At 40.3% G+C, this 71669-nt stretch overlaps 4 protein-coding genes across 5 annotated transcripts; 3 read left to right on the top strand and 1 right to left on the bottom strand.

The window, feature by feature from the left end:
* Nucleotides 1-11721: 11721 nt before the first annotated feature.
* Nucleotides 11722-15641, top strand: LOC148873286 (GABA transporter 1-like). The gene is made up of 7 exons (XM_088965882.1): nt 11722-11871; nt 12033-12263; nt 12647-12744; nt 13643-13829; nt 13938-14065; nt 14392-14625; nt 15177-15641. The coding sequence occupies exons 1-7, from the start codon at nt 11748-11750 to the stop codon at nt 15555-15557; spliced, it is 1383 nt and encodes a 460-aa protein (XP_088822008.1). The 5' UTR covers nt 11722-11747; the 3' UTR covers nt 15558-15641.
* Nucleotides 15642-18046: 2405 nt separating this feature from the next.
* On the top strand, nt 18047-31752 carry OTP80 (Tetratricopeptide repeat (TPR)-like superfamily protein). Of its 2 annotated transcripts, XM_088965376.1 has the most exons (3): nt 18047-20460; nt 20567-20664; nt 20752-31752. In XM_088965376.1, the coding sequence occupies exon 1, from the start codon at nt 18145-18147 to the stop codon at nt 20035-20037; it is 1893 nt and encodes a 630-aa protein (XP_088821502.1). In that variant the 5' UTR covers nt 18047-18144; the 3' UTR covers nt 20038-20460; nt 20567-20664; nt 20752-31752. The 2 variants fall into 2 exon arrangements, with proteins under 2 accessions (XP_088821502.1, XP_088821501.1); XM_088965375.1 differs by having other exon boundaries at nt 18047-20664.
* Nucleotides 31753-43057: 11305 nt separating this feature from the next.
* LOC148873284 (GABA transporter 1-like) lies at nt 43058-47229 on the top strand. The gene is made up of 7 exons (XM_088965374.1): nt 43058-43541; nt 43633-43863; nt 44468-44592; nt 44784-44970; nt 45053-45183; nt 45412-45645; nt 46729-47229. The coding sequence occupies exons 1-7, from the start codon at nt 43445-43447 to the stop codon at nt 47107-47109; spliced, it is 1386 nt and encodes a 461-aa protein (XP_088821500.1). The 5' UTR covers nt 43058-43444; the 3' UTR covers nt 47110-47229.
* A 2146-nt stretch (nt 47230-49375) lies between these two features.
* LOC148873283 (RNA-binding CRS1 / YhbY (CRM) domain protein) lies at nt 49376-68857 on the bottom strand. Its single transcript, XM_088966455.1, has 4 exons — nt 68357-68857; nt 67912-68248; nt 50385-50786; nt 49376-49956 (listed from the first exon to the last, which is right to left on the bottom strand). The coding sequence occupies exons 1-4, from the start codon at nt 68440-68442 to the stop codon at nt 49525-49527; spliced, it is 1257 nt and encodes a 418-aa protein (XP_088822581.1). The 5' UTR covers nt 68443-68857; the 3' UTR covers nt 49376-49524.
* Nucleotides 68858-71669: the final 2812 nt, after the last annotated feature.

Raw genomic sequence — 71669 nt, 5'->3', positions numbered from 1 at the left:
TTGGAGTGACTCATTTCGATACTAATGCCTAACCCCTCTTTCAACAAACCAAACGAGCCCTAATTTATAATATAATCACATAAATTATGATGTCTACTAGATTTGTTTTCAAATTATAGGTTAAAAATATGACTGTTGATGATAATCAATTATAATCAGATCTCATTAGATTATACCCGGTAGCCTAATTGGGCCGGTTTTGGTTATTACAGACCCTAATAAAATCTGGTTTGGAGTTGGCTTTGCACACTTATTTATCATATTGGGACCGGATTTATCATGACCCAGACCACATCCGACCTGTTGACAGCACCATGTGCTATGGCATTAGTGCATGGGCCCAACGGTAGGCAGAGATGGGCCAAATGGTTTTATAGTTGGTCCAACTCTGACACCACGAAGTAGCTTGGACTAACAATCCCTCACCTACTAACAACTGCACCACGGATGTGCAGTTGTAAGAAATCTTGGGTTTTTTTTTTTTTTGGTAAAACAGATAAAATGAACCCGAATCTGAGAGCATGGCATTCTGCTATACATTAGGAATGTTAAATTTATGAGGAGATATTCTCGATGTATGTCCCGAATGCTATTCTTTGAGTGTGTGCGCATCGCTTTCGCTTTTAGAAAGTCCTGTCTTGATCAATACAGTCTATTTGGTTGTGAATGGATTTGAAATACTTTACAATATAAATAAAAAATAAGAGTTGGGAAGGTTTGATGAAGACGGTTGGTTAGCAAGTTAGTTGAATCCTTATAAGATTAATGCTTGTTTGGGGTTAAAGGTATGTGATGTAGTGCGATTTGATTATTTTCACGTGTTGGATGATTCGGACGTTAAATTGGATGCTTTTTCTGTCGATGGCCAAGTTAAATTTGGCCAAGCTATATAATTCTGCAAGAGAAAGGGTTAGAGTGCTTGGGTTGTTGGGTTGTTTTTACCTGGGGTGAGCACTCTGATGCTTAAGTTAGCGAGGGATTCTTGAGAGATAAGAGAGTGTGAGAGTTTAATCATGCGTATCTCTTTAGGTAAAAATGAGCCATTTATATAGGCGTGGGTGCTCAAAGACCTTCTTGTAATGGATCTCAGGTTCTTGTAGAGCCATTTCGGCTAAGTCGGGAGACTAATGACGTCGGTTACATAATCTGCATAGTGGGTTAAGGTCCATCCGATTGGCATTGATGCGTGCGATGCAGGTAGGCCATCCTAACGGTCGACTCATCAATAATTTTGAGAACTTTGTCTGGTAACGGATCTATGCAACAGGTCAGCGAGCATACTCCGCAGGTCGTTGATAGTACTTTCTTACCTCGGTTGGTCTCTGAGGTAGGTCGCTCATTGCTTAGAGGTCTTTTAGGTCGACCAGTCCGAGTTACTTTTAGGTCGGCCCTACGAGGTGCTACCATCCGACTTACCAAGGCAATCTGCTTACTCAGCGTCAAAGTATCACTTGAATGATTTATGATATCATTCGAATGACCAAATTACCCCCCATAAATATGTTTGATCAAAAATGGCTGTCAGAACTGTCCACTTTAGCCTCTTTGAATAGTTTATATTTCTGGAGTGCTTCAAAGCTGCTGAGCTAGCAGCTTAATATAATTGTCAGCTCAACCCTTCCAAACGACCTTAATTTCTGGGCATTTTGTTTAGTGGGTGAAGTGAAGGAGAGAGAAGCATTACTAGACATGCCTTTGAAAAGAAAGAAGTAAGAAAAAATCTTGTTCTGTGACTTCTGTCTCTCTTGTATCTCTGTCATTATGAATTAAGATCACCACTGTTGATGGTGAAATCCATTGTTTGGTTGCGCTCGCGGAACATACGAGACAAAATTCAGCTTGTCAATATATAAGATTATCAACGCTAGATATTAGCTATTACATTTAAATGAAGGGTGGAGAAGAGTTTCTCTTAAAGTTATAAAATGATTATATAAATAATTCTTAGATCAATTCATCTAATCGAACTGATTTTCAATACAAAATAGTTTTAAGTAGGACCCATTCAATGGTTCCTCACGAATCATTGGAACATGAAACAGATTCCACTGGAAATTCGATGGATGAACCAGGTTGGACCAGTGTAATCAATGGCTCTAAGGGACCTCTCCGATCTCAACATGCCTTTAACTTAAGTGATGCATCTTTCCTCTTAATCATTTGATGAGGGTAGATTTGGCCCTCCAATGATATTGTGACACATGGCACCTCAGAACAAGTAGGTGACACCTGAAACTATTTTGGCAACAACTTGCCTTAGTCAAGTTGATGGCGTCCCACTTGGTGGCCTGGCACAGGCACAGTCTAGCATAGGTGTGGCCCGGCACAGGCGCAACTTGGCATAGGCCCGACCTGGTGGCCTGGCCCTGGCACGACCTGGCACATGACCTGGCCCTAACGCGAGCTAGCAACCTGGCACAGGCATGAGCTGGCAGCCTGGCACTGGCGCGACCTGGCGGCCTGGCCTAGCGCAACCTAGCCCTGGCACGAGCTGGCAGCCTGGCACAGGCACGAGCTGGCAGCCTAGCACTGGCGCGACTTGGCGGCCTGCCAACCTACGAGACGTGCTCACCGAAAAATTTGGCATGCATATCCTAACACTCCCATGATCCTTAGAAGTTGGCCCACATGCTGAACGATCCGGAGGGTGGTCAACGTGCATAGTGGTTACCTCCAGGAATCTTGAACTACTTAGACGACCTCACAGAAATCTTGGATATGGTGCGTGAAGCCCACGCCAAACAATGCCTATATAAAGGCACCAACCCCAATGGCAAGGGAGCAAGTAAACAAGTAAGCAAGTCTCTAAAAGAGCAATGAAGCTCATCAATCCAACTCGTCACCAGGAAGCTCGACACTTCATAGTTAGCTCACCGCCAGGCAGCTCAGCACCTGGTCAGCCAGTTACCTCACAGGTAGCTCGGCACCTGGTCAGCCCGGCACCTAACAGACAGCTCGACACCTATGCAGCTCGCCAACTCACAGGCAACTCGGGCACCTCACAGGCAGCTCGACACCTAGCTTGCCCAGTTCGAATCAGCCCGTCAGCCAAAGTTCTCCACTTCGGCCTGAGTCATCGGCCACTTGGAAGTAGACCAAATGACGAGGTACTTAGCATAAAAAATTGGCCATCACCCAAAAATCGATTCATCACCATTCACGTCGGATAGTGGCCTCAAGACGCATACAAATACAACGCTCACCTAACAGTGAGTAGCCCACTTCGCAAGGAAGTAGATAAAGATGCCCATGGTACTGTGTAGACGCATCATGAAAGCAATGAACGAATAAACACCAACAACCCAAACATATTGGACATGTCTCAATTGAATCTCGATATCCATACAAGGGTGAGCCTTCACCCTCTGAATGTATGCTCACTATTACACACACACTTTCTTGCTCTGATTCTTGCTCAGTTGCTTTTATCACCTCGTCATCTTGGTACTTAACCATCAAAGTTTCTTGCCTGGGATTTCCCCTAGGCCTTCTCACATCACTTGTCTTACAGATTCAGCGACCAGCTACACTCGCCAAGTTTCGAACTATCACTGCCAATAGGACTCATAACATTCTAACCATCATTACCTCCCTTGTGTTTTCTGACAAGTTTTAACATCCCCAAAACCTTTCTTGACATTTGAGACCCATTCTAATAGCTTCACATTAAGGGCATGTTTGTTTCCTCTTAATTTTTATCTCTTAAGAGAAATCTTTTAACTTTAAGAGAAAATATTTGTTCTTTCCTCGCAATCATACAACTTTTTATTTTCTAATGATACCATCAAAAAGACAAACAAAAACTATAATATATGGGGTCAAATAGATATTTGATAGTATTCAGAATTCAGAATAACATTCTTTGGATTCAAAGTTTAGAGGAAAGAAAAGTTAACCAATACCAATATACCTCTTAATGTAATTATTGCACTTTCACATGTCAGACTTCAGAGCAAAGGAACATGTCCTAAAAAATCAACAAAAAGTGATTTATGTCATTAAACACTTTAAAGTTTCCAAATTACCAATGAATAACAACATTGGATTGTTTATTGACTTAAATGCCTTCAAACGGCTCTCTTCCAAGGGTATTTTTGTTTAATATGTAAAAGAGCCTTTTGTGATCATTTTGGTCAATAAACACTCTAATGCCATTCATGGGTAAATGGGGAATTTTATTCTGTCTTTATTGTTATAGGATTCTTTTTACTTCTATTTTATTACCTTCAAATTTTGAAAAACATAAAATTTAAAATGATGTTAAGTGATTAGAAATGAAGGCAAAGTAACACATAGAGACAAAACACCAAAATACAATCTACTCCTCAATTGGACATATATTTGGTCTCTAACCTAACTTCTATTACATATGTGTAGGTAGGGGTGATCATGGGTCGGGCCGGGCTTGAAGTATTAAGACCAAGCTCAGCTCTAAAATTTGCGGGCCTGATGTGGGCCCAAGTTGGGCCTAAATGCAAAACCCAAGTCCAAGCCTGGAATTTCTAGGACAGGCTGAAATGATCACCCTTATGCATAGGGGTGTCAATGGACTGGCTTTGGGTTGGACTCCGTTCAAATCAAAATCAATTTGGACGAATTGGAATGACCAATAAGACATTGAATTTGGACAGACTGGGCGGATCAATATGAGACATTGGATTGGACCTGGTCTATCCATAATGAATTTATATTGGATTGAGCCAATATCTAGTCTATCGCTAGAAGATAAGAACATAGGTATCAATGGATCAGGTTTGAGTTGGAACCGATCTAAATTAATAGGAATTTGAACACATTGGATAGTCTCTAGACTGATCCAAAATGGTCTAAAATATTCATTGGACTAGACTGGACCAGGTTCATTTATAATGGACTCACATTGGATTGAATTGGATTGGACCAAATCCAGTCCAATTGATACCCCTGCATATGCATGATTTACCTCATTTGAAATTTGACCCCATGATCCAAATTCGATTTGTTTATAAATGAATTGAACACGGATCCACTCTTATCCCATCCAATATAATATAAATCAATGTTTTAAAAATGGACATAAAACTGAAACCTTTTTAATCATCGGTTTTCGGGTCAATGGTTTGATTGTCCAATTCGAACAGATAACCTGTTCTAAAAAAAAAAAGATAATTAAAATAAAAAACGCTTAAAAGTGTTGAACAGGTCGAATGGGTCGACGATTTGACTACCTGGTCAACGGATCATTGACCATTTCAACAGTTTCTGACTAGGGATTGGGTTTGGGGTAAAATAGAACCAGTTGCTTGAACGGTTATCACGCCACAAGGTTTGACAGTCCGAATCAACGGCAGTTCAAAAACATTAATATAAACACATATGATCATATATTTAAAATTTATATTGTAGTTGATTTGAATATTGAAAATTTTAAAATTTTCATATGTTCAATTTTTTAAATAAGTAATTTTTAATTAATATTATTTATAACATCAAAGTCATTTTTAAATATTCAATGTATTAATACAATATAATATTTTGATCATTTTTAATTCCATCTATTTACATTATTCAATATTGGATTGCAAGCCGAATTCTATTTGAACCTGACACAAATCTAATGTATAACATCCAATTCGAATTCAAATATATAAAAAAAAAAAGAAAAAAAAAACAATTTGGATATACCTACATCAAATCGAATTGAATTCATTTGCAACCCTAATTACTTTGGATTGATCAAAAGGTACCATTTGCCGATGTCCTACACCGAACAAGAATTATTAGAAAATGGCTGAGGGTTTCAATGATTTATTCCAATTTTATTTGCTTTGATTCTAAGTCTTCGGTACGAGAGCAGTAGAGCTGGTTGGCACCTTGCGGAATGTTAGGACTTGAGAAATGATACTTTTCATTTTGCGTGGCTTTAGACTTAGAAAATACACAATATGCCAAAGCGAAATTATTTATATATTTGGTTCAATACCTACATGAACTGCTTCACGAGCTCATTTATTGACTTATAGCTATAGGGATAGGTGATCTCTGGATGACAACATAACAGTATATAACTTAATGTGATTCAGTCCTCACAAAATCCTGGGAATATCTTCCATGCACAATAGCAAAAGGTTGTGAGCACAAAGAGAGTTTTGTGAGGATTGAATGAGACGGTAGACCTGCTTAGCTTTCATTGCCGCTTCTCACTCCTCCAACATTGATACAAATTGGTAAACTGATTCCAAGATTCTTTCTTTGTATGAAAACTATCAAGGGACAAATCATCAGATTGTTGTATGCATTAATGGAAAAGGTTTGAAAATCTCTCACATTGGCTCATCTCCACATGGCTCTTTGCATCTTCAAAAAATTCTACATGTCCCCAATATCACCCAAAATTAAATCTTATTTTAGTAAGTCAAATTGTGCTGCAAAAATAAAGCTAAAGTCTATTTGGCATAAGAGACTCGGCCATCCGAGTCCAAGAATTACGCAGCATGTTATCTCCAAGTTTCAACTACTTGTTTCTAATAAAAAGTTGCATTTTTTCAACTTGGAAAGATAGCCATAAGCTCTCCTTTGCGTCTAGCACTTGTATTGTTTCTAGTAATGGAGATCGTTTATTTAGATGTTTGGGGTTTTGGCCCCTTTTCATCTCCTCATGGTTACAAATATTATGTGTTGTTTGTTGATGAATATAACAAAATATTCATGGCAGTTTCTGATGACTTGAAAGCCCCAAGTTACACTTATCTATTTTTCTTCAATTCAAGGCCTTTATTGAAAACAAGTTAAATTGCAAAATAAAAAAACTTACATATATTGTTGGTAGTAGAGAAGACCACCCTCATCCTTTTGTCTAAGAATATGGCATCTCTCACTGATTCACATGCCTACATATTCTAAACTTTGTCATCTTCAACCCATTGTTGAAATAGGCCTCATACTTCTTTCCACCTAATCTATTCTACAATCATATTGGGTTGTTGCTTTTGAAGCTACGGTATATCCCATCCTGAGTCACTAACATGTCTCTAGTTCCATGTGAAAAATTGTTTCTTCATGTTTTTGGGTTTTCTTGCTATCCTTACATTCATCTATATCAGCACAACAAACTTCAATATTCGGCTTTTCTTTGCATTTTTCTTGGTTACAATAGTCAACATTGTGACTATAAATGCAACGCAAATTTACATTTCCAAACATGTGGTGTTTGATGAACAAAGTATTCCCTTTGCTAATAAAGCTCCCTCTACCATTCATCCTACCACGCCTCCTCAACCATCCATTCTTGGGCCCCCACCTGTACACTTCCCATGTTCCAACCTAGGTCCCTCTCTCATCCAAACACAACTTACTTCAAACCCACCTATTCAACCTTCTCCATATTCATCATTACCACCACAACCCACACTGTCAGCCCAATCCCCTTCCACCTCGCTTGCTCTCATTTCATCCCCTTTTATATCTAATGTTGCTTCACCTTCTGAACCATATCACCCCATGGTAACTCAGTCCAAACATAACATTGTCAAACCTAACCCCAAATATGCCTTAAAAGCTAGCTCATTACCTGAAACAGAACCCACATGCTACATCATTGCTCACAAAGACCTCCTCTATCTGCTTCTCATGACTGAAGACTATTAAGTCCTTCTTCACAACAAAACATGGACTCTAGTCCCACCACTCGCTGGTCGCATGCAGTACTGTCATTAGCAACAAATGGGTCTATTGCATCAACTGAAAACCAAATGGATTAATTGACTGCTTCAAAGCCCACTTAGTGGTGAAGGGCTACAACCAAGCCATTGGGCTTGACTACGAAGAAATATTTAGCCCAATCATAAAACCAGCCATAATTTAAGTTATCTCTTACTACCTCATCTGATTAAGCTATCCATCAATTGGATGTTAACAATGCTTTTTTTCATGGCCACTAATCTATTAGATTCGTTGATCCAAGACACCCCGATTATAGTTTAAATGCTTTTGTGATTATCTTCTCACTCTTATATTCTTTGACTCCAAAACTGATGCATCCTTGTTTATTCGACATACAGTCAAAGATATTACTTTTTTTATGATATATGTTGATGACACTTTGACCACAAGATCAAATCCTACAACCATTCATAACATCATCTTGGATCTTAATCACAATTTGCTCTCAAAGACCATGGTCAGCCACACCTCTTAGGTATTGAAATTCATCGCTCCAATCAAGGTATATCCATCTCTCGCAACACAAATACATACAAGACCTTCTTATACGAGCTCAAATGCATGAGGCAAAAGCATACTCTACCCCCATGGTAGCTTGTACTCACCTCATCTCCACAAAGTGGTGATTCCATTTCCAATGTCTCTAAGTATTGAAGTATAGTTGGCACACTTCAATACATGATTCTCAGGCAACCGGAGCTAGCTTACTCTATCAATAAAATATGACAATTTCTAAAAGCTCCAACCACTAAACATTGGTCTACTATCAAAAGGATACTTAGATATCTTAAATACACCATTGATTATGGGCTTCTAATAAGGCATGCTCACTTCACAATTACCCTTAAACCTTTTTTAGATGCTGATTGGGCAAGTTGCCCTGAAGACTAATGCTCTTATGGTGGGTTCTACATTTATCTTGGTCCCAACTTTGATCTCACAGAGTTTTAGGAAACAAAGTACTCTTTTCTATTCCTATACCAAGTTTGAATAGGAGAGTATTGCCTCTATAATTGCTGATCTTACATGGGTTCAAATGCTTCTCATTGAAATGGGCTTATCCCCCACGTCTCCACCCACAATTTGGTAACCTATCATGCCAGAATGAAGCACGTCAAAATTGGATATACAATTTCTATATGAAAAAGTTGTCAACAGCTCTCTTCAAATTTGTTTTCTCTCCACTAAGGATTAGGCCACTGATATATTTACCATATATGATCTTTAGTCTACATATTCAAAATTCAGATTGTCATAAATGTTACAGCTAGCTTGTACTCTATATGTTGGGTGTGGGTCTAGCCAATATGAGGGGCCCACCCCACCTTTCATGCTCCCAAAAAGGAGCTTCATTGCGGAAGCCAAAAAAGGCTCCCACCTTTTTTTATTTGGTGTGCTTCCATTTTGTAACCATCAAAGTGATAAAGAGAGAAGAAAAACAAAGGGAATTGAAGGTTTTTTTGGGTTTGGAGTTTTGTGAAGAAGAGAAGAAATAGCTGATTTCTATTCCATTCAAGACCAAGTTTGGATGTATTATCAAGCTTGTTCTTGATGTGATTAAGTGTTGTTCAAAGAATCAAGAATCTCACTCCAGTTTAGATTGGTTGTCTTTTCCTTTCTTCTCATTTTCATATTTATAACTTGGTGAGATACAAACATTTTGTTTTTATTGAATCCACCTTATATTTGGTGATGTTAATGCTGTACTTATAAGCTATGGATTATTTTCTTGATGTTTGTAAACTTTTAGTTGTAACTAGAGAGGACTGTTGTACCCATTAATTTTTTAATTAGTGGAAGACTTTTATTGATCATAGGTCCTGTGTTTTTTCCCCAATTTTGAGGTTTTTCACATAAAACTTCTGATGTGCTATTGTATGGTGGTTGCTATTTATATTTTCTGTTAATTGGCTGAATTGTTTATCTGTTATCATTGTTGTTGACAAACCCATTTTAACAGGCAAACTTAGGGAAAAGTTTTTTCCTGTCCTAGGATTGCTTATTTCTACTACTATAGTGTATCTTCCCCAACACTATATATCTGTACCTTTTGAATCAATACAAATGTAGAAAAAGTTCTTCATCTTTCTTTGTTCTTTCAAGTGGGGTTTTAGATATTTTAATTTTTCTAAGTCCAAATGTCCGTATGGGCTACATTAAGTTTAATGGTTTTAAGCAAGAATGACATGGCATAAATTCATTTATAGTTGCAAAAATTTTTCTGCACCATGAATGCAAAGGATGTGAGTTAATATTTATGGTTTCTATAGACTCTGAATCCGAGAGTGAAGGGAGACAGATACCAATCCAACCATCATATGTAACAATCCAAAACGTTAATTTTTCTAAAAACAGATGTTTTTAATTTAAGAATGACAGATAGATACCAACCCAACCATCTCCCACTATTTACCCCTCCAATTTCATCAGCCATGATTCCTCTCCTAACTCCAGTTCTGCCCTTTAAGGTCCCACGGGCCGCATATGGAGAAACTCTCTCCAAGAGAGAGAGCGGATGAACACTCTAAACACAGGGCAGACCATACAGGATCAAATGATCTATGATCAAGATCTCCAAGTTTTAGTTGAACCCAAACATGGCCAAAGTGCTTTAGATGAATGTCAATCTCTGAGAATACCAGTTGGAAAGAAAACTAACACTGGCCTCATTTGACGTGTATTTTCGTGCATGTTGTCAGTATTTTAGAAGTTTGGCAGTTTGCATTTTAGTCTTTTTCCGTTTGATTGGGAAAAGATCTAGCCACAGCCTTAAAAAGACGTGAAAAGCTCATTTCAGACTATTTTTTGAAAGTTTCAAATAGAGTTTTTTGTCTTTTTTTAAATTGTCTTTGCACGAAAAAACATACAACCAGATTCACCAACAGATGCACCTTAACCAAATAGTTTTCAAACTGCTAAGATCTTAATACAAAAGATTACTTCCAGAATATCTTTTAAAATAAAACTTGTCAAACGGCCCCACTGTTTTTCCATACTAATCTTCCTATGTCTAAGCTTCACAAATCATTTCCGATCCAAAAGAGAAATCACGAGAGAGTTGAGTTGACCCCTGTGGATATATAGCGCGAGTCCACCATAGTCTAGAGTACATATTATCAGAATAAGAAATACCTCGTGGGATTTGGTCTATTATCAAAAGAATGAACTGCCAAACAACATCTGGTCAAACTTCTACACAATTTAAATACAACTTGGCTTCATTTGTCGTAAGAGTGCAAAATACTAAATAAAATAAAATAGGAAGTAAGATGATGTGATACCCACTTTAGATGACAAAAGTTTTTTTTTTTTTTGGAGGAATAATGAGGTAGAAAATTTATATATGGGAAAGAATTAAGATAACTAAAAGGAAAATGGTGTAAATCTTGCATCAGATTTAAATGCAAAATTTGCACTGCCACTTGATAAAACTGAGACGAAAATGGAAATTCTGCATCAGATAAGATAAGAGTGCAAACCATAATTATAAACAAATGGATGCAATATTTGTATCTGCCAGGAATGAGGAAACCATAAACAAGACTGCTTTGTGTTCAATAATCCAGTCAGACCTCCGATAAACTCAACCTGTTTTGGATCAGAATCAGGTCCAGATCCGGTTGATCTGGTTCGGCCAGTGGTTCAGTCTTCAGCAAGGCTTCATGGACTGTCAACGAGTCGTGGTGGGAATCTCCTTTTTGGGGCTTATCGATTATTTTGTTGTGGAATTAAGATGTAATGTAACTATAACCACCACACAAAACATTAACTAAAGAAGAAAATAATATAATATAAGCACATGTATAGTCAATTGGGAGAGTGCGTTTGGGCCAGAATGGATTCCTAAAAATGTCAAGCCTGGCGGGTATGACTTGGAGTTGAATATGAGCTTCTAGAATGACTTTTGGTGTTAAGTGGGTATTTGATGAATGTGGAAGCTCTGGACCATTGACCATGCTTACTCTTATAAGTGAAATTCCTTTTCTTTCTCTTCTGTGTGTTTGTGTCTCATATACCTTTACGAGTTTCAATCTGTGGAGAGAAAGATGAGTACTGTTCTTCCACTTCCAAATTTGATGGAAGCCGGATTGAACCATTCTTCTTCCATGGCCCAACTTCATCTTCATAAGGATCTTGACGCTGGAGCTCTCTTTGTTCTCAAATCCAGAGGTGGACTTATCTTCACCTTTTCATTTCTATACTGATTTTTAGCTTTTTTTTACTTACTGTCCTCTTGAATCATAACTGTTCCATAGAGAGAGAGAGAAGGAGAGAGAGGAAGTTCATGGAAGACTGAAGGGGGGTCTACATGTTTGTGTTTAAAATTGCAGGATCATGGGTGCACTGTGGATATCATCTAACAACTTCGATTGTAGCTCCGGTGCTTCTGAGTTTACCATTTGCATTCGCTTTGCTGGGTTGGGTTGCCGGAGTGCTTTGCCTGACTATAGGAGCTCTAGTCACATTCTATTCCTACAATCTGCTCTCCCTAGTGCTCGAACACCATGAACAACTTGGACAGCGGCAGCTTCGTTTCAGAGACATGGCCAGAGATATATTAGGTAAAGTACTACTTAATCACACATTTGATGTGAAGTTTCTAACTAATATCATCCTTGCCTTATAATCATCCAACACATTTCACACTGTTATTGAGTTTGGTGCATTAAAGTATATCACAGTGGCTAAAATTAATTCTTTGAGCTATATAACTTGGTTCATTGGTAACCTGTCCTTGTTTAAGAGCCTCGTGTATGAACATGCAAATTCAATTATAAGGAGTTTTCTGGGCTTGGGGTTATAAGAAATATGATTGAGAATTGATCCTGCATCAATCACTACTACTTCTGGCAGTGAAATGCTACCCCTTCCATCAATCACTTTATGATATAGACTAGTTAGGATCTTTACTGACCAAGTGTATGGAATGGTTTAATATTGCCAGGACCCAGGTGGGGCCGTTATTATGTGGGCCCGCTTCAGTTCTCACTATGCTATGGTGGAGTAATTGGTTCCAGTCTTGTTGGGGGTCAGAGCCTTAAAGTTAGTAATTTTCTTTCCTTGATTTCACATTTACATGTTTCACAGCCGAAAAACATTTTATGATGAACTTAAAGCTAATTAATTGGGCTCTCTTTGGGTTCGGATCTGGTCCCAACACACAACGTCCCAACGGCCATTGCAGGTGTACATCTCTCTATCAAGAACAAGGGAGATGTTCCTTATGCATGGCTGCATGCAATAGTTATTGAGACCCTTGTTTGGACTAGATCCGAACTCCTCTGTCTGGACAAATTTTTGCTTTTGAGCTTTGGGCTAGTTGTAGGAAACAAAATTGAGCCAAAAAGAGTGGGGAGCGTTTGGTAAACATTAATTGCATGAGAATGTAAAGCCAAAACACTTTTAACCCCTAAAGCACAAAGCCTAAAATGGGAGCTTTGTGCTTTTGAAAGCAAACATGATAATATAAAGCCATAACACTCTTACGTCCCCAAGAACAAAGCCTAAAAGGAAGTACAAATTTTGAAACTTATTCAAATGCAACCTTATTTATTGCATATTTGAAAATCAGGCGCAACCAGAGATCATTTCATTTTCCTTTTCATCACATCTACCGAACGTTATTTAGCAATCCACTGTAAAATATGCATCTATTTAAAAGAAAAAGAAAGAGAAATGAGTTTATAATTTTATTCTGATCGCAAGTTTAGGCTCAGTTTGGAAAGAGTACAAATACAAATATGTCCTATGCAAAAACATGTATTTTAATTATATTTCTAAAACTTGTTTGGCAATATGCATATTTGTATTTATACTCTTCCAAACTGAGCCTTAGTGAGAACTCTAGGTTGATGACTTGGACAAACTACATCTTTTGTAAGGGTGGTATCAAATATATTAAACCCTAATAACTTCAAATATATTTGGGTCTTTTTTGCAGTTCATTTATTTGCTCGCCAATCCAAGTGGAGGGATGAAACTTTATGAATGCATAGCTATCTTCTCAGTTTTAATACTGATTTTGGCTCAAATACCATCATTCCACTCCCTACGACATATCAATCTTGCTTCACTAATTCTTTGTCTTGCCTACAGCATGTCTGTGACTATAGGTTCCATTTGCATAGGTAAGGATAACTTATACGATCAGTGAATTAATTAATCAAATAACTAGGACAATTTTGTATTTAGGAAATTAAATCAAGCAAACTTATCCACGGGTTGTTTTGTCTCAGGAAAATCTATGAAAATGCCCAAGGATTATTCTGTAAATGGCCATGGAATAAATCAGGTTTTTGGTGTTCTTAATGCCATTTCCATCATTGCTACATCATATGGGAACGGGGTCATTCCTGAAATACAGGTAAGGTTACAAATTGGGTTATCTGATTTTAGCGTTTGGATCTATTGAAAATTTAACAAATTCTCAACCCAATTCGACCCAAGTTACACACCTAAATATGACTCAGAATGCCATCTACCCACAAAACACTACACATCGGGAGTATCTCAATTTTCATTCAAGGGGAAATGTTTTCGATGTTCATGCAGCTGTAACGTCTCGTGGGTATCGTTTCTGTGGGGAGTAGATCCGAGCTGATATAATGCAGGCTTTCTTAAACCATTCGATAGTGTTTAAAAATTTTCTGTCATGACTTACATATACATTTTACTCACCTTTCTTTTCAGGCAACTATAGCACCGCCAATTAAGGGGAAGATGTTCAAGGGCCTATGTGTTTGTTATGCAGTGGTAGTAACCACCTTCTTTAGTGTTGCCATATCGGGATATTGGGCATTTGGAAACAGAGCACAGGAAACCATTTTGGCAAACTTCATGATCAATGGCAACCCTTTGGTACCAAAGTGGACGATTTTGATGACAAATACCTTCACTCTCCTACAAGTATCAGCTGTTTGCTTGGTAATCAAAAGGCGATAGTAGATCGTGTCCTCATAATTTGTTACTAAACGCTTAGGCTATGTTTGGTTTGAAGGAAAACGTAGAGAAAGGAAAGAAAAGGAAAGGAAGGGAAACTTTTACAAATCTTGTATAGGCTTCCCTGCATTTCCCTTCCTTTTCCAACTTTTACTTTCAAACCAAACATAGCCTTAGGGTGCAAGTCAAGTCTATGATCAACTCAGGCCCAATTCTATGAATTTTGACATGTATTTATATATGCATGTATGTATTTATAAATATATAAATATGTATATATGCATGATATAATCTCACTAGACTCAGGCTAGGTACAAGCTACCTAAGCGCTAGGCCTGGGCCTATCTCGAAAACTAAAAAAGCATTAAGTCTTCGGCCCAGGCCCAGCCTGGGGACCGGATCCAAATCCAGCCCGTCTAAAATTGTGGGCTGGATCTGTTTGGGCTTGCCCAAGTTGCACCCCTATTAAACAGTAAACACCAATAAGATAAACTAATATGAGCTCATTTTTTAGCCATTTGTATTGATTGATGTAGGTTTGCCTGCAACCAATTAATGAGGTGCTTGAGCAGAAGCTATCTGATCCTAAGAGCAATCAATTCTCTATCCGCAATGTCATACCAAGGTTAATCTCTCGGTCATTGTTGGTGATCATGGCTGCTACTGTTGCTGCAATGTTTCCATTCTATGGAGATCTCAGTGCTTTGGTTGGAGCATATGGTCTCATTCCTTTAGACTTTGTCTTGCCAATGATCTTCTATAATCTGACTTTTAAACCATCCAAAAGAAATGCAATCTTTTGGTTAAATGCATTCATTTCTGTGATCTTCTCCATATTGGGGTTGCTGGGAACAATTTCAGCAGTTCGACAAATAACTCTGGATGCCAAATTCTATCGCTTGTTTGCAGATCTATGAAAGTGTTGTGACCTTCTTTTTTGTAGCACAAGGTGTAAATAGAGGATCTTTTTTAATATAAGGCTGTGTTTGGTTGCAGTGCAATTTTATCTGCATTAGTATAAATGTATGGGAGTGCAAATGAAAAAAAAATGCAAATTTTGTTTTGGATTTTATTTTATTCTGATTTATGTTTTAATTTAGTTCATTTACACTGCAATCAAACAAAATATGCTAAAATTTGAAACAAAAATAGGTCAGAATTTACACTTAAATCATTTGCACTGCCATAGTTTTGCATCAATGCAAATTTATTTGCATTGCAAGTTTGCAACCAAACACAGCCTAATGAAATTTTGATGCAGCAAATTCCATACTTTAGATGTCTCATGTCAATATTTTCTTTCTTCATGTCAAGTATAATGCATGTGAACTTTTAGGCTTAGTTGGTCTATAGTGGAAATTTCATTTGTATTGGTGTAAATGCATGGTGGGAGTATAAGTAGACAGTATTGAGATAGGAGAAAAGTGGTGCAAATTTTGCATCAATTTTTGAGATGCAAAATTTGCACAATCAATGAGTGTAAATAAGACAAAAGGTACAAGTTTTGCACCAGATGAGAGTGAAAATCATAATTATAAATAAAGGAATGCAAAATTAAACCAAGTGTAAAATTTGTATTGGTTCAGATTTGTTCTGTAAACAGATATATCCTTAGTCCTTCATTCTAGACCTTTTTGCAAACTACCATTGGCATGCTTTAAGAGAATTAGTTCTTTTGGAATGCTTTCAACGAATTTGGAATAGTACATTTATTATGTGTTTGGTTCCATGGGCATTTATTGACGGGTTGACTCTCAAATAAATTTTTATTTGAAAAACATTACTTTAAATGTTTATTGCTTTTGTTGTTTGGTTGGATGTTTTATGAGGGTTTCAAGTAACACCCCATAAAATTACTTTCCACCTCAGCTTAAAGTGCACCACATAAGCATTTTGTTTCAAATTGTATATGTTTGATTCCGTGAGCGTTTATAAATAGACCATTTATTACTTTAAACAATTATTTGTATAACATTTCTTTAAATGTTTCTTGCTTTTGTTGTTTGGTTGGGCTTTACTTTAAACTATTTTGCTTTTCACGTCAAATTAACACCCATAAAAGTGTGCCACATAAGCATTTCCTTTCAAAAAAAATGATGGAGCATTAGGGAAAACGAGAATTTAATGCTTCCCCAAATACCCCATGCATAAAAATCAAAGTGTTTCGATTTTTTGTATTTATTTGATAAATGGTGAAACCAAGCAGTGGTTTGATATGCAATAGACGCCAATGCCTATGTGGAATTGATGTGGTGGCATTTTTTCAATAAACACCCATGGAACAAAACATCACCTAAAATGCCCAAGCATTTGGGGAAACAAGAATTTGAAGTTCCCCCATGCACATAAACCAAAGTGTTTTCATTTTTTAGTGTTTATTTGATAAATGTTGAAACCAAATAGTGCTTTCATACACAATAAGCGCCAACACCTATGTGTGGCTGTGACAGTGTTTTTTTCAATAAATGCCCACAAAACCAAACGTTGCCTTAGAATTCAGAATTTAGAATATACATTTAGAAAACCAATAAAAATTCCTCAAGGTTTCTAGATTAGGCCATAAATTTCCCAAAACAAATATTAATTGTATTGAAGATTCAATCATTCAAAGGCTAAAAGGTCTTTTAGGCTGGCATGGTATATAGGGAGATCGCATCAACACCCCATAAGGGGTCCGGATCTGCTCCTCACAACATGTTTTGACTGCACATTGGGAACACCTCTCATACTTGTATTTATTATCACGGGGAGAATATTCCTAATACACGGTGGGATGTGGTTGTGACTATAAGGTCAATGTGAGGAGAGCACTACAAGGAACAGACCCCAATTCCCCACAAGAGGCACCGCATATCTCACAGAGCATGCCTCACATTGACCTCACAGCCACATCCCACCCTATATTGGAAACATCTCCCCATGAATAATAAACACAGCACAAGAAATGTTTCTGATGTATGGCCAAGAGGTCAATGTGAGGCACACAGGGTTAACTTTGGCTGTTGGGGTTCAAGTGGAGACAGTTTCTAGGGTGGGTGGGTTCTAAGCAATTCACCTATTCACACCCATGCTTTGGTATTTAGTCAAAATAAATTAAGATATAATTAATAATTTATCCATTCCCATAGTAACGTGGCATTTTTAGAAACTCTATCTCAATAGCCTATATGTTGGCCCCCAAGGCTAAGGTTTTCCCCGCTGTGTGAGGACACATCAGACTCGCATTGTAAACATCTTCCGTACAAGCGCTGTAAGGCGCTGATGTGACCTTGCTCGCAATATAGGGGTGTGGGTCCTGTCTGGTGGGAAGGCCCACGAACGGGTTTTTTATTTTCAGAGTTTTAGATCTAAATAGAAAAATAGGAAAAGCGGGTTAAACCGTTGTTCGACTAACATGTAGAAAAACGAGTGGTCCAAAGCAGTAAATCCGTCCTCGCTTGAGCGCAAGTCGTCGATATACCCCCGCACGCACGAGAAAGACTACACAAGACAACAGATTGGCCAATGGGTTCCTTCACCCTGGTCGCTGCTAGCACATCTCCCTTCCTGCCATATTCAAATTCAAATAGAAGAAACTCCGATGATCGATATGGAATCATCACCCAGTTGCAGAAGCGCAGAAATATCAGCGAAGTCCACCCTTTACATGCTAGAATAATCAGAAACGGCCACGAGCAAGACCCTTTTGTACTGTTTGAGATGATTCGTCTTTGCTTCAACCACAATTCCATGGATTATGCTACCAAAGTTTTTAACCAGATTGAAGACCCTAATGTGTATCTGTTCACTGCTCTTATTGATGGATATGTTTCAACTGGTGCTTATCTTGATGGAATTCGGGCATACTCTAGAATGGTGGGTGAATTCGTCGAACCTGATCCATATGCAATCACGTCCATTCTGAAAGCTTGTGGATACAAATTGGCCTTGAAGGAGGGGCGGGAAGTTCACGGCCGGGTCTTAAAGTTGCAGCTCAATTCCAATAGACTTGTTCGGATGAAATTGATGGAATTTTATGGCAAATGTGGGGAATTCAGGGATGCACGACAAGTCTTTGATGAAATGCCTGAGGGAGATGTTGTTGCTTCAACTGTAATGATATCTTGTTACATCAATCATGGTTTGATCAATGATGCATATGCACTTTTTGATCAGGTTCCAGTCAAAGACACGGTCTGCTGGACAGCAATGATTGATGGATTTGTTAGAAATGGAGAGATGAACAAAGCCTTGGAGCTTTTTAGGGAAATGCAGAGGGATGGTGTGAGACCTAATGAAGTTACTATTGTGTGTGTTCTATCTGCTTGTTCACAATTGGGAGCGCTAGAACTTGGAAAATGGATTCATTCTTATGTGGGCAAGTATAACATCAAGCTGAATCAGTTTGTGAGGTCAGCTCTCATAAGCATGTATTCAAGATGTGGTAGTTTAGATGAAGCTCAAAAACTGTTTGTGGAGATGATTGAAAAAGATGTTGTGACATATAATTCGATGATTGTAGGACTTGCCATGCATGGGAGGAGCAGTGAAGCTATTGAGCTCTTTCAGGAGATGGTGAAGCAAGGGTTGAGACCAACCTACATTACCTTTGTTGGTGTTCTGAATGCCTGTAGTCACGGGGGTTTGGTTGACCTAGGTTTCAAGATCTTCCATTCCATGACCAGAGACTATGGAATTGAACCACGAATTGAACACTATGGATGCATGGTGGATCTCCTTGGTCGCGTTGGCCATCTTGAAGAGGCTTATGACTTTATTGGAAGAATGAGAGTGGCACCAGACCACATTATATGGGGAGCATTGCTTAGTGCCTGCAAGATCCATGGAAACCTGAAACTAGGAGAGCTGGCTGCAAAAATATTAGTTGAAAGTGGGACTGCTGATTCGGGAACTTATGTTCTTCTATCAAATGTCTATGCTTCATCTGGGAAATGGGAGGAAGCAGCACGGGTGAGGGCAAAGATGAAAGAGAGTGGAATGCAGAAGGAACCAGGTTGCAGCTCAATTGAAGTGAATAATGAGATCCATGAGTTTCTTTTGGGGGACTTCAAACACCCCCAGAGGGAAGCAGTTTACAAAAAGTTAGAGGAGTATAACATAATTTTGAAATCAGAAGGGTATTCTCCAGCCACAGAGGAAGTTTTGCAGGACATAGGGGATGGGGAGAAGGAGTGGGCATTGGCAATCCACAGTGAGCGGCTTGCAATATGCTATGGGCTAATATCAACCAAACCAAGGACCACACTAAGGATAGTGAAGAACCTAAGAGTGTGCAATGACTGTCACTCAATGATCAAGTTAATTGCAAAAATCACACAAAGGAAAATCGTGGTGAGAGATCGGAACAGATTCCACCATTTTGAAGATGGATCCTGTTCTTGTGGGGATTATTGGTGAAACAAAATACCTCTATCATTCACTCAATGTGTAAAAAAAAAAATAGAAAGGAAAAAAAACAAAAGAAACTCACTAGCTCCCCCTTTACACCTCAGGTAGGACACAGCCTTCTCCTTTATGCTTGAAAGGTCAAATTTGGAAAGGTCACACCTTCATTCATCTTGGTTCCTAACATCAGCATCAATCACAGTGTCACTACATAGATAACCTCCCCAATACAGCTATTCCAAGTTCCATAGCCCATTAGTTGGCACTTTTCAATTATGAGTCCCGTCTAAGTCTAAACATTGATGGTGAACCTAAAATAGATATAGAGCCTTCTTGTGGATTGCTTTCTTCATTATCAGAACTAAATTCATTACTATCATTGCTGTGTTCAAAACCAATGTCACTTCCCAAGATATCCTTATCTTCAGAATCAAGGTCAGTTTCTGATAATTCTTGACAGCTAAAATTTCCTTCCATCTCTAAATTGTTTTAGAGAATCCATTGCTAGTTGAGTCAAGATTTTCTGCCTTTATGTTTTCAGGACTTCCTCATTCATCACTCATCAGAACCTTTCATTCAACCAGTAAAGGATGGAATGGAACTGCAATTGCTTGATTTACCATAAATTGGAACATGCCTGTAATACAACTCTATTTCCTTCTAATCTATTGCAATGAAGCACCTCATTGACTCAAGGGATTGATCATACTTTGTTATTTTTTTCAGTGCAAACAAGAGACGGTCTATTAATGAGCAAGAAAGATCTGCAATTTAACAAATAAAGCTGGCATGCTGGAAACATGGGCTAAGACTACATAAGCTGAGGAATATTGTTATGGGCCCGGGCGTAGGATCTCGTCACGGGTCGGTCCACCGGGAGAGACTCCTGTCCTCCCTTGCCCTTCCCTTTGCGTACAGACCCTATAGTGGCAATCACGTGGGTGATTTGTCCAAGAGATCACCCAAACTCTCCTAACACCTTTCTTGGTTGAAAACTGAATGAATTTATTTCCACTCATAGCTCCTTAAAAAGGAGATTACAAAGGAAATTCCTTGTTGGATTCGGCTAGACTGTTGAATATTTAACAAACTCAAACTCCTACTTCTAAATAGATTGCCTACTTCTAATGATAACACAACTCCTACTAAGAACAGATAAGATAAGGATAAGGCATGAGGGAAAGTGTAGTTGGCAGATGGCGAGTAGAGCTGTTGTGGTAGGATAAGGTGGGGCCTACCCTGATGAGCTGTTGTTTGGGCCCCGCTCTATTGCTGCTGCCGATGGTGCATGTGCCTCACGGTGCTGCTGCCGTGGTGTGATGGTCTGACACAGGCTTAGCCTTGCCTATGCTTGGCAGGCTTACGTTAGGAACATGCCCGTCATTTTTGCCTGTAAAGATTTTTGGGAGAACTGATGTCATCTTCAGGCAGACCACTAGAAGCTTAACGTACTCTTTGAGGAGGGGTGGTCGACCTCCTTGGGTGCCTAACTTTGGCACTCCTAAACCTTCATCCCCTTGCGGGGCGGCCTTGGTTAACGGCTAGCATGGCTACCAGGGTTCCTCATGGGCGCACACTTGCTCATGGGGACAGTGTTGGACCGGCACTGCGCTGCCAATACTCAAGGGAGGCTTGGCATGCGGGCTTGGCTCAAGCACGTCCCTTCACCACACCAGTCCCTTGCCCAAGCTGAGTGAGCTATCCCGTTGCCTCTAGCGCACGGGTGTGTTCCGGCCCAAGCGGTTGCCTATCTTCATGGCACACAGATGCCTGTCATCATCGGCATATAGGAGATCCATCACATCGGTGCCAAGTCACCTCATCGGCGCACTATCGCCTTGCATTATGGTTGTCCCCCTTTAGCACGTAAGCAGCGCCTCCCATGGACCGGTCTGAGCCAGGAGAGTGCCCCGGCCATTGGACTTGAGGTCATGATCCAGTGCTACTGACTTTGGTGGAGCCATCCCATCGGGCAACTCCTAGCCTCTATGCGTTATAAAGGCTTGTTCTGGCCTGCCTTGGCCAGGATGCCACACGGGTTCTTCCGCTGTAGAACTACCCCCGTGATAGTTGGTATCAAAGCAGGAGCTCCTACACACACTCTGGACCTTGTCTTCGTCCCTACATCAACACAATGAAGAGCAATCGTGGCATTGCCGATGACACACCACATGGGCGGCCTCAAGCCCACGACACTGATGAAGCTCCACTTGACGAACCTACCAAGTCACATGCCCCAAAGGGCCGTACAACCAAAGTTAGCAAGCACGACAAATCAGTCGACCAACTAGCTATCGTGGACATGCGCCTCCTACGTTGTGAGGTGACAGTGGGAGAAACCCGAGATCGGGTTGATGAACTCCACCTCAACCTAGAGACGGTTGAGAATGCAGTGGTGGAACTAGAAGGACGTTTCAATGGCGCCTTCAAAGACATGCACACCACCATACAGAATTCGGGAACTGGGCCTTCCCAAAGCAACCTACATGGCTTGCTAGACAGATTTCAAGCGCAATTGGATGAGATGACTCTCCTAAAGAGGGCAGTGGCCAACGCACCTAGCACTCCCTCCACCCTAGCTTCCATGAACATCAAGATCCGAGAGCCAACACCTTACTCGGGTGCTCGGGATGCTAGGGAGCTTGACAACTTGTGGTAATTGGAGCAATATTTCTCCGCCACTGCCATCATTAACAACCAAACTCAGGTACGTACAGCTGCTATGTATTTGACTGATATCGCAATGTTATGGTGGCGTAGGTGTTGCCAAGACATTGAACGTGGAACCCGCACTATCGACACCTGGGTTGGATTCAAGCGTGAGATCAAGCGGTAGTTCTACCCAGAAAATGTTGAGTACCTGGCGCGCCAGAGAATGAAGAATCTCAGACATCAAGAATCACTACATGACTATGTCAAGGAGTTTTTGGCCTTGACGCTGGAGATCACTAACATGTTAGACAAGGATCTTCTGTTCAATTTTATGGATGGTCTCAAGCCATGGGTCGAGCTCAAACTCTAGCGACGCGGGGTTGAGGACCTCGCCACTGCCATGGCTGTAACTGAGCAGCTTGTTGATCTGAGAACACCTAAGGAAGATGTGCAAAGACCATCCAGCCCACGTACCACGACTTTGAGTGGGGGTGATGAACAATCAACCTCTACAAAGGAGAAGCCAGTGCCTGCAGACAAGCCCTACAATTACCAACAAGGGAAGAAGCCACAAGGAGGCCCAAGCCATCAGGGCCACCAAGCCACTAGGAGACCTCCTCCTGCGCCTTGTTACCTTTGCAACGGGAAGCATTGGACAAGTGACTGTCCAACCTGAAAGAAAATAACTGCCCTCATCGCCAAACTCAGTGATAGTGAAGAGAGCGATGAGGAGAAACCCACCACGGCGCCAAGAGTAGGCGCCCTCCAACTTATCAACGCCATGGTCAAGAAAGAGGTCACATCCAAGCGGCCCACCAAAGCCCACAAGGGGCTGAGTTATGTAGATATCACCCTCGGCGGGAGGCCGACCCAAGCCTTGGTGGACACTGGGGCCACCCACAACTTCATTTCACTTGCAGAGGCCAAGCGACTCGGCTTGACCACCACCAAACAAACGGGGTGGGTCAAGGCTGTCAATTTTGGGGCCAAAGCAGTAGAGGGCATGGCCCGTGGAGTAGAACTCCAAGTTGGACCATGGAAAGGACCCATCAATCTATCTGTGGTTCCCTTGGATGATTTTTAGGTTGTTCTTGGAGTGGAGTTCCTCAAGCAGGCGGAAGCAACACTTATGCCACACATCAACAGCTTGCTTATTCTAGACGAACACTCCCCTTGCATGGTTCCTGTCTCATCAGCCGTGCAGATACTTGGGAAACAGCTTTCAGCCTTACAGTTGTACCAAGAAACCAGCAACCAGGAAGACAGCGCCACGCCAACAAGGAAGAACCCCTGTCAAGTACCTCACCTCGACACTGGAATTGGTTGGGAAGTCGTCACCAGGAAGAAGTCACCCCCAAGACAGTTCCATTTCCAGCGCCAAAGCCAATGCCAGTGCCCAAGTCAGCACCAACATCGGCATCAGCATCAACTTCAACACCAACCACATCAACGGAAGCCGACTTCGCAGCAAAAGCCGCAAGCGCCTGCAACTGATGGACCCAATAGAAACCCCAAGGCCGTGTCAAACCTAGCCCACATCTACTACCACAACCAACAGGGAGAGCGAGTGCGACCCAAGCCATTTAGGGACCACCTTTACATCATCCCTCATGCTAAATCCAGTAGTAGCGTTGTGAGTCAACCTTGGGGAAAAATAAATGGGAACCAACACCCTAACAATCCAAAATATCATTTTGACCTAGCCCTGGCCACAAACCTTCCAAACACCAAGCTAGGGCAACCAAATCCTACCTTGAAGCAGCCAGGCAAGGACTTACCGTAGAGACTAGCCATAGGTTTTCCCGCCATCCAGAACACATTGAAGACTTCCACCCATCATCATGCCCGGGCCTTGGAAAAGATAAACTTCGTGGAGCAGCTGAAGAACCTTCCTTCATCAATAGTAGATCGGAGCCTCAAGTAAAAGCTAGTCTTCGAGGACGAAGACTGAATTGAGTGGGGGAGACTGTAACAAGTGTTCTCTCTGCCGCACCATCAAGTGCCATCCATCATGCCTATAACAGCCACTCCAGTGTCCAAGTGTGTGTCATGGGTGGGCTATGCATGTACTTTTGTATGGGAGATTGCCAATGGCACTATTGTAATATTGTAGTATGCTTTTTCACCTTTTTGATGTTCCTTAATGTCACTCCCCCAAAAGCTTAACATACTCTTTGAGGGGAGGTACATAGTCGAGTGAGCTCATAAGCGTGTAAAGGTTGAGCACGAGATCCCCTCAACACTGTACTGTGTGCTTGTGCTTGTGCTTACCACAGATTAATGCAATACAAGTTGTCTTTTGTCTAATTTGTGTGCCTTCTCGTTGCCTTTTGTGTGTTGTTACTTGCATTTGTAGGCTTTCTCGACCCCATCGAGCGCCGCACGGGGCCTCATCGATTAGCCCCATGACAGTGGGGTGTGTGTTGCTGCCTAGTGTTGCAATCGTGTGGTGCGTGCTGCTGCCTATGACTGTGCTGCCGCGCGCCGCCAGGCGGTGCGTGCTGCGGTGCATGCTGGTGCCTATGGCTGCGCCGCAGCCCACTGTCGGGCGGTGCATCCATAACATCACACCCCTCCTGGACAACGAGCTTGTCCTCAAGCTCAAGTTCTGGGTAGGCACTATGAAGATCGGTCCAGGGAATCCAAGTGGCCTCAGCTTATGGTAGTCTGTCCCATTCTACTAGAACCTCGAAGGTACCCTGATTGATGCGTGATCGTACAAGAGCTCAAGTTGGAGGATGGGTTTGCCATCCTTTAGAGGTGGTAGGGGAGGCACTTGATCCGAGGGAGTCCCTGTAAAAGGCTTCAGGAGGGACACATGGAAGATGTCATGGATTCTGTTGTGCTTCGGTAGCTCGAGTTGATAGGCAACCTTCCTGATCTACCTAAGAACCTTGAAGGGCCCGTAAAATTTTGGGGATAGCTTGGGGGTGCCTCGACGCCTGAGAGAGAGTTGCCGGTAGGGTTGGAGCTTCAGCCAAACGAACTGTCCCGGCTCGAAGGTGACTTTGCAGTGGTGCTGATCGTAGGCGTGCTTCATGTGCACCTGTACCTGTTGTAGGCGCAAGGAGACTTCGGCCAGGAGGGTGTCGCGATCTTGGAGGCTGCGATCCACTTCTTCCAATCGTGTTGAGCCTGGTTCATAAGATAAGAGACAGGGAGGGTCTCGGCCATATACCACTCGGAAGGGAGTCATGCCAAGGGAGGAGTGGTAGGACGTGTTATAACAGTATTCGGCCCACGGAAGGCACTCCACCCAGCGCCTGGGCTGGTCTCCCACAAGGCAATAGAGGTACATCTCTATTGTCCGGTTCACCACCTCTGTTTGGCAGTCAGTCTGTGGATGGTAGGCGGAGGAGAAGGCTAGGTCTGTTCCCTGCAGTCGGAAGAGCTCCTTCTAGAAGGCACTGGTAAAGATCGGGTCCCTGTCACTTACAATGGATTCAGGTAGCCCATGTAATCGGAAGATGTGGCCGAAGAAGGCGTGGGCCACTGAAACCGCGCTGTAGGGGTGAGATAAGGGAAGGAAGTGGGCATACTTTGAGAAGCGCTCCACCACCACAAATATCATCGATTTCCCTCCCACCTTGGGTAAGCCTTTGATGAAGTCCATGGAAATATCTGCCCAGATCTGAGTGGGGAGGGCGAGGGGTTGGAGAAGGCCTGCTGGGTGCAAGTTTTCCCACTTCTGTTGTTGGCACGTTGAACAGTTTTGGATGAAGTCCCGTACCGAAGCCTTCATGCCCTGCCAGTGGAAATATGCATGGATGCGGTGCAGTGTTTTCTGGATACCCTCATGCATGGCGTTCTGTATGCTAGAGATAACGGAGGGAATTAAGGGGCAGTCGGTTGGAAGATAAATTCGGCCCTTGTACAGTGCCAACCCGTCATGCATTCTCCAATTTGAGTTGGTCGTTCCCGCCTGTATTTTCTTGAGCAGATCGTTCCATTCGGGTGACTGTGACAGTTCATTCCGAATGTCTTCAAGCAGGGAGGCTCGGGACTGTGAGATTGCATGGAGTAGCATGTCGTCTTCTCAACGGGACAAGGCATCTGCAGCACGGTTCAAGGCCCCAACCTTGTAGTCTACCCAGAAGTCGAATCCAAGGAGTTTGCTGACCCAATGCTGTTGTGGTGAGGTGGTGAGTCGTTGTTCCAGCAGATATTTGAGGCTATAATGGTCCGCCTTGACTATGAAAGATCTTCCCCACAGATACGACCTCCAGTGCTGCACTGCCTTAGCTAGGCCAATAAGTTCTCGTTCGTAGGCGGGCAACTTAAGGTGGCAGTCGGCCAGCTTGCGGCTGAAAAAGGCGATTGGGTGCCCTTGTTGCTATAGTATCGCGCCTATGCCGGTGTCGGATGCGTCACACTCCACTGTGAACTCAAGATCAAAGTTTGGCAACTATAGAACTGGTGTGGAGGAGAGGGCTTCTCTTAATTTTACAAAGGCTGCTTCAGCTGTACCGTCCCAGAGGAAGGCGTTTTTCTTGAGCAGACTTGTTAGCGGGGCTGCCAGCAGTCCGTAATTGTGAACGAACTTGCGGTAGTAGCCTGTCAGCCCTAGGAAACCGCGGAGGGCCTTGGCAGATTGCGGTCTGGGCCATTCTTTGATGGTCTAAATCTTGGAGTCATCCACAGTGACCCCTTGACCACTAATCACATGTCCTAAGTAAAGGACCCTGCATTCCCCAGAGCATTTTGACCGTTTGAGGAAGAGCTGATGTTGTTGCAGGAGTTCAAGAACAATCCGCAGATGTTGCACGTGCTCTACCCACGATTTGCTATAGACTAGGATGTCGTCGAAAAATACCAAGACAAATCTGCGGAGATGGGAGTGAAACACCTCGTTCATCAGGGCCTGGAATATGGAGGGCATGTTGCTAAGACCGAAGGGCATGACCAGGAACTTGAAGTGGCCATGGTGTGTTCTGAAGGCCGTTTTCTCTACATCTTCTGGGGTCATTCGGACCTGGAAGTATCCTGATCGGAGGTCTAGCTTGGAGAAGTACTGCGCTCCATGGAGTTCGTCTAACAGCTCATCTACGACTGGGATGGGAAACTTATCCTTGACCGTCCGACTGTTAAGCTCTCTGTAATCCACGCAAAATCTTCAAGTCCCGTCTTGCTTGGGCACCAAAAGAACTGAGGAGGAGAAAGGGGAGCGGCTGGGGCGGATGATCCCTTGCTGTAACATGTCTACGCACTGCCTTTCTATTTCATCTTTCTACCGATGTGGGTAGCGGTAGGGCCTAACAACTACGGGATCTGATTCGGTTATCAAAGGGATTCGGTGGTCGCAAGCTCTGGGAGGAGGAAGCCCCTTGGGCTCCTTGAATACTGCAGAGAAGTCTGTAAGGAGCCTTTCCATATCTGTTGCGCGTGAGTCCCCACCTTGGAGTGTATGTAGTTGCACCCTTGTTCTTATTCTGGTTCCCTGCCATGTGACTGGTTTTCCATCCAAGTGGAAGGTCATGGTCAGGGCGGTGAAGTCCCATAGGATTGGTCCAAGCGTGATCAGCCATTTAACTCATAGGACGATGTCAAATTCGTCCAAGGATAGTACGAATAAATCTGCTTGGAAGGACTCTGTTTCAACCTAAATTCTGGTGTCCTTGCAAATTCCAGGGATGTAAACTCTTTCCCCGTTTTCCACGGCCACCTGTAATTGTGGTCTTCTTTCCATGGGCAGTTCTAACTTGTGGGCCGCCTGTTCACTAATGAAATTGTGGGTGCTACCCGAGTCCACCAGAATACGGGCTGGCTGCTCTGCTATCAATGCTCTCAGTTGCATGGTTTGGGAAGTCTTGACCCCCGTGATGGCATGGAGGGAGATTTCTGGTTCTGATGTTGCAGGTTCGTCCTCTTCCTCTTCGGGTTCTTCTACTAGGAGACAGAACAAATTCTTACACTTGTGGCCGGAGGAGTACAGGTCATCGCAATTGAAGCACAGCCCCCTTGTGCGCCGTTCCGCCATCTCGGCTCGGGTCAACCGCCTAATGGGGGTGCAGACCTGCTACTTCCTATGCTTGGCACTGATCTAGAGGGGTTGCCCGCAGGCAGCCTTGGTTCTCTGCTGGTGATCGAAGAGGGAGTCACTCCTGCTGTCTTCGAAGGCGTCCATGTTGATGTCGGTCGTCCTATACTGAAGCCCTCATGGGAGATCTGCATCTTCCTTTCGAAGGCACGTGCAAGGTTCATAGCCATGACTAGATTAGTGGTGTGCTACATCTCGACATCCACTCTTAGGGGTTCCACTAGCCCTGCTATGAACATGTCGACTTGCTGGTCTAGGCGTATCGAGGCTGCTCTGGCAAGAAGGGTTTGGAACTAGCGCTGATAATCCGCCACAGTCCTAGTTTGCTTGAGGTTGATTAGTTTTCCCAGCGGGTTACTTGTCAGCAGGGGTCCAAACCGGAGGAGGCAATATGATTTAAATTGTTCGCAACTAAGCTCGAGTTCTTCCTGCTCTAGACGGTAGAACCAGAGTTGTGCCTCTTCTGTGAGGTGGAAAGCGGCCAGACTAACCTTGTCTCTGTTATTGGTGCGTTGGTTGCGAAAGAACTATTCGTAGCGGTACAACCATCCTAGTGGGTCTCCAATGCCGTTGTAGGACGGAAATTCTAGCCGACTGTATTTGGGGATAACAGCGGCAGTCGGGGCGGCCATCTGATGTTCGCCGGACATTTCTGCCCAGTCCGGCCTTCAGCTGTTGTTGGTGGCAGTTCTTTCTGAGTTCCTTTCCCTATTGGCTAAGAATGTCTCCAATAAGCGTCGAAGCTTCTGGACATCATCCTTGACCTAACGAACCTCCATGCTAGTCTCTGCAAGTTTGTATTCCAGTTTGTGGACCTTGGAAGACAGCGGCTCTTGTTTCCCCATGACGGTAGGCTCTGATACCAGAATGTTATGGGCCCAGGCGTAGGATCTCGTCACGGGTCGGTCCACTGGGAGAGACTCCTATCTTCCCTTGCCCTTCCCTTTACGTACAGACCCTATAGTGGCAATCGCGTGGGTGATTTGTCCAAGAGATCACCCAAACTCTCCTAACACCTTTCTTGGTTGAAAACTGAATGAATTTATTTCCACTCATTGCTCCTTAAATAGGAGATTACAAAGGGAATTCCTTGTTGGATTCGGCTAGATTGGGGAATCCTTAACAAACTCAAACTCCTACTTCTAAACAGATTGCCTACTTCTAATGATAACACAACTCCTACTAAGAACAGATAAGATAAGGCATGAGGGAAAGTGTAACTGGCAAATGGCGAGCAGAGCTGTTGTGGTAGGATAAGGTGGGGCCCACACTGATGAGCTGTCGTGTGGGTCCTACTCTACTACTACTGTCGATGGTGCGTGCGCCTCACGGTGCTGCTGCCGTGGGGTGCGTGCCACTGCCATGCAGTCCATGCTGCTGCCTATGACTGTGCCGCCACGCACCGCCAGGCGGTGCGTGCTGCTGTGCGTGCTGCGGTGCGTGCTGCTGCCTATGGCTGCGCCGCAGCACGCTGTCGGGCGGTGCGTCCATAACAAATATTTTAGTTGTGCTTGAATCAGAGGATTTTGAGACGTAAAATCCAAAAATAGCAAGGGAAATTTAAAAAAAAAAAAAAAAAAACAAAATAATGATGTCCCACCCCTTATTTCCTATGGTGTGCTATTGCCTATTGATATGACTGAAACGCCCAGGTTTGGGTCCATGTCAGAATTCCTCTCTTCTCTCCCTCACCCCCTTTGAATTTTCTCATTTCTCTGAAGTTTTGAAAAAAATTATAAATGTTAGCATTTAACCTCTCTTCTCTTGCCATGTAATGCATTGTCCACACCGGCTCTTCTCTTTCATCTCATTTGAGTCCCATTATTTCAGTTTTCTACCAAAACCAACTGATATATTTCATCTCCGTCAAAGTATCCATGTTCTTTTATACGTAAATGAATTTTATTAACCAAAAACTGCATTTAGTACAAACATCCTGAGAAGAGGGGCGTGACATGCAACCCCTCACATCATAAAAGTATAAATTGCATTTAACAATTGAACCCAAATAAAATTGACCCCTATTTACCCCTTGCTTAGCTGAAATATCAGCCATCACTGACCCTTCACATCATAAAAGTATCCATGTATTCTCGCTCTCTAACCTCCATGCCTTTCTGCTCTCTATAATCTATTTTTGCGTGATTACACTGGAAATCCCAAATGAAGAATCCTTCATTTCATTTCTCCATTTTTTTCACTTCATCTGTCTCTTTTTAAGTAACAAGTAAATGCACCAAGATTGCGGATCTTATTATGCTGGAGAATGGACAAAAGGAAAGAAGTGCTCTGAGAAGGATAAATGGGTGAAGAAGATAGCAGAACCATCTCTGATTTTTTTTTTTTTCAGTTGAATAGTGTGATTTGTGTGGGTGTTTTTGGATGTGAGGAACAGAATGACATAGATACTTGGGATGTAAAGTGAGATGAGGCTAATGAAATGCAGGTTAAGCGAGGGCTTCTCCAGACAAGGAAGAAGTGTAAGTTATCAGGGCCCTATAGAATGACACTGAATTCACTAAAAGAGGAGATGATATGGTTGGTGTTGGTGTTGCTGATGATGCTTTGGGTGGCTAAGACAGTAAGATCGAGTTGAATGATTTGGCAGATGAAAGCAGAGTTAGAGAAGCAAGATGGATAGCAGATGGAGAGAGCTCATTTGATGGGGTAGGGGTGTATGTACTAGGTTGGTCTCTATGTTTGTGAACTTTTGGAATGAGTTGGTTGGGGAGGTGATAAGAAAAATCTAAATTGATTGAACCGGTATGCTCCTACCTTCCCAATTCCAATTTCACCATTTGAAGGGAAAAAAGAATCCAAAGTACTAAATTTTGATGGAAGAAATGGCAATTCTTCATGCAAAGAGATGGATTTTGAGAAGATTTTCACAAGTCTCCATGCATCCACTACAACTCTGTATGGTTGGAAGTGAACCTACTAGGTTTTGCACAGCTGAGAAAGTTGGTACTGTCCTCTTTTATTTGTTGCAAATGCATGTTATTATGTATGATTTATATTATTTTCAATTTTGATACAAAGTTGAATCTTCTTTTCAATTTTGAGTAGATTTTCACAAGTCTCCATGCATCCACTACAACTCTGTATGTTTGGAAGTGAACCTACTAGGTTTTGCACAGCTGAGAAAGTTGGTACTGTCCACTTTTATTTGTTGCAAATGCATGTTATTATGTATGTTTTATATTATTTTCAATTTTGATACAAAGTTGAATCTTCTTTTGATTCATGTCTTTTTTCTTTACTTTTTAATATTTTGTTTTGATTAATTACTAAATGTTGAAGGCACATCAAGGAGCAGAAATCAATATAATCAATTAATCTCCAAGCTCAAGATACCAGATGTTGGAAATGGTATAAATCTGGCTTGTACTCTGTTAAATCTTGTTATCAGGGTTTGGACACAACAGTTATTTTCTCTTTCCCTAGAAAACCATCTGGAGGTTTGTCTTATCCTCAAAGGTCAAGTTCTTTACATGGTTAGTAGCTTGAGGGAGATGTCTTACCAGATAGATGTTATTAAGGGGGCTAACATACCGGACCCTCTCCGCCCCTTGTACAGGGTGGAGGAAGAGTCTTCCAACTACCTTTTCCTTCACTTTAGCTTCACATATAAGATCTGGGTGTTTTTTGAAGGCCATTTCGTACTAGGGTTGTTTGCCAGAATCTGTTCAGGCTTTGCTACAAGGGTGAAAAGTAGCTGGAATGGGCAGGAAATTTTTGCTCTACATTCCCTTGGCAGTCTTATGGTTTGTTTGTCTGGAAAAGAACTCTTGAGTTTTTTATTAGAAGTTTAGCCCTGTGGAAAGGTTGATTAATGGTATAATTGAGGCTTTAAGCCATTGGCTATCAACCTCAGCCTACTTCAAGGAGAATGATTTCTCATCTTCCTTTTTGGCTGTCAACTTTTTTGAGGATACATGAATACTTGTGGTTGTACAGACACTTATATTTTGATACAATGATTACCATCTTACCTTACCATTTTCAAAAAGGAAAAAAAAAACAATATAATCAATTGATAGGAAAAAAAGACCATATAGGTTAATCCACTAAGGAGTAACTCTTTATCATCCCAAAATAAAGGTGCAATTCACAAACACCAACAAATTAGAGATGTCAAAGATGTGATAGCTGTCAATCCCCATGTTTTTAAATAATGGTTGTTTCGACTGTTGCTACAGTAGTCCGAACAAGAAGAGGAGAAGAAGAAGAAGAAGAAGAAGATGATGAAGAAGAAGAAAAGAAGAAGAAGGGTCTGTCGAAAATCTGATGGATTAACCCATTCAGTCGACCCCCTTAATCTATATTAGATTCTAATCATAGTTACAAAAACATAAATGACCTTACTTAAGTGTGGGGCAGAGTAACTCTAATAACACTGCCACATAAGCAAGTTACTTAATAAACAGAAGAAGACTAAACTACCCTTATTCGGCACATCTTAACACTCCCCCTCAAGTTGGAGAATATATGTCATATAATCCCAGCTTGTTACATAGATAGTTCACTTTCCCTAAGCTTAGAGCTTTTGTAAACAAATCTGCCCACTGGTCATTGGAGCCCACATGTTCTGTATTTATCTCTCTGGCAAGAACCTTCTCTCTCACAAAGTGGCAATCAACCTCTATGTGCTTTGTTCTCTCATGAAAGATAGGATTGGATGAGATATGTAGTGCAGCTTGGTTGTCGCAGTACAATTTCATAGGTTTATCCATGTGAAACCCAATTTCTTGTAGGAGATTCCTCAGCCACAGTAATTCACATGTAGTGTGAGCCATGGCCCTATATTCAGCTTCGGCACTGCTTCTGGCTACAACCGTTTGCATTTTACTCTTCCATGTCACAAGATTTCCTCCCAGAAATGTGCAATAGCCTGTAGTAGATCTTTTGTCACTCACTGAGCCTGTCCAGTCTGCATCTGTATACCCAACTACTTCAAGTTTTCCTCCTGGTTTATACAATAGCCCACGGCCTGGAGCTCCTTTCAGATACCTCACAATTCTAAGGACTGCATCCCAATGAGGTATACGAGGGTTCTGCATGAATTGGCTTACCACACTGACTGCAAATGAGATGTCGGGTCTCGTGATAGTCAGATAGTTCAACTTTCCCACTAGTTGTCTATACCTTTTAGGATCTTCAAATACTTCTCCTATATCACTGCTCAACTTAACATTTGGTTCCATAGGGGTCTCAGCCGGTTTTGCACCTAACAGTCCTATTTCTTCCAATAGATCAAGGACATATTTTCTTTGGCACAGATTCACATCTTGTTTGACCTGGCAACCTCTATTCCCAAAAAATACTTTAATGTTCCAAGGTCCTTTGTTTGAAAATGATTTTGCAGAAATACCTTTAGTTTGCCAATCCCCAATTTATCACTACCAGTGATGACAATATCATCCACATAGACCACTAATAAAATCTTCCCAACTTCTGAGTCATAGTTGAACACTGAGTGATCAACCTGGCATTGCTTCATTCCAAAACTCTTCACCACTTCGCTGAACTTCCCAAACCAAGCACGTGGAGATTGCTTCAACCCATAAATTGCTTTCTTCAGCCTGTACACCTTACCACACTCCCCTTGAGCAACAAACCCAGGTGATTGCTCCATATATACCTCCTCCACTAGATCACCTTGGAGAATATCATTCTTTATGTCAAGTTGAAGGAAAGGCCAATCATGCATAACTGCCAAGGAAATTAGGACACAAACAAAACCAATTTTAGCCATCAGAGAGAATGTCTCCATATAGTCCACACCATACACCTGTGAGTAACCTTTAGCAACAAGTCTAGCCTTCAGATGCTCCACACTACCATCTGGAAAGTATTTCATAGTATACACCCATTTACAGCCCACAGCATGCTTCCCAGGTGGAAGAGTAGTAAGTTCCCACGTTTGAGTATGTTGAAGAGCAGAAAGTTCCTCCTCCATTGTCTGCCGCCATCCAAGTGAACTAAGAGCTTCTTGAACATTGTTAGGTAGGGAAATAGAAGACAAAAGTGAAACAAACTGGCGATGTGAGGCAGAAAGACGAGATAATGAAACAAAATTGGAAATGGGATGGAGTGTGGAACTACGTTTACCTTTCCGTAAAGCAATGGGTAGGTCAAGATCTGAAAGTTCAGCAATAGGAGCCATGAGAGGATCCGCAGATGAGGTAGAAGCAGGAGGAGGGGCCGGTGTCGTTCGACGTGTATACACTTATCGGATCGGTGGTCGTTCAGTGGTGACCTGCACTGGATGAGGAGATGAGTCTACTCCAACAATAGCCTCTGGAACTGAATCACTAACAGGAAGAGGAAGATGAGGTAAGGGTGAGGACAAGGGTGCTTCATGATTGGAGAAGAAGGGGACAAACTCAAAAAATGTGACATCAGGGCAGACATAGCACTTTCAGGCAATAGGATTATAACACTTGTACCCTTTTTGAGTCCGAGAGTAGTCAAGGAAGACGCATTTAATTGAGCGTGCATCTAGCTTGTTTATTCCAGGACTCAGATTATGAACAAAGCACACACAACCAAAGACACGATGAGTTAATGGAAACGGAGATAAAGTGGGAAACAAGATGGAGAAGGGGAACAGACCATGAAGAATAAAAGAGGGCATCCGATTAATGAGAAAACATGCAGTGAGTACAGCATCACTCCAAAACCGTTTAGGAACATGCATGTGGTGAAGCATAGACTGAGCAATTTCAAGAAGATGAGGATTCTTCCGTTCAGCCACCCCATTTTGTTGAGGGGTGAATGCATACGACGTCTGATGAATAATGCCATGTTGTTCTAAATACTGTTGAAATGCAGTAAGAAAGTATTCACGACCATTATCTGAACGAAGAATTTTGATTGGAACACCAAATTGTGTGCGTATTTCAGTATGGAATTTTTGAAAAATGGAAAATAATTCACTTCTTTCTTTCATTAAGTAAATCCATGTCATACTTGAACAATCATCAATAAAGGAGACAAAGAAAAATGACATGGATTTACTTAATGACTCAACATACAACTCTCAACTCTTGGACTGAAGGACACACGGCGGTGTTTACCAAACTGACATGACTCACATTGTAAAACTGACAACTGACTCAATGATGGAACCAACATCTTGAGGACCTTGAGAGATGGATGTCCCAGTCGGCAATGCCATTGTAGAGGAGTAAGGGAAGTCTGAAGTGCAATTGAAGATCCACCGCCGTCAAGGTAATACAATCCACAAGTTTCATGCCCCCCACCAATCTTCTTCCCCGTCTTGAGATCCTGAAAAACACAAGTGGAAGGAAAGAAGGTAACAGAACAGTTAAGAGCTTTGGTTATTTTACTAACAGACATAAGATTGAATGGAAACTTAGGTATGTATAAAACAGATGATAAAGGGACAAAAGCCAAGTCAACATTACCAACACCACAGATGGGAGATGAGGACCCATTGGCAAGTCTAACAGTTTGTGGTGTGGAGGTTTCAGCAAGAGAAGAGAACACACCTGGAGTCCCGGTCATATGATCTGAGGCTCTAGAGTCAATAATCCAGGAAGGAGTTTTAGATGGCATGCAAGCGATACCTGATTGGGCATATGTGGCAGTGGTATGTTGTGAAGTAGTTTGAAGGAACCGTTCATACTCATCACGCGGAACACTCACCATCTCCCTCCCAGAAGTAGATGTAGATGTGGAAGGTGTTAGGTCTGCCAGTTTACTCTCTCTAATAGCAACCTCGCTTGCTACAACATGATTAGCCCATTTAGAGGGAGGGTCATGTAGATCATAACAGAAATTCACTGTGTGTCCATCCCTACCACAATGAGTACACTTCCTTGTAGAGTTATTTTTTCCTCTACCATGGCCTCCCCCTGAGTGACGGCCACCCATACCAATCATGGAATTGCCACGGCCCCCTCTGGAATGACCTCCCCCTCTTGTACTATGTCCACCACCTCTAGTTGTCACAAGTGTTGATCTATCATACTGTGTGGGGTTCTCTGTCTGGCCCAAAGAGATTCTACGAAGTCTTGAGAATACTTCATCAAGTGTAGGAAGAGTAGAGCCCCCCAATATTTGAGCTCTAACTGGTTCATATTCCGACTTCAGCCCCACTAAAAATCTTGTAACATCTAGTTGCTCCCTTTGTTGTTGCTGAACTTGAATATCTGTGTAGAGAACATTGATGTGGGCCCCATAGCTGTGGTACCACTCTGTCCGTAGGGTAGAATGTATCTAGTCACAGCTGTGGTTATTTTGTTGCTTTGTTATTTCTAGTTTCAGTTTTATATTGGTTGTTATCTAGTCACAGTTATGATGTAAACACCAAGGGCAGATATGTCCTTTCATGTAACTAGCATAACCTATATATATTAACTTAAAGTGGCAGCGGCAGAATGAATGACATTCTGTTCTTCTCCTCAAAATCTGTGTTCTATTGCTCTTTCATCACTCTTTCTTCTACATCTTCTTCACTTTCTCTTCTCATTGAACCTAAAATCTCTTAGTGATCAAGACTGAATAGCAGTCTTGTGTTCAGTCTTGATCACTAAGAGATTTTAGGTTCAATGAGAAGAGAAAGTGAAGAAGATGTAGAAGAAAGAGTGATGGAAGAGCAATAGAACACAGATTCTGAGGAGAAGAACAAAATGTCATTCATTCTGTCGCCGCCACTTTAAGTTAATATATATATAGGTTATGCTAGTTACATGAAAGGACATATCTGCCCTTGGTGTTTACATCATAACTGTGACTCGATAACAACCAATATAAAACTGAAACTAGAAATAACAAAACAACAAAATAACCACAGCTGTGACTAGATACATTCTACCCTACGGACAGAGTGGTACCACAGCTGTGGGGCCCACATCAATGTTCTCTACAATCTGGAGTAAGGGGATGATAGGCATTGAGTTCATTCCTTATATTCTTCATGCAGGCATAGTACTCTTCTAGTGTTTTGGTTCCTTGTTGTAAATCAAAGTACTCCTGATACATCTGATATACTCTTGTTGTGTTATCTTGTCCAGAATATAGCTTCTTAGCATGCTCCCATATATCCTTAGCCGTATCAAGGAACATGAAGTTGGCATTGATTTTGGGTTCCATACTATTCCACAGCCAAATCATGATTTGAGCATCTTCTTGTTCCCAATCATCAAACCCTGGAGAGTCAACCGGTGGCTTCTCATCTCTAACATGCTTTGCTTTCTTCTTTGCCTTGAGAAAAACTTCCACTGATTTAGCCCATGGAACATAGTTCTCCCCATTTAGCTTAATTGAGGTCATTTGTACTCCTAGGTAGTCGGAGGAAATTACTACACTAGGTTTCTGATCATTGTAGCCATCTCCTATTGCTGCCATTGTACTCTTTCACAGTTGTCTCTAACTTTACTTCTCAGCTACAAGCTGATTGATGTTATTCACAGTTTGATATTTCAGCACCTACTGCAGCCTCTAAACACCACTGCTGACTTCACACACTTGTTCTTATTCACACTACTGCTGACTTCACACACTTACGTCCCACATAAGCATCAATTTACCATTCACTAATCACAAGTAGAGGCCCTCTTACAACCACTCAAGCACCACAACACAGCCAAATCTGCTGCACCCAGTTCAGACTTATTTAACACACTTAAGAGGGCATTACACAACCACAAGGAGTTCGGCAATGTCACTGCATCCTACCTTACACCACTCGGCCACTTACAGCAGCCCTACACCATTCGGCCACTTACAGCAGCCCTACACCATTCGGCTACTGCACACAGCCCTTCCTAGGGCAACAATGAACCTAGTTCTCTAGGTTCTACTCAGTACAACAGCTTCTTGTAGGGTTTCTACCCAGAAATGTAAGTAACACTAGAAGAAGAGAGAACCGACCTTCCTTTGAGAATATCAATCAACCATTCACTACTGAAGTCACTTTCCTTGTTGAAGAAGGTTATGCGCAGCAGAGAGACAAGCTGTAATGTTTCTGACCTAGGGCGAACCAGTTCTCTCCATCGACTGATCAGAAATGAAGGTGAAGAGTCACGAACAATGCTGATGTGCTTTACCAACTGACTTAGGTCAGGAGCTTGGCTCTGATACCATGTTTTGACTGTTGCTACAGTAGTCCGAACAGGAAGAGGAGAAGAAGAAGAAGAAGAAGAAGAAAAGAAGAAGGGTCTGTCGAAAATCTGATGGATTAACCCATTCAGTCGACCCCCTTAATCTATATTAGATTCTAATCATAGTTACAAAGACAGAAATGACCTTACTTAAGTGTGGGGCAGAGTAACTCTAATAACACTGCCACATAAGCAAGTTACTTAATAAACAGAAGAAGACTAAACTACCCCTATTCGGCACATCTTAACAATGGAAAAGTCTGAACAGGAAAATGTAGACACTAGAGAAAGACCAATTCCATTTATTAAGTACCATAGAAAAAAGGGTAGAATGCTCAATATACGCTACCATGATAGTACATATTCTTCCAAGTTTTTAACTATAATATGCTTGAAGTTTCAGAATGTGAATCTTTTTTCCCTGATGGGTAAAAACAATGGTTCGACTGAGCATATTACAACCTGTGATATGAAGTTTAATTGGTGTCCTGCCTTAAAAGTTCAACAAGCAGGTTGGTAAATAGGACAGATATTGTGGCCATTGGTTCCAGATCAACTAGATATTGAATATAGAAGTTCACAAAGGAAATAGTGAAGTTGGACCCAGCAAGTTTGAGCTTTGAATTGTGACTTGTGAAGCTGCTTTTCTATCTGAATTTTGTAAGTTCAAGCATTGAACTAGACGCTGTTAACAAACTATAGCTATATCCACAACTTTGCTCAATAACTTCTTTGTGGAAGAAAAGTGTAGGAGAATCAAGTTTGAGCATCATTGCCATGAAAAATAGTACTGATCTTCCTTTCAATCAATGCCTTTTGGTCCAAAACATTACCATTACTTTGATTTGTCATGCATTCAGGGGCTATTAGTTGGTATAATGGTAAAATCTCAGGCTGGAAAGTGTGACAATGCAGGTTTGAGTCTGAGAGTGGTCACTTTGTGCCAAAAATGTTAAAGGTTAGGACTGTATCCAGTCTTATCCCTCCCAAGACCCCAGACAAATGTGACTAACATTGGGCAATGGCCTTATCTGTGTGATGCATGCCCATTGTACTTTCAGGTGATCAATCTAACAATCATATTCTGGAATTTTTCATTTCACTTAGCTATTAGTAGTGGATGAACTTATGTGGACTTTGTGACTTTTTTCAGAAATGCCCATATATTGCTGCTGTATGTAGCTCCTACAAATGCATCTGATGACTAGTAATGTACCTCTACAATTGTAACCCACTAGATTGGTTTTCCAAACCGGTTATGTGCTAAGTTATGGTTTTAGACTCAAAAGAAGCTCCTTGTGAGTTGTGGTCATTTATACCAGAAGGTAGTAGTAACATTAAAGCTTGACCTCAATCTGAATTCATCTCTTCACGTTTCCTAATAAATCAAGTTTGGGGGAAGTTTCCTACATCGCCCAATCTATCTTTTGCTACACAAAGATGATTTGGCCGATCTAAACCATCCAATGAATTTTAAACTATTTGCAATGTCCATGTATTGAAATCCCAATCCAAATCAACACCATACCCCCGGTCCCCCACTAACCCCGCTGGGTCTAAGCATATGGCACACTGCCCCTATTGGGCCCCAAGGAGTTCAGATTGGCGCCCCACATGCCCATATGCATTGGGAGCACCTCCCCTACTTGTCATGGGGAGATGTTCCCAATACATAGCTGGGATGGAATGTGGGGTTTTTTTATCAGGGTTTCCTACTTATCCAGCTTGGCTTCGGGATGCTATAGACTCTGTTCATTTTGTTTTCATTTAAAATTTAGTGAAATTTAGAGTTCAGTCCACCTCACAAACTTTCATTAGTTTTTCAATTTTATTTACCCACACCTCCACCCCTCCACCTATGATTCACTACCCCCCCCCTTTAAATTTTGATTCATTCTCCACCTATCACTGTACTAAAGTTTATGGGGTAGACTGAACATAAAAACCCCTTTAATTTAAGCCTTCTGCTAATCAAAAAAACCACATGTAAAAGATAATAAATAAATAAAAAGTTTGGAGGTGAAGGATCAAACCTGTGCTTCTTCAAAATCTAGCATAGAGCTGTCAATTGGTTTGCTTATTAACAAAAAAAATCACATGTAAAAAAATGAAAAAACAAAAAGTTAAAAATAACATATTGGAAGTGCAGGATCAAACTTGCATAACTGCAGGCTCTCTGTCAATGGGTTGGATCTACCTGATACCAAACCAATTATACTAGTCTTGGTTATGAGTTTTGCGTTCCAATTATAACCGGTTGGGAATTTTTTTTTCGTTCTTTTTTTTGGGGGGGTTGATAATGAACCTTTTTTTCGTTCTAAACTGATGAAAGCCTAAACCAATTTAATGTGTATTTAATATTTAACAATACATAAAGATCTCATGGTTATCTTCTAATTTTTGTTGTACTTTATGTTATGGTAATTTGAATGGACAGCATATAAGATAATTTTAATTTAAAAAAAAAAATCACCTGTTTTGCTTACATATAAACAGTACAAATACATGCAAAATAATATAAAATATAATGTTTTGCGCTCTATATATTTGTATTTTTACTTTTTCTAAATGGAGCCTTATGTCTTTATATTAAGGTATTTTTGGTAATATTAAGATTAATATTACAAAGAAGAATGAAGTTTAGGTAACCATAGATATCAAATATAATCTGATCAAACCTGTTTGCTCGATTAACAATTGGTTTAGTTTTGGGTCTCGTTTTAGGGTTTGGTTTGGTACCGAGCCTGCGTAGTTGTCATATTAGTTCAGGAACTTATTCACCATGCCCCATACTAGACCTAACATATTGATAGTTATACTCTACGTCTCATGGTTTTTAAAACCGATTCGGTGACCGAATCGTTTAGTGGTCCGGTTATTGGGTCGTACGATCTGACCATTTGAATCGAACGTTCAGCCCATTTTGACAAAATTTAAAAAAAATAATAAAAAACTGTCAAAACCGTTCAAACATTTAATCGCCCGGTTCAGCAGTTCGCTGACCAAAATCAACAATTTTTGGGAAAAATTCGGTTTTTGGGAAAAACGAAACCAAACACCTGACCAGTTCCCAGTTTTTCCGGTCCAACCATCTGATCCAGTTTCGGTTTTGAAAACCATGCTACATCTTATGGCCACTGGGCGTCACCTGCAAATTGTCCTGTCCCACCCCTATCTCCTACCATCATTTGACCCAGTAACACTACTCACTATTCAGATGCCAAAAAGAACCCAACCTGAACTTGGCTATCTGTTCTAATTAGTTATAAGGTCAAGCTCTAACTATTCGGTCTAAGCCCAGCCCACACTAAAATTTGATGCACTCGGGATGGTCAATTAGCCACACTAAAATATATGCATGCATGTATGTATAGTTTATGAAAAAAAAAAATTGCATATATACATATATGCATACAAATATGTGTCCATATATGCATATATACATATATATTATCGGACCAGGCTTGGATTGGAATAAGGCCAGACCGAATTCGGGCTTCCTAAGGGCTAGGCCTGAGCTCATAATGAAAATTTAAAAGCCCAAACTTTTGGACCTAAACCCAGCTCGCCCGCCCAAGTTGCACCGCTAGCTGCAACTTAGGCGGGCTGGATCACGTTTAGGGTCAAACCAGACCCAACCTAAAGACCCGGACCTGAGGCCATGACATGATCCAACACGATGTCAAAGCTAGAGTTTGCCAGCCCAAACCTAGCCTGAGATAAATCCAGTACTAACTGTGGCAGGTTGGAATGCAGAGAATAGGTAGAGAGGTGCTTCATCCGCCAACACTGTCCGCCAAATTGCTGTTTTAGACAACGTTTTAAGACTCGGAATGGGTCCTGGTTTTATCCATGGTTTTTAAAAACGGACCGGACCAGACGGTCGGACCGAAAATGCCGGGAATCGGTTACTTGACTGGTTCCGTTTTCCCTTTATATTGCTTTTTTCTCCAAAATCGTTGATTTTGGTCAGCAAACCGCTGAATCGGCTTTTGACCGGTTTTCAATTTTTTAAATTTTTTTATTTTTTGTCAGAATGGATCAACCATTTGGGTCGAACAGTCAGACCGTTTGAACCAGTAACTGGACTCCTGACCGATTCGGTCACCGCCTCGGTTTTAAAAACCATGGTTTTATCAGTTAACCGGGTGGTTTTTCTCTCCATCCGCCAACACCGTCATTTAACCAAAACCCAGAAAGGCCATCGGCTCCTGATTTTCACGATCAGGCCGTCCAGGCCGAGAACACTGGTTTTAGGGAAGAGTATGGGGAGTGTATATTTTACCAGAATATTAAAATATTTGCTACTCTTATTGACCTCCTAGATTTGTTTGATTCCCTGCAGAGTGGACCATGAAAGGCATGTCCAAAGACTTCGTTTCATAACTTGTCTTTTCATGTTTAATTATTGGTTCCCATCCTATCACATAGGGCGAAGAATATTCCAAGGTAGAGCGTTTACTGGCATTCATGCTATAATTTTCCCGTGTTCATACTATAAAATGGAGATCATAGACACCAAAGGGACTCCACTGGTACAAGTATTTAATTTCTTTCCTTGTATCTGAATTATCTTCCTACGCTACGCTGAGAGAAATTAATGGGGACGGTGGAAGCTGGGTTGGATTATTCTTCTTCAGATACCCAACATCATAAGGAGCTTGATGCCGGAGCTCTCTTTGTTCTCAAATCCAGAGGTAATGTAGACTGTGAAGTATTGAAGAGAGAGGGAGAGAGAGAGATTATGGAAAATTGACGGAGCTAGCGTGTTTATGCTTTAAATTGCAGGGTCATGGCTACACTGTGGATACCATTTAACGACTTCTATTGTAGCTCCAACCCTTCTGAGCTTACCCTTTGCATTTGCTTTGTTGGGCTGGGTTGCTGGAGTTTCCTGCCTGAGAATTGCTGCTCTAGTCACATTTTATTCTTACAATCTTCTCTCCAAGGTGCTTGAACACCATGCCCAACTTGGTCAGCGCCAACTTCGTTTCAGGGATATGGCCAGCGATATCTTAGGTGAATATAAACACTGAAATCACAATTGGTATGGAATTGTTAATATATAGATTAACTGGGTTACTGATTCTCAGTCTGTCGAGCATGAAGATAGGGGTTCCATCAGTCTGAGAGCATCCGGTTTGTACTAAAATTTCCAAAGATTAGGTTCATATATGTCATACCCATTTCACCCTCCCAAGACCCCGGATAGCCAGGACCATCATTGAGTAATTGCCCGTTCATAAAAACACTCTTGCTATAACTTCTTAATGAACTGAGCTCAGCTCAGCTCTCTTAGGAACTACTTCAAGGCCAAGGCTCAAGCTGGATTTCTGAGACCCAAATTGAGATCTTTTGCAATTAAGGCTCAGTTTGGGAGGTACAAATACAAATATGTACAGTGCAAATACATACAAAATACATAGATTTGCACTCTATATATTTGTATTTGTACTCTTTCCAAACTGAGCCTAAGAGCTAAGACCCAAATTGAGGCTCAATCTGGACTACACCATGCTAACTACAATTAAGAGCTTTTGCAAACCTTATCAATATAACATTTTTTCAATGCTGTGGTATTACTACTACTAATATAGCAGCTGGATTTACTTTTGTGGTGTAGTGTGTACTCTGTGGTTTAATTTGTCAGGGCCAAGATGGGGGCGTTATTTTGTAGGCCCACTTCAATTCTCTCTATGCTATGCTGTTGTCATTGCTTGCACTCTCCTTGGAGGGCAGAGTCTCAAAGTCAGTTTTTTTCTTCTTTTTTTCCTTCTTTTTACTTAAATCTTAGGCTACATTACTTGTAGTGGCTTTTATTTCCAGATTGAGTGGCTTTGATAACTGCTGAAATAGGATTTGAAAATAGAATGATAAAAATCTTTGTAGTTCCATTGATTAACAAGTATATATAATTGTGTTTTTTTTTTCTTTTGCAGTTCATTTACTTGCTCTGCAATTCAAGTGGCACCATGAAACTTTACGAGTTTGTTGCCATTTTCGGAGTCTTGATGTTGATTTTGGCTCAAATACCATCTTTCCACTCCCTAAGACATATCAACCTTATTTCATTAACTCTTTGCCTTGCTTATAGCACATGTGCTACCATAGGCTCCACTTACATAGGTAAGAACTAAGAACAACCATTTGGTCATTGAACTATTTTCTCAAATACAAAAACTTATTACTTCACTCAATTTTGTCTCAGGAAACTCTGTCAATGCTCCACCCAAGGACTATTCTGTGAATGGAGATGGCAAAGATCAATTGTTTGGTGCTTTTAATGCCATTTCCATCATTGCCACCACATACGGGAATGGGATCATTCCTGAAATACAGGTTTTTCTCAAGATAATAGACCACAGCACATTCCAACTGTGTATTGGAAACATCTCCTGTTGACAACTACGGGAGGTGTTCCCAATGCACGCGGAGATGTGGATGTGGGGCGCCCGTGGGGCGTGCTCTGTGCGGCGCTGATGTGAACTCATAATAGACTACACATTGTATGTCATGATAGCATAACACACTCAATTGAACTTTTTTTTTTTTTTTTGCTTTTGGCAGGCAACCATTGCACCCCCTGTTGAGGGGAAGATGTTCAAAGGACTATGCCTTTGTTATGCAGTAGTAATACTAACTTTCTTCACTGTTGCCATTTCGGGGTATTGGGCTTTTGGTAATAAAGCACAGGGAACTATCTTGGGAAACTTCATGGTCAATGGGAATCCTTTGGTTCCCAAGTGGCTGATTTTGATCACTAGCATCTTTACTCTCCTACAAGTATCAGCTGTGTGCGTGGTATGTTATTAGTTACATTAGCAATTTAATGAATGGCCCTGTACTCGGTCGGTCATAGGGGGAAACTTAGACATATTTTGTCTTTTGTCTGTTATTTATTTTTTTTTTAAGGGGGGACCCACTATCTAAGGAGTATATTAATTTGATAATCAGGTTTGGTACAACCTCATTATACTTATTTTTTATTTTAGCTAAATTTTTAAAACCTCCCCTGAAGTTTTTGACCGTTGTTGAAACCTCTTCTGAAGTTTGGTACTTGTAATCACCTCTCCTAAATTTTATGATACAGTCGCAAACAGACCCTTTTGTTAGAATCATCTAACAAGATGTGTAAAAATGTCCAAAATGCCCATGCAATTTTCTACAGAAAAAAAAACAACAATAAAACTTTTACAAACAACAAAAAGAGAGAATTAAAGTTGCAGCTTTAAGTTTGAGTGATTGATATGAAGGGAAAATTTAGAAAATAAATCAACTTCAGAAAAAAAAAAAAAAAAAAGCAGGAAGGATTTGGACTAGCAATCCATATGTTAAAAAATTTGGAAAATAAATATATGGGTAAAAAATAATTGCATGATATTTTGGACATTTTCATGCCTCTTTTTAGAGAATTATAATAAAGGAAATCTACTTGCAACAATGTCAAAAAGTTGAAGAAAAATTTCAGCAACAAAAAACTTCAGAGGAGGTTTCAGCAATTTACATACCCTTTTATTTTTTAAAACACCTAACTTTATTCCAGGGGAGGGGTGGTACTTGACATTCATAATTACCTGTGATAATAACTTGGAATGTCACTTTTAATAATATAATCTTAACAAAAATAAAAATGACTATAAATAGTAAACTGTTTATTGTTGATAAAATAAGTGTTTTAAACTAAAGTTATTATAAATACTGGTTTATGACATTTACCTTTTTAAATAATAAAATATAGCAAAAATTACAAGAACACTAACAAACCTTTATATACTATTAACTCTTTTTTTTTTCTTTTGAAACCAGAATTAACTCATTTTGTAAAAGAAGGGGCCCAATAGCTCTTGTATATCCCAATTTAATCATTTGTATTGATTTGTGCAGGTTTACTTGCAGCCAACGAACGAGTTGGTGGAGAAAAAATATGGAGATCCTAAGAGCAATCAATTCTCCATTCGCAATGTTGTGCCAAGGTTGTTTTTACGATCACTTTTGGTGGTTGTAGCAACGATTCTTGCAGCAATGTTTCCCTTCTTTGGAGACATTAATGCTTTGATTGGAGCATTTGGTTGCATTCCTTTAGACTTTGTCCTGCCAATGGTGTTCTACAATGTGACCTTCAAGCCTTCAAGAAAGTCTCTTTTGTTTTGGGGAAACACAGCCATTGCTATGCTTTTCTCCATGTTGGGGGTCCTTGGAGCAATATCTTCAGTTCGACAAATAGTCATAGATGCCAAACTCTATCATGTTTTTGCTAACATATGAACATCTCAATTCAGTACAAGGACCTCATTTCCATTACTTGTTATAATTCTATCTGTAAATTAACAAATCAGTCATTTATACTTTAATTGTAAAGCACTAATATTATGTTTACAACCCATACATTAACCTTTTGTTGATTAGAGTTACTAGTTAGGTATGGTTTTAGGTGACTGAATGCTTTTGATCAAAGTTTTAAAATTCGACTCAGAACGGAACCATTTTGGCCACTGGTTTCCACATCAGCGGTTTGATCGTCTGGTTCGAACAGATAGCCTATCACAGTTTAAGAAATAATTGAAACAAAATGGTAAAAACCGTTCACTGGGTCTAACAGCTCAACAATTTGACCACCCAGGTTGATGGGTCACTGACCAAGTCAAGGTTTTTGACATAAAACTGAGTTAGGGGTAAAACGGAACCAATTGCATGGACAGTTTCTGGGCCAAACGCTCCAACCGTCCAAATCAACAATGGTTCAAAAACCATGCCTTTGATTATATGCCAAAAGCCTAATCCACCAAGGGCCATTGCCTCAATACTGTTAACAGGATCTTGGGAGGGGTGGATTGGATATTAAGTCCCAAAATATACCCCTGATGGAGGGATCATATTACCTGCAACCATGGACGCATTGGGAGAATGACCAGTCAGCCCAGATCAGAATTTTATAGCCCCAAGTACAAGGGGAATGCATCCTGACCATGAATTGATGCCAAACTTACGGGCAGGATGTGGTTTATAGGGGGGGCTGGAATTCAGAATTCTGCATCGTGTGTATCTGTACTTCTCCGATGATTTTTTAACATGCTAGTGTTGTAATCAAATATCAGTTTAGTATTTAAAAATCACTGGCATGTTGAAAAATCACCGGAGGGTCTCCAGTTTGTCATGCGATGGTGATCACAGAAAACATAATCTCCCTGATGGAGGGGTGGCTTCTCTTAATTTCATGTATATATAAGCCTTTCCACATTAGAAAAGTTGTAAAGGATTTGAAATTGACTTGATCTTTGTCATTTGTTTACAAATTAAAAGTGGATTTTCTCAGACTTGTCAGCCTGAGGTTTTACCACATTGAGCCTTAATGCTATGTTTGATTTAAAGGAAAAAGGTAGGGAAAGGAAAGAAAAGGAAAGGAAAGGTAGGAAAATCTTTACAAACCTTATATAAGTTTTTCTATTTTTCCTTTTCTTTCCCTATCTTTTCCTTCAAACCAAACATGGCCTAAAAGTTTAATCCAGCATTCATACAGCAATGAAAAGTGTATCACCTAGAGGAATGAAATGTTCTGAGATTTTTATTTGTCTATACAGCAATGATCATTTTCATCACCTGAGTGTAAACTACTGGACCTTGGAATCGGGTTAGGTGGGGGTCAACTGTAAGGAATTGGTCTTCCATTTGGTTTTCGTATGGAAAGTGGATTAAGTAAATCGATTGTAAACCATAAGGGGTATTTTAGTAAAAATTCAATCTATAGGTAAGTTTTAATTTCATTCGTTCTAGTTAAATAGTCGGTTAATTTTTCTTATAATTGGGCCGGATTTTAGTCATGTGTCTTTTAAGAGGTTAATCCTTTCTCCATTTCCTAGCTTCTAGCAAATAGCCTCTTTTATTACTTCTCTGTGGAACAAAATCCCTTTCCAAGCCCACAAAGGATCTTTTGTAGGTTTAGTTCTTAGAATTTCGTATTTTTTCTTCATAACGTCTACCCACGAGCTTTTCTTTTTAGTGAGGATTCTCTAACAGTCTAACCTAATTTTTCCTTACGGTTTTTACTGGTATCTAAAGGAGACCTGCCAAAAGTTTTTTGATGCCTTCTATTCTATGGATATTATTTGAGAACTCAATCGTTGACTTATTGCAATTTGGGCTTTGACCATGCAGTTATTGATGCTTTTGCATATAAAACACAATTATAAGATGGGAATAGTAGAGCCACTTTTGAATGATGCTTTTAACCCAAGATAAGATTATTTTCACTTGTTCCCATCTCCTCATTATGTTTCTAGTTAGAGGTTCAGCACTTGGGACCTAGAGATATGGGGAGAGAAGAAAATGACCTAGTTAGAGGTTCAGCACTTGAGACCTAGTTAGAGCCTTAGAGGTTCAATGGCCTGCCTTTCAGGAACAAAAATGACCTGATACACACAAAGAGGCTTCATTCTATTTGCTATGGTTTTTGAAATTATGTTATGAATAGCACCATGCTTGTATAATTTTGAAATCAAAAGGGTAATTCTCCACTCTCCAGCCACTTCAGAAGTTTTGCAGAACAGGATGACTTTCAATTAATCTTAGTTACCAAACAGATAACCTCCTCCATTTAATTAAACAAAAAAGGAAAAACTCAGTACAATCTAAGATTCAAGTTCCATAATCTGTCATTTGCTACATTTTGGTTCAGCCCCACCTCTATCTAACCATCGCTGGTGAACCTAAAACTGATGCAGAGCCTTCTCGTGGATCACTTTCTTCATTATCAGATTCAAATTCACTATAATCATTGTTGTCTTCAAAGTCAATGTCACTTCCTAACAAGTCTGTATCTTCAGATTCAAGGTCAGTTTCTGATAACTTTTGGCAACTGAAATTTTCTTCCATCTCTAAAAGGTTTTCTGAGAAGCCATTACTAGTTGAGTCAAGCTTTTCTGATTCTATATTTTCAGGGATTTCTAGCTCATTAGAATCTTTTGTTGGACTAGCAAAAGACAATAGGGAACCACGATTGCACGGGTCACCATAAAGTGCAACATGCCTGTAATACAATTCTAGTTCCTTCTCAGCTATAGCAATGAAGCGCCTCACTGACTCAAGTGACTGCTCATACTTAGATTTTTCCAGTGCCTAGAAAAAATGGCAAAAAACATTAGTAAGTATCATGGGATGCATAACAAGGACAGTTATTTAATAAGCAAAAAAGATCCGTAATGTATAACAAAGAAAATGCTGGAAACATGAAAAGGGAAAATAAAATAAAGACAAAGAAAGATGCCCTATCCTAATTTATGATAATCCAGTGATACGACTGAAATAACCATAACATATTGGCCTTAATAACATTGGCTAAATGAATCCTTTGGTCTTTAGCAATATTTTTGTTTTCTCTTTCCTACTAGGAGAGTTCTCCACTTACATACAGGTTTCCCTACCTTTCCCTTCCTTTCCCTACCTATTCTTTCAAACCAAAAACAGCCTTAGTCAAAATCTTGGGGGCACTGAAATCACTCATCATGAATAGAGTTGAGATTTTGTGTGTAAGTTGGAAAACATACCTTTTTCTTGGATAAGGTATCTATGGGCGACATAACTTCTGGCTGAACATAGTTCTTTCCCCTGTAAAATATTATCGTGTCATCCCCAATTATCTGAATTGGTGTCCCACCACTCAATCGAGCAATTTCCCTTGCATATTCGTGCACCTGACCAGGTTTACAAGGCTTGCAGATGACCTTAACCGTTTCATGTTTCTTCCAGTGCAAATGCATATTGAGAATAACACCCCCAAAAACCCCTCTTCTTCCAACTGGTACATAGTTAGACCTTTTCTGGGCCATCTTTTTCATGTAGAACCTTTCCTCACCAGTCAGGTTTTCTGGTTCAACAACTGGACCTTGAAGTTTGGAAACTTCATATCTCTTGAGTCGCTCAACCAATAAAGCTTCCTTTATTTTAGCCTGCAGTTGTAAGCGTCAGCATCAACTTAAATAAATTTCATCTGCCAGCTTAAGAAATTGTAAGTCAATGTTTCATCAATAGATAATTATAAAATTAGTCTATTTGGATTTAAAAACAGTTAACTAGAAAGAGCTGCTATATTGTACACATGCCAAAAGCAATCGTTGTTTATTTGTTTGATTTAGACATTTGATTGAGCAAGAAAATTTTAACATGCATCATCAAAAATGACAAACTTGTACGTCAAGTAGGATATTCAATTCCTGTGTAAACTTGTAATTTGTATTAACGCCTTCTGGTATCCAATCCAGAGAATTAATGTTCAACTATCAAGGTTCATAATAGTACAGAAGAACTAGGTTTCTATCCTAGCAGTCGCACAAACTGGATTTTATATATAATAATGACTGGTTGAATAGAACAGATTGAGCTTATTAGTGCTGACAATTGTGGATTACATCAAAGACTGGACTACTTAATAAGGGACTACAATAAAAGCAAATAAGTTCAGGATAACACATGATTATTTTAAATGAGATGTGTCAGGGAATTTTGAAGATTTAGTCTAAAGTTTAGAGGTTAGGGTAGGATGATTATACAGTATATAAGCTAATAAGCAGGGCCATTATGAGGCTGATTTAAGGAATAACCTTGATTACAGGAAGTTTCTATTTTTTTATTACAAAATAGTGAGAAAATAAACAGAAAAGAGATTGTAAATCAACTCAACCCAAAAGTATGATATTTGACAGAATAAAATAAAACGGATTGCGTAATATGTGTACTATTAGAATCAAGGGTAGAATTGTCCTTTTACATCTTTTTATCTTTAGCCTAAAATTCCTCCAATCCCTTCTCTTGTTTGTTCTCTTCTCTTCCTATGGCAGATAATGTGGTATTAGAGCATTACCCACCATAGATCTGAGTTCTCTCCTACTATCTCTTATTTGACTTATTTTGGAAGACATCATTCAGATATTCAGACATTATTGGACTGATCAGATATACTAGACATCTTTTCTTATGTTTTTTCTTGGTCCTGGAACCAAAAATTATTTTTTAAGGATAATCTAGACCCATTGATAAAGATACAACAGTTCCTTAATGGTGTACCCAGTGTTTTAAAAGCGCAAGGCGCAAAAAAGGCACAGGGGTCAATTTGCACCTGAGAGGCACAAGGCGAAGCGCATGCCTTTTTAAGCAAGGCGCAAAAAAATAAAATAAACATAAAAATAAAGCTAAAAATTCAAAAAAAATCAAAAAATTATTAAACATAATATTAATAAAAATATAAACTTAAATTTTAAAATAAATGTTTTAAAAAACCTATTATCTAAAATTAAAATACATAAATATAACATGTAAAGCATATTCAAATGAGAATTTAAAAATAAAATCAAACATATAAAACCCACAATCTCTTTTTTTCTCAATTGCATTATTTCAAGTAGCTAATGTGATGTAAAACATAACATTCCTAATTCTACGAGCCGCCTTTGTGCCACGCCCATCGAGGCAAGCCCAAATGCCTTTGTGCCATGCACCCAAGGCGCAAGGCGCACACCAGGCATGCGCCTTTTGAAAGGGCTGCGCCTAGGACCTGGGCGAGGCGCCTACCCTAAAATGCGCCTCACCTGGGTGCCTAGGTGTGCCTTTTAAATCACTGGGTGTACCTCGATCATGTGGCTTAGTTCTACATTGACTGGAAGGGACAGAAGTAGTTCTATAAATAAACCTGTCTCAGTAACTGCTACTATAAAGTATAAACAATGATCTGCATGTAAATTATCAAAAAAAAAAAAAAAACAATGATCTGCATGTACCAACTAATGGCATTTGAAAGAAGCAGCAGATCTGAGATCACTCTAAACCAGGTTTATGGAAACCAAGATGCCCAGATTTGATCTGCAAGATTAATTGCAGATGCTCATAGACTGAGGCCATATTTTGTAAGTCTTTTTGAAAGATCTCCTGGGCTTTTAGAAGCCCAGTAGACCAAAAATGGTCTTTTCCTGTTTGGCTCGTGAAAGCCTGCTAGACCAAAAGATAGGATCCCAAAAAATACCCTAAAAGGCCAAAGTGGTCTGGATCTGAGAAGCTCCAGGCCAAGCTTATGGTCTATTCAGGCTTCTCAGCTTCCCAATACATCTCGCAAAAATTTGACTGAGAGAAACTCTGACCCAGCAACTGAGAGCATCGACACAAGTATGTTCTTCTTCTTCTCTTCAGAAGTACTAATCGCGACTCATCGTTCACTATGTTCATGTTCTTCACTGTGTTCTCCTTTCTCATCAATATTTGTCGTTCTTCACCACGTTCGGATATAATCAACCGCCATTTCTCATTTTTTTTTTCAGATTCCATTGATGCATTAGGGTTTCAAGTGGTACTGATTCACAGGTTTCTAGCATATTGAATTTATGAGAATGTAAATTTTGATCTGTAGCTTGATTTGCCTTCATCGGCTCATCGCCGTTTATCTTCTTTAATAGCCAATGCTCATCTGTGGATATTTGTTTGCTATTTTCAAGTTTGGTGAAAAAAATGTCATCGTTCTTTTTTTATCGTGTTTTCTATAATGAGAGGCAATTATCTACTGTATGTTATAAGAGATTATTACACGATGGGTGTTATTTCAAATGGAGTCCAGAGATCACTGGTCAGGTAGCAGATATTTTGCTGGTTTTGAATTTGAATGATTCCAATCCCAGAAGTTCTGAAACAAGAGTTGTTCCTCCATCTGATCATAGTTGCATTCCCTGACAACTCACTTGGATATTGAATTGAAATTATAATTTTCTCAGCATCACAAACCTCTAGCAGAGGCTAAAATTCAAGTGGTCTAACCTCTGAATGTATCCGAATGGATGGGCATTTAGTTCATTTTACATATTCATCTCCTTTTATCCATGGCAACATTTTATTTCTGTTAGTGAAGGGGTATTTCAGTCTTTGTACCTGTTGAGAATGCTGATGTGTACTATTATGTTAGTTCGAGTGCCTCTTACTTAAATAAGGGCACTTATGTCTTTTCTAATTATATTAATAATATAATAACAGGTCTGGCCGAAACTAGGGTTGACTTTCCTAATTCGAACCAGACCTTTTCTCTTCTTCTTCCTCTTTCTTCCTTCTTCTTTCCTCTCTTCCTTCTTGCTGTTTACTTTACTTTTCAGCTAACAAACAAAACAGACTTCTAGGGCAGGCCGAACTTCAACATGGTATCAAAGCAACATTAAACAAATCAGACTTGCCTAGAATTCTGTTTTCTGCGCATTCGAACTAGGGTTTCTCTTGGATTTCTCAGCCGTTGGTTGGAGACTGGGAAAAGGGCTGAAAAGGAATGATCGCCCTCTTCCCTTGGAGGTTTCTATGCCTCCGGTGGTGTAGTTGGTGGTTGGTTGCTGTGGTTTCTAAGCCCTCCCCTAATTAATGTAGGGCTGGTGCGTGTGGTGCAGTGGTGTTTCATTCCTTCGTGTGGTTGGCCTTCAGGTGATGAGGTAAGGAGTTTTTTTTTTATGCATAATTTCTGTTATAGAACACATGAGAGGTGTGGTACAGATCGTATGATGGGTTTTCAGATTGCAGTATGCTAGGGTTTATGCTAGGGTTTATGCTGGTTTGTGTGTGATTGGAAGGGAAGTAATGTTTACTTAATGGTGAAACTTCCGGTAGCTGTAGATTAGGGTTTGTGGTGTTACAAGTACGGCTTTCAGCCTTTATTATTGCTGAAATCAGTGTGCAGATTTCGGTGAAGTGTCTGTGTGCAGTGTGCAGTGTGTAGTGCTCAGGATTCAGTGATAAGGGAATTCGGCAATGGCAAATAACAGTGATAGTAAACCTAGTGTGATGATATCTACTAACTACCTGAATGTCCAAATGACCTCCATTAAACTGAATGGAGAGAATTATGTCCCTTGGGCCAAGTCTGTAGAGGTTTTTCTGAAGGCGAAGAAGAAGGTAAAGCACATAAGAGAGGAGAAACCCCCCACTAATTCTCAGGAGTACGAAGACTGGGAACAGGAAGATGCACAGATCATCACATGGTTGTGGTCTATCATCCTCTCACTTCTGATGTCAAGGTTCAACAGCAATAGAGAGAGCAGCTTGATGTGACTCGGTTTCTGGTGGGGCTGAAGTCTGAGTATGAACCAGTACGAGCCCAGATACTAGGAGGATCTGCCCTTCCATCTTTAGAGGAGGTGTTTGCTCGTCTTCGGAGGACTTCCATTGGATCTATGGAAAACTCTAATATCTCAGATAAATCAGCATTTGCAGTGTCGAGAGGTCGAGGTGGCAGAAATGAGCCTCGAGGAGCCCAGCCTGGCCGTGGTGGCAGTAGTAGTCCAGTGTATGGCCAGAGTGGTAGTGGTGGATCTACACATATTCGTGGTGGTGGTCGTACTGGAGGTAGAGATTCAGGGGGAGCTCATGGGAGAGGACGTGGCTCGGGTCCACGGAGGTGTACTCATTGTGGTTTGGATGGACATACTATTAACTACTGCTATGACTTACATGGTCCACCCGCGACGTGGGCCAACCATGCCATCACTAGTGACACCAGTTCCAGCTTTAGACAAGAGAACCAGTCAGTTGACCAAATGCCTTCTACCTCTTCAGATGGTCCAGGCAAGGAGATGGTGAGTGTTCCTCGTGATGAGTATGAAAGGTTTGTTCAATCCACGTCACAGCAGAACACAGCTACCTTTGCCCACTCAGGTATGGCTTGTTTGGCATCCACACCCAACCCCTGGATTATTGACTTTAGAGCCTCCGATCACATGACGGGAACTCCAGGTGTGTTTTCATCTCTCACTCATTGCTCAACATCACAATCTGTTACCCTTGCTAATGGCTCCACATCATCTATTCATGGTGTTGGTAATGTTGACCTAGACCCTGTATCCCTATCCTCTGTTTTATATGTACCTAAGCTTCCATTTAATCTTATGTTTGTTAATAAGCTGACCAAGTCCCTTAATTGCTCCATTACATTTTACCCCTCTATGTGTGTTTTTCAAGATCTCAAGACGGGGATGAAGATTGGTGGAGGGCATGAAACCGGTGGACTATATTATCTTGATGGTGGTGGAAGAACGTCAACGGCCCTTCAGTCATCTATTTCTCCTCTCCAGTGCATTGTAGATTTGGTCATCCTTCGTTGAAAGTGCCGAAGTCCTTGGTCCCTTCATTGAGTCACCTTTCTGTTCTAGATTGAGTCGTGTCAATTTGGGAAACACCATCGTGTTCCCTTTAGTTCTAGGGTTAATAACCGTGTGTCGAGTCCTTTTTCTTTAATTCATTCAGATGTTTGGGGTCCTTATAAAGTGATGTCATATAATGAATACAGATATTTTGTTATTTTTGTTGATGACTTTTCAAGAATGACGTGGCTCTATTTAATGAAGGAAAGAAGTGAATTATTTGCCATCTTCTAGAAATTTTATGCTGAGATCCGCAATCAATTTGGCGTTCGCATCAAAATTTTCCGTTCTGATAATGGCCCTGAATACTTGTTTTCATCTTTTCAAGAATACTTGGACCAACATGGCATTATACACCAAACTTCATGTACCTACACCCCACAACAAAATGGGGTTGTTGAGAGAAAGAACCAACATCTTGTAGAAACGGCACGCTCACTCATGCACCACATGACTGTTCCCAAACCCTTTTGGAGTGATGCAATGCTCACCTCTTGTTTCTTAATTAATCGGATGCCCACGTCTATTCTTGATGGTCGTTCTCCTTTTAGTGTCTTGTTCCCCAACATGTCTTCGTTTTCGCTTCCTCCTCGGGTATTTGGGTGTGTCTGCTTCGTCCATAATCTGGGTCCCGAGACTGACAAATTAGATGCACGATCCCTTAAGTGTATCTTCCTTGGCTATTCCCGGACTCAGAAAGGGTACAAGTGTTACCATCCCAGTTCTCGTCGTTCCTTGGTATGTGCTGATGTTACTTTCTTCGAGTCTACTCCGTTCTTCGTGGGGTCCGGTGATGCTGCTTCCTCCACATCACCTCCTCTTCCCCTTCCTGTGGCTGATCTCCTCCTCTGGTTCCAGTCGTACCTACGTCCTTGCCTCCAGTGCCACCGTCCATTGACCATCCACCTATCCGTCACTTGTATACACATCGCCCACGTGTACCGGCTGCGACTCCTCCGGCTTCATCACCGTCGACAGATCCAACTCCAGATCCGACACCAACCTCTGACTTTGATCTTCCTATTGCCTTACGGAAAGGTAAGCGCACCTGCACCCTTCACCCTATTTCCAATTTTGTTTCCCTTACTCACCTCTCCGCCTCCCATCGCCAGTTCATCTCTTTGTTATCCTTAGTGGCTGTTCCTAAGAATGTCCAGGAAGCGCTTACCTCTCCAGAGTAGTGCCATGCTATGGAAGAAGAGCTCTCTGCCCTCCATCATAATCACACTTGGGACCTCACCACTCTTCCTCCTGGGAAGCAGGCTGTCGGTTGTAAGTGGGTGTATACCGTTAAGTACTTTCCAGATGGTCGTGTTGAGCACCTAAAGGCGCGGCTGGTTGCAAAAGGGTACTCCCAAACCTATGGCATTGACTACACAGAGACATTCTCCCCGGTTGCTAAGATAGGGTCAGTTCGTGTTGTCATCTCCCTTGCAGCTATGTATGATTGGCCTCTATATCAGCTAGATATCAAAAATGCCTTTTTGCATGGTGATTTGCTCGAGGAGGTCTACATGGAGCAACCACCAAGGTTTGTTGCTCAGGGGGAGGATGGTAAGGTATGCAGACTTAAGAAGGCTATATATGGACTTAAACAGTCCCCTCGAGCATGGTTTGGTAGGTTCAGTGAGGTGGTCAAGAAGTTTGGTATGAAACAGTGTCAAGTTGATCACTCTTTCTTCAGTCATGACTCTCCGACAGGCAAAATACTACTGGTGGTGTATGTAGATGATATCGTTGTGACTGGGAATGATGAAATGGGCATTGACAGATTGAAAGCATTCCTACAGGAACACTTTCAGACAAAGGACCTTGGCAAATTGAAATACTTTTTGGGCATAGAGGTAGCAAGATCTAAGCATGGCATTAATTTGTGTCAGAGGAAATATGTGTTTGATTTATTGGAAGAAACAGGTTTATTGGGTACTAAACCGACTGAGACACCTATGGAAACAAATACGAGGCTGAGCAGTGATATAGGTGAAGTATTTGAAGACCCTGGCAGATACCGACGACTTGTAGGCAAACTAAATTACCTAACCATTACGCGGCCAGATATTTCATTTGCGGTTAGTGTGGTGAGTCAGTTCATGCAGAAACCTTTGGTCCCACATTGGAATGCAGTGCTAAGGATTGTGAGGTACTTGAAAGGAGCCCCTGGTCGTGGTTTGTTGTACAAAAGTGGTGAAAAACTAGAAGTAGAAGGATACACCGATGCTGATTGGGCAGGTTCTATGTCTGATAGACGGTCTACCACAGGCTATTGCACCTTTCTGGGGGGTAACCTAGTAACGTGGAAAAGTAAGAAGCAAGCAGTGGTGGCAAGAAGCAGTGCAGAAGCAGAATATAGGGCCATGGCACATACTGCTTGTGAATTAGTGTGGCTAAGGAACCTTCTACAAGAGATAGGATATGGCATCAGTACTCCAATGAAGATCTATTGTGACAATCAGGCAGCGGTTCATATCTCTTCCAATCCGGTGTTTCATGAAAGAACCAAGCACATCGAAGTTGACTGTCATTTTGTGAGAGAGAAGGTGTTGAATGGAGTGATAGAGACTGCATATGTTAATACGGGAAACCAGTGGGCAGACTTGTTTACAAAAGGTTTGAGTCGGGAGAGAGTGGACTACATATGTAACAAGTTGGGATTATGATATATACTCACCAGCTTGAGGGGGAGTGTTAGTGAAGGGGTATTTCGGTCTTTGTACCTATTGAGAATGCTGATGTGTACTATTATGTTAGTTCGAGTGCCTCTTACTTAAATAAGGGCACTTATGTCTTTCCCAATTATATTAATAATATAATAACAGGTCTGGCCGAAACTAGGGTTGACTTTCCTAATTCGAACCAGACCTTTTCTCTTCTTCTTCCTCTTTCTTCCTTCTTCTTTCCTCTCTTCCTTCTTGCTGTTTACTTTACTTTTCAGCTAACAAACAAAACAGACTTCTAGGGCAGGCCGAACTTCAACAATTTCCAAAAAGCAGAATTTGTTAATCCTATTTGTATTCTGCCATTTTGCATAGAACATAGGAAGCTTCAAGGGTTCGAATGGTAGCTCCTTGATTTAATTTGAAATATTTCTTTTCCAGTTTTTAGGTGTTGGATTGTTGAGTTCTTTTCTTTCTGGTTATATTTTCTGGCTTCAGTTCATTTGACTGCATGCTACATTTTGTATTTTTCCTTAAAGATTTTACTCTAAAAATGTTCCATCTTTTTCATGAGATTTGTAGATGCTGGATTTAATAAATTAACAGAGTACATAAAATTCCTTTCCAGGAGAATTGATTTTTCCCAACTATTTTGATTCGATTTTTGTTTTTTTTTTTTTTCTGGTTCCATTAAATCATGGGAAAACAGAGATGGGATTTTGATAATTGAGACAACTTTCTTAATTTTGTCTGTTTTGAGATTGTCAAGCTTCAACCATGTTCTTGTTAGGATACAGATGTACAGTAATCATGTAGAACATCTGATCTTTTTAAATATTTTATTTTATATTTTTGCCTTTGATTTCAATTAAGAGATGTAAGGTTGAAGGCATGAAGTTAAGGATCACCATACATGTAACAGATTTGCTAGACTCAGTTTGCATGAAGTCACTTTTCTTGGTGCTAATTGTGTGATCCACTTCTTCATTGCTCAACTACTGAAGAATTTTGAGAGATCTAGGGTTTAATTCATGAATAACTCTTCCCTTGGGCTGGCTTTCCCTGTCAAGTATGGTGTAATACCTATTCCTCCTAGGGTTGGGTTTTTTTGTTGGAAGCTTTCCTAGAGCAAATCAACACTTGTGACTTGCTTCAGAAAAAAAGACCTAAAAATTGCTTGTCTCCTCATTGGTGTGTTTTGTGCAAAGCTAGTGGTGAGAATGGATATCACTTATTAATCTCTTGCCATCTTGCCGATTGTATTTGGGATTGGATCTTTCCATTGTTCGGTTGTAGTTGGACTCCTCCGCCAAATGTGCAAAGTCTGCTTTCTTCTTCTTTTTTCAGGTGGCCTGTGAAAAGGAAGAATTATGTGCAGAATTATAAGGGCTGCAGCATGTTGGACGATTTGGGAAGAAAGGAACTTGAGAATTTTTACTGATCAGGAAAGAGGGATACAGTCCATCTTGGAGGGGATTCATATCAGAGTGGTGCATTGGCATAAGTCTTTGGAGCTGTTTAATAACTTCTCAAATGATGATTTGTTAAGGAATTGGAAGGAAGTTGCAAGGTCTACTCCACCTACTGTTTCTTTTTTACATGTTTGGACCCCTCCTCCTAGTGGGTTTATTAAGTTAAACTTTGACAGGAGTAGTGTGGGGAATCCAGGGCCATCAAATATTGGGGGAGTATTAAGGAATGAGTATGGGAATGTGATTTCTCTCTTCTCTGGTCCAATAGGTGAGGGTGACTCTATTCGGGCTTGAGATTTTTGCGACTTTGGAAGGTGTACAAAGGGCCAAAGACTTGAACATTAAGAAACTCGTTATAGAGGGAGATTCCAAGTTAGTGGTGGGCTGGTTAAAGGAAGATGGAACTGGCCTTTGGCTTTACAACAATGAAAAGAGGAAATTTAAATGGTTGACTAGGGAATCGAAATCAAGATGAATTGGGTCAAAAGGACTGCAAATTCTTTTGCAGATGGGTTAGCTAAGCAAGGGGTAAATAGGGATGCTTTGTTTTGGGCTGAGGTATAATTTGTTCTGTATTTCCTTCGGTGGGGAGTTAAGAGAGTTTATATCTCCCTCTCACCCCCCCCCCCATCTTGTTGCACCTCTTTTTTTTTTTTTGATAAACGGTACTTCTTTTTATTTTTTAATGAAAGCTATTCTGTTATTGATCAAAAAAAAAAAAATCCATGTAACCCAGAGTATGTGTCCTATATTAATTCTGCCATAGGCATCTTTGTTGGATTTATAAAGTAAATATAGATACATATAACTTGGCTTTTCCTCTCTTAGAAGTGGCTTTGGGGCTATTGATATAATTCTGCCCTAGGATTAAATTATTTTATCAGTGGCTTTATAAAGTAAATATAGATACATGTCACTTATCCTTTCCCATCTTAGAAGTGGTTTTGGTGCTTTGAAAGTTTTAGGTAGTACAATTTAACATTGTGTTACATTACTGGGGTAAAGTTGGTCAATCATTTCACTCTGTCCTGTTCCTAATGCATGTACTTGGACCAATGCCCACCATGGCTGTTTAGTCTTGCATTTTCTTCTAGGTTGTAAGTTGTAACTTGTGAATTGAATGAAAATTATCTCATACTTTTCTGTCCAATTAACATGATCTGGATGACTTAGTAGTTTGGCCACAAAAAATTTGTATGTTGAAATGGTTGGATGAGGCAATAAAAGTTCTCCTGTGAAGACAGTGCAATGACCCAAAGATTTTTCTTCAATTTGTTGGTCAGTAGCAAAGGCAAACTTAGGACCTGATGTTGTGATGTTGCAGGAGACAAAATTAGCTGAACTGGATAGAAGGTGGGTCAGGGAGATCTGGAAAATAAGAGGAGTAAGATGGTGCTCAGCTCCGTCGTGGGGAGCCTCGGGGGGAATAGTAACTTTGTGGAGGGAGGACTTCGGAGAACCAATAGAGGAGCTAATAGGAAACTTCACTGTATCCCTAAAATTCAGAATGGTGGAAGATGGATTTACTTGGGTGCTAACAAATGTGTATGGTCCAAATAATCACAAAGAGAGGAATGAGTTATGGGAGGAGCTTCATGGAATTCAAGGTTTGTGGGAAGGCCCTTGGTGTTTGGGGGTAATTTTAATGCAATAAGATTCACAAATGAGTCAAATAATCCTAGGCAGGCCATTACAACTAGTATGAGGAAGTTCAATGATTTCATAAATTCATGTGAGTTACGGGAGCTTCCTTTACTACAGGCTACCTACACTTGGTCCAACTTCCAGATTCCTATTTACGAGGGTTGGGAGAACCACTGGAGAGGTTTGGTGGCTAAGGCCCTACCTAGGATAACCTCTGATCACTACCCTATAGAAGTAGGACAAGAACCTCTTGGTAATGGACCTAGACCATTCAGGTTTGAAAATATGTGGCTGACACACCCGGACTTCTTGCCTAAGGTTAAGGAATGGTGGCGTGAAGAGATGAGAGAAATGAAATGGGATGGGGTTAGATTCCACAAAAAATTAAAAGGGTTGAGAGGTAAAATAAAATAATGGAATAAGGTTCAATTTGGAAGAGTGGAGGAGGTAAAAGCTAGATTATTGGTTCAGATTGAGGAGTTAGATGCAAAAGACTCCCAAGGGATGATGGATGAGCAAGACAGAGAAATGAGGAGGAAACTGAAAAAGGAGTTAGAGGAGACTTTGTTGAGGGAGGAGATCTCTTGGAGACAAAAATCCAGGCATAAGTGGATCAAGGAAGGGGATGGGATACCAAATTTTTTCATGCTTTGGCTAATGGGAGGAGGAAAAATTTGATACTAAAGCTTGAGGTTGATGGTGTGGATATAACCTCTCAAGAGGAGATTGTCGGTAGGATTGTGGATCACTTCAAATCCATCTTTCAAAGACCCTTAGAGAATCGGTTAATAGTAGGGGAGGAAAATTGGCCAACTTTGAACCAAATAGATAAGGGATGGATGGAAAGAATGATTGAGGAAGAGGAAATTAAACAAGCTATTTTTTCTATGGATAGGGCTAAGGCACCGGGTCCTGACGGATTTACAATGGCATTTTATCAGGACTGTTGGGACATAGTCAAAGAAGACTTAATTGGAGTATTTAGAGAATTTGAGGATAAAAATTTTGTGAGTCCTGAAATCAATGCCACCTTTATAGCCTTAATTCCCAAAAAGAATGATGCCAGACACCCCAAAGATTTTCGGCCAATTAGCCTGGTGACAAGCGTCTATAAGATTCTGGCAAAAGTGCTCTCTAGGAGGATCAAAGTTGTTCTCCCCTATCTCGTTAGCCAAGCACAAGGAGCCTTTATACAGGATAAACAAATTACAGATCAGATCCTTATTGCTAACAAGAGTGTGGAAGAGATAAGGAGATCGGACAGGAAAGGATTTGTTTGCAAGCTGGACTTGGAGAAAGCCTATGACTTAGTGGATTGGAATTTCCTGCTGGAGATGTCGAGAAGACGTGGATTTGGGGATAAATGGTGTAATTGGATAAGATGATGCTTAAACTCTTGTTGTTATTCAGTGTTGGTGAATGGGGTGGTTAAGGACTTTTTTCCAGCCAATAGAGGCTTAAGACAAGGGGATCCACTCTCCACTTTCCTCTTTACACTTGTTGCTGATGTCTTTAATAGGATGATCTCCAAAGCAGATGAGGAGGGCCAAATAAAGGGATGGAGAATAGGGAGCAGAGGCATTCTAGTAACTCATCTTCAGTTTGCTGATGATATTGTTATTTTTTGTGAAGGGAATGAGTTGAGCAAAGTGGAGAACCTTAAGATTTTAATAAGTACTTTTGAGAGGGTCTCCAACTTGAAGGTAAATTTTGATAAAAGTTGTGTGGCTGGAGTAAACTTGGAGAATAGGGAGATTGAATCCATTGCAGAATGCTTAGGTTGCAATATTTCTTCTTGGCCTTTGACATACTTAGGGCTACCCTTAGGAGCCAACCCTAAAGAAAGTAGTTTTTGGGCCCCTATTGTGGAGAAATTTGACAAGTGCTTGGCGGCTTGGAAAAAGAATTACATTTCAATAGGGGGTAGGCTGACTTTAATTAAGGCTACACTTGCCAACCTTCCAACCTACTTCCTTTCAGTGTTCAGGATTCCTCCAAGGGAGGCTAAGAAACTGGAGAAGAGAATGAGGGACTTTCTATGGGAACCAAGACAGGTGAAAAATGATCACTTGATCAGATGGGAGATAGTTAACAAACCAAAGGAAGAAAGGGGTTTAGGGATAGAGAACTTAGTGCTGAAGAATGTAGCCCTTCTAGGGAAGTGGCTATGGAGATGGCCCCGAGAGAGAGAGAGAGATTATGGCATGAGGTGGTGGCAAGCATTCATGGTTGTGCAGGAAATGGTTGGGATTCCGGGATATCTCGCCGAGCTACCCTTACTACACCTTGGAAGGCTATACATGGTATTCTCCCTCGCTTCCTCAGATTCATCAGGTATGATGCTTGTTCTGGAAATGCTATTCTGTTCTGAGAGGATATTTGGGTGGGTACTCAACCCCTCAAGGATTGTTTCCCCTTGCTCTATTCCATTTCCCTTCACTAACTTGAGCCAATTGCAACTTTTCTCCCGAGCCCGTTAAACTCCTTATCTTTAAACTGGACTTTGGGTTTCGTAGAGGGTTAAGGGATGGTGAGTCGAATTGTGTTATTGAGCTAATTCATTTACTAGAATCCGTTTGCTTGGACCCCACTTCTTCTGATCAAAGGGTTTGGACTCATCTTCCAAAAGGTACTTTTACTTGTTCTTCTTTTCTAAAATCCCTCGGTTCTAACCCCTTTTCCCAAGGATTCCCTGTCAAAGAAGTCTGAGCACAACCTATTCCCCCAAAAATTGTTGTATTCTGCTGGGAAGTCTTCTATGGGAAAATCAATGCTTTGGAAAACTTACAGAAAAAGAGACCCTCGCTTTGTCTTTCCCCAAATTGGTGTTCCTTGTGTAAGGCTGAGAATGAGGACTGCGTCCATTTGTTGATCTCCAGTTCCTTTGCTACAGTTATCTGGAGGTGGAGCCTTTGTTTATTTGGAGGTAGGTGGTCTATGCCTTCTGATTTAAGCTTGTTATTCAACCCATCTATCTTTGTTTGGCACACTAGAAGAGGTAAGGTCATGTGGAAATGTGTCAGGGCAGCCACTCTATGGACTCTTTGGGAGGAAAGGAATGCAAGAATTTTCTTAGAAAAGGAAAGAGGGTTAGATGAAATGAAGGATTGTATCCTAACATGAGCAATCCATTGGCTGAAAACTGTGGACATCCTTGATGACTTCTCCTCTGATGACTTGTGGAGGAATTGGCTAGTAATAGCTAACACTTCAACAAAGAATGATAGAATTCTGTCAGAATGGATTCCGCCTTTGGAAGGTGTCATCAAGCTGAACTTTTATGGAAGCAGCCAAGGCAACCCCGGGCCTTCAGGTATAGGGGGTATCCTGAGAAATAAGGACAGCAACATAATTTCCCTATTCTCAGGACCGGTGGGAGTGGGGGATTCCACAAGGGCAGAAATCCTTGCTGCAGTATAAGGAATTCAGATTGCCAACCAGCTTGGGGTGGAGCATCTCCTAGTTGAAGGGGACTCTCAGGTGGTAACAAGGTGGCTCCTAAACTTGGATACCACTATTTGGGGCTACAAAGATCTCATCAAAAAAGTAAAGTGGTTAACTAGCAATACGAGAGTTGAGGTAAAATGGGTTAGTAGGTCTGCTAATTCTTTGGCTGATGCTTTAGCCAAACAGGGGGTTTATAGGGAAGATCTTTTTTGTGCTTCTATGTAAGTTGTTATTAATTTGGAAATCTGTACTTAACTAGCCCGAAGAGGTTGCAACTCGTGTCTTTCCTTGGGGACTTTGTACTATTGTCTATTGCTGATTAATAAAATTATTTCAATTATCAAAAAAAAAAAACAAAGGCAAACTTAGGCTAAGGAGTTTGGAACAGAAATTAGGACCAAAATCTAGTTGAATACTTTTTAATTGTCATTGTTTTCTTCCTTTTTTTTTTAGGGAAAGATTAATTTGTAATAGATAGAAAGTATAGAGTTCTTTACTCTCCTGAGGGTGCAGTCCTGTGGGCTTTCAGCAGCCAAATTGGCCTTTCGGACACTATGAAAGTTGAGGTCCTAGCAGTTCTCAACAATCTCCAAATAGTAAAGAGATTAAGATTATTCTCCTTGTTTGTGTTAGGTGCCTCAGACAATGTTATCAACTGGCTGAGTTTACAACCGGCCCACCAATCTCTGATACCTCCCAGCATACTTTACTATCTCACCGTCTATAGCATTAATTCTATGATTCTGGTCTGTATCAACTAGTTTAACCCCAAGTTTTCCTGTCTCCTGTAGTAGGCCCAACACATACTTCCTTTAGGAAATGAAACTCCCATGTTTAGACATTGCCACCTCAAAGCCCAAAAAATACTTTAGCTCCCCAAGATCCTTAATCTCAAACTCCCAATGTAAATTTTTCTTCAATGCATCAATCTCACTTAGGTCTTTCCTATGACTACAATGTCATCCACATATACTATCAACACTAACACCAATGATCTCATTCTCTTCACAAACAAAGTATGATCAGATTGGCTTTAATATAACCAAACATAATCAATGCACTCCTAAACCTGTTAAACCAAGCTCTGGGTGATTGTTTCAAACCATATATTGACTTCTCCAATCTATATACCTTTCCTTTGGCCATATCATTGTAAAAACTAACTGGAAGGTCCATGTACATCTCCTCCTACAAATATTTATTAAGAAAAGCATTCTTCACATCAAGTTGGAAGAGGGGCCAAGAGTAAGCAGTTGTTAGAGATAAGAGGATCCAAACTGAACTCATCTTAGTTACCAATGCAAATGTCTCCAAATAGTTTATCCCATAAGTTTGAGTGTACCCTTTTACAACTAGCATTGCCTTGTACCTTTCTATGCTTCCATCAGCCCTGTACTTTACAGTATAAACCCATCTGCAACCATCTCCTTTCCATCAAATAGATCCATAATTTCTCGTGTCTGATTTTTAATCAAGGCCTCTTGCACCTCTTACAACCTTTCTATGCTTCCATCAGCCCTCTTGCACCTCTTCGCTATGATATTCCTAGCCTTCCACATGAGATGGAGGATCATATTCCTTCTACTCCTCTCACCCCTTTGTTTCTTCTTTTTTTCTCCCCTTTCTTCCTTGTCTCATATTGAAATACATGTAGCTTGTAGAGAGATAAGCATCTACATCCTTGTCTATGATATTTGGCTGATTATGATTCTTTACTCCATCTTAACCCATAAAATCATTATTTTATACATAAGGAGATAACCATCTACAGCCTTGTCCATTAAAGTTGGCTAATTATAGTTCCTTACTTCATTTTGACCCCAGAAATCATTACATTGTGTGAGGGAAAAAACCCATCTACAGCCTAGTTTAGAAAACTTTTTTGATGAGTGCCAAGTTTAGAAAACTTGGCTAACTATGGTTTCTTACACCATGACAATATACATAATCAGTATTCATGAAATCTTATGATCCCTATTTGCTTGTTATGCATAGAGAAAAAAGTTTATTTATTTAAATTTGTTATTTTTCTCTCAAATAAAGAAAGAATATGTACCAGAAATTGAAGGCTAAATTATATGAAAAAACTTGATAGGTTGTCAATGTTCTATTACTGAAGATGTTTTGGAAGCTAAATTATATGCAATCCATCAAGCATTCCTAATTTTTTGGTCATTGGATCTGATTTCCTTTTGGCAGTTAGAAAATTACCTGGTGCAGGTTTAAATTTCCATGGACTGTTCATAGTATTCTAGATGATATTTTAGGTATAAAGGCTACGTTCCAGCTGATTATGTTTTGTAATATAAATAGGTAGAAAATTGTTGCTGCTCATAGAATAGCTAATTTTGCTAAAAGTGAGTAGGATAGATTTGTATGATTTAGACTTCCTCAATGATTAAACTCTATTGTATTATCTTTTGTTAATAGTTAATGATATGGTTTCTTTTTCTATCAAAAATAAATAAATAAATAAATAATCTGTTCTTTTCGTAGCCCAAACAAAAAAAGAAATGAACAAAAACAATTCTAATTCTAAAATCCCATTTCTGGGATCATATTCATAACATTAACTACTGAACCTCATTATTGTATAACCGCGAGAGCAAAGAAAAGAACCCCGTTGTAAGAAAACATTGTTTAAGTGTATATCAGATGAAAATAGCATCATAATAAACAAAGATTCATGTAAGGGTTCCTCACTCTTTCAATCTTGTACTTGATTCTCGCCTCTGCATTTGGGAATTTTTGCTTCTTCTTCTTCCCCTTGACCCCGAGACGTCGTGGGTCCCTTTTATTAGCCGATTTTCTCTTCTGCTTCTCCCTCTTCCGCTGCAGCTTCAATTGCTTCTTGGTCTTCCATTTCTCCTTCTTCGGAGGTTCGATTTCGTGGGTCTCGAACTTGGGTTTTCCCTGGGAGATAATAAGATTGACAGACCCATGACTCAAATTCCTGAAAGCCCAAGAAGGCTTCCATGGATTGAACTGAAAAGAATACTGGGATGGAGAAACAATCGAGTGGGGGTGCTGGAAAACCAACCTGGTTAAAGAAGAAAATGAAGAGAATTTTGGTTATAAGTTTAAGAGGAATACAAACTAATTGGGTAGATAAAAATCAACTAAAATGGGAATATAAAACAAGAACTACCAGACAGGATGAGAATTTGCAGAACAGTGATTTTGGAGCGAGGTAAGAGAAGCTCTACAGAGTCTGTAAAGGAAACGGCTTGCCATGCAAATGAGAACCGTACCCGGAGTGCTGCAAACCAGAGTTAACTCATGATACTGCCGAGTTAAAGACTGAAATTCGTTTGATTAACAACCCGAACGGTTGAATTCCTCTGGAAACTGGAATCAGCTCTGCTCCCAACCTGAATGCTCTGGACAGGCATATTTTCCAGGGGGGACAGGGATCTGCTGCTAACACAACACTACCAATAGTTGCTGTATATTGGAATTGAGACATTTCATGGTTTCATGGAGATATTCTCGATGTGTCTCTTCAGTTGCCGGTTGGAAAGTTTTGGCAGCTATTGTTGAGTAGGGTTGTCTATCTTGACGCCAACCCATTTAACCACCCATACCCACCCAATGTATTGGTGAGACAATATGGTGAACAATTCATTAGGGTGAGTAGAAAAGGATTAGGGTGGACTGAGTGGAGGGTACCCATTAGGGTCAAGATGGGTTGGATCCTTCTATTTATACTCGCCAAATTTCAAAAAATAGAAATAGGGATTTGAACCCAAGCCTTGATGCTAACATCTTATAATAATTCCAAACCACTATGCCACATCTCGTTTTGAAAATAAGTGAAATAAAATAGTTTATGTAATTTTGTGTTTATACGTAATTTTATAAAAAAACACTTACAAAAGCAATTTTATAAAGTAATTTTATGAAAATGACTTTTAAGAAAGCACATTTACATAAGTACTTTTACACGAAAACAAAAACACTATGAAAGTACTTTTATGAAAGCATAAAAGCACTTTTATAAAAAATACTTTTATGAAAGCACTTTTACGAAAACACTTTTATGAAAGCATAAAAGCACTTTTATAAAAAATACTTTTATGAAAGCACTTTTATGAAAAGCACTTTTGTAAAAGTACTTTTGTAAAAGCACTTTTACGGAAACACTTTTATAAAAGCATAAAAGCACTTTTGTAAATAAAGTACTTTTACAAAAAAGCACTTTTATGAACGCATAAAGCATTTTATAAAAGTGCTTTTATGAAAATACTTTTATGAAAGCACTTTTATAGAAGTACTTTCACAAAAGTACTTTCACAAAAGCACTTCTGCGAAAGAACTATAAAAGTTATACATTATTTTGCATTTTCTACAATTTTTTGGTGTTTTTTTCCATAATTTTTGCATTTTTTGGTGTTTTTCATGCATTTCCTACAATTTTTTGTTTTTTTTGCATATTTTTCTGATTTTTTCTGCAAAAGTTCTGAATTTTCTAAATTCTTTTAGTATCTTTCATAATTTTTTTGTATTTTTCTACAATTTTTTGGTATTATTTTGCATTTTCTGTAATTTTTCTTCAATTTTCTGCATTTATCTACAATTTTTTAACTTTCGGGTATACAGGTTGACTTGACTCGTTTTTGTCACGTGACAGTCTTGAGAGAGCTCTCAAAATTTATTATATTGCTTATACGGGCCATCCCGACCCATTTTTGTATCTATAAGTGATGGTAGATGGGTTAGTATGGGTGAGTGTAGTTAAAGGTCAATATATATGGGTCAAGTGAGTCAATATGGGTGGGTCAAGGTAGGTTAGGGTTAGGGTAGGTTGTGACCCTTTAATTATAATTGGTGATGGATCATGGTGGGTTGGTGGGTCAATATGGGTGAGATGATATTCAACCCTTACCCAATCCACCCATTTGCCACCCCTACTATTGAGAGTAGATCCTTTAGGATGGCAACCTGATCCGTCGCGGTTTGCTAAGTTTTTTTGTCATTGTTCTGAGATGGCAATTTGACCTATCCCATGGGGTCCCACCCCACCCTACCCTAGCTGGGGGTGGGTTTTTTATCACTCGTCAAGGTTTGGGTGGGTTCGGGAAAAACCCAAAATTCTTAGGGTAGGGATGATATTTGTCCACTCAACCCCGACCCGAATTCCATCTCAACTATATTATATATATATATATATATATAAACTTATAATAAGTTTATAAGTATACAAGTAAGAATGACTAGGGCAGGGTGGGGCAAAATTGGGGATCTCTGTTCCTTGCAGAGACAGAGATGGGGTTAAGATTTTTAGCCCCATCGAGGATCAGGGTGGGGAATTTCAATTTGGGGACGGGTAGAGGGCAAGCAAACCCGACCCCGCCCCGCTCTGTCACCATTCCTACCATTCATCGAGTTAGGGGTGGGTTTTGGGAAAACCTGAAACTATTTTGATCCGGGACAAGGTGAGGTGGTATTTATCCACCCCCACTATGTCCCCCGCCTTGAACCCACCCCACTATAAGGTACATAGTTTCTTTTTAATAAATATATATTATTACAATATAACAAAATATATAATATTATTTATTTTTTTAGAATGGATATGTCAAAATTAAAGTTACTTAGTAATTGATAAACCAAGTCATCAGGTTCAAGTTAGATGAGTTACTTGTTTATGAAATTTAAATTTTTATAGATGATTTTAAAATGTTATTAATGTAATTATTTCTAAATTTAGTGAATCTTAAAATAATGTAATTAAAAATTAAGATTGCAAAAAGAAAATGGTATCTATTTCTCTGAATTCAAATTAACACTCAATTGATTTGGGCAATTTAGGCTATGTTTGGTTTGAAGGAAAATGTAGGGAAAGAAAGAGAAAAGTAGGGAAACCTTTACAACCGTTATATTGGTTTCCCTTCCTTTCCCTACCTTTTCCTTCAAACCAAACATAGCCTTAAAGTCCAATCCAAGCAATATTTTTACGTGAATTACTTGTTTATGATTTTTAATCTTTATCAATTAATTTTAAAATTTTATTGATGCAATTATTTCTAAATTTAAATGGACTTTAAATCAACACTCAATTGGTCTAAGCAAGTTCAAGTCCAATTCTATCATTATTTTTAGGTGATTTACCTGTCTATGAATTTTATTTTTTAAAGAAAAATTTAAATTTTATTGATATAAAATCTAAAATTTTATTGATAATAAAATTTAAAGATAATTTTAAATGTTAAGTCTTAAGTGGTTTTGATCAAATAAGGGATGGCGAATAAGTGACTTTGTGGGAATTTTTTGGTACTTCCCAACTCTAATAGGACCTATTTATCAAAACCCTACAAGGTTTGGGATTTTAGATTAAAACCCTATAGGGTTTTGGGATAGGTGTGGGTTTTGTCCTTTCTCCGCAAGTTACCCGATACCCAATAGGCCAATACCTAAAGTTGTGTGTGTGTGATTCATCTCCACTTTTATAACATTAGTTG

The sequence above is a fragment of the Nelumbo lutea genome, chromosome 1, assembly GCF_056320005.1.
Source record: "Nelumbo lutea isolate HS-2025 chromosome 1, American lotus-T2T, whole genome shotgun sequence".
Taxonomy (NCBI): domain Eukaryota; kingdom Viridiplantae; phylum Streptophyta; class Magnoliopsida; order Proteales; family Nelumbonaceae; genus Nelumbo; species Nelumbo lutea.
The sequence above is the reverse complement of the archived record's forward strand: the minus strand, read 5'-3'. Positions and strand labels throughout refer to the sequence as shown.

What these genes read in the sequence shown, in the direction of transcription:
- LOC148873286 (XM_088965882.1), top strand. Translation starts at nt 11,748, where the DNA reads ATGAGTACTGTTCTTCCACTTCCAAATTTGATGGAAGCCGGATTGAAC. An exon ending in CTTTGTTCTCAAATCCAGAG is followed by an intron (nt 11,872 to 12,032) that starts GTGGACTTATCT and finishes TTAAAATTGCAG; the next exon opens with GATCATGGGTGCACTGTGGA. An exon ending in TATAGGTTCCATTTGCATAG is followed by an intron (nt 13,830 to 13,937) that starts GTAAGGATAACT and finishes GTTTTGTCTCAG; the next exon opens with GAAAATCTATGAAAATGCCC.
- OTP80 (XM_088965376.1), top strand. Translation starts at nt 18,145, where the DNA reads ATGGGTTCCTTCACCCTGGTCGCTGCTAGCACATCTCCCTTCCTGCCA.
- LOC148873284 (XM_088965374.1), top strand. Translation starts at nt 43,445, where the DNA reads ATGGGGACGGTGGAAGCTGGGTTGGATTATTCTTCTTCAGATACCCAA. An exon ending in CATAGGCTCCACTTACATAG is followed by an intron (nt 44,971 to 45,052) that starts GTAAGAACTAAG and finishes ATTTTGTCTCAG; the next exon opens with GAAACTCTGTCAATGCTCCA. An exon ending in AAGTATCAGCTGTGTGCGTG is followed by an intron (nt 45,646 to 46,728) that starts GTATGTTATTAG and finishes TGATTTGTGCAG; the next exon opens with GTTTACTTGCAGCCAACGAA.
- LOC148873283 (XM_088966455.1), bottom strand. Translation starts at nt 68,442, where the DNA reads ATGGCAAGCCGTTTCCTTTACAGACTCTGTAGAGCTTCTCTTACCTCG. An exon ending in GCAAATTCTCATCCTGTCTG is followed by an intron (nt 68,249 to 68,356) that starts GTAGTTCTTGTT and finishes TTCTTTAACCAG; the next exon opens with GTTGGTTTTCCAGCACCCCC. An exon ending in ATACCTTATCCAAGAAAAAG is followed by an intron (nt 49,957 to 50,384) that starts GTATGTTTTCCA and finishes CATTTTTTCTAG; the next exon opens with GCACTGGAAAAATCTAAGTA.